Genomic DNA, 72,089 nt, shown 5'->3' on the forward strand with positions numbered 1-72,089 from the left:
GTTGAAAAACGTAAAATACCAATACTTGTTTTTGTATGTTTTTTTCACAATTATTGCTATTTTGCAACAAGGGTGACTAATTTTTAAATTTTTAACCCATTCTGTATTGTAGGAAATTTAATTACGCAACTTTTATATCAGTACAACTTTTCTTGGAAATGAAAGAAAAGTTATAATCAAAAAAACCAAGAAAAAAATCGAATTTTTCCTTAATTTTTTTACATTTTGATTATTTAAATAATGTTCCGGACCTTTTTGAGAGGGAGGATAACTCAAATATTATTATTTAGAAAAGACAAAATAGAATGTTGGAAAACTGTGCACCAAAAATCCACCAGTTTAGGGCTTGTGCCTCCAAATAAGGATTGGACTTCAGCCGTGATGTATTTTGGCAAAATTTAAAGAAAACAACAATGGTAAGTGTTAGCGTTTAATTTGCCAAAGTGTAAGCGTATCTGACACTTTTTTTCGTATTGCAGAAGAAAGTTGATAACAGGAGGAAAACTGGTTCAGATGGAGGCACAGATTCTAAATTTACAGAAATGGACAATGTAGTTCTCGACATTCTTGGGCCGGATAATCCAATTCTGTGTAGTCTCGGCATTTCCGAAACTTGGGAGCAAGATCCTGAGAAGGAGCAAGATCCTGATAACGTTGAACAAGAAATAGAAAATTCAAACCATTTGCAAGATCACGGTGCAACAAACAAAATTAAAAACACTAATGTGTTTATTTCTACTGGGAGCAGCAGTGTACCTACTGCATCTTGTGCAAAAAGGAAAAAGTCGAAAATATCTAATGAAAATGACCCAATTGACGAAGCACTAATCGATTTAAAGAAGAAAAAATTACAACACCAAATTGAAATCCTTGCAAAAGAAAGTTATCTAAAAATATTAGAGATTTTAAAACTAGAACGGGAACTACATGTGACCCCTTCAAAATTCACTGCATCGTTCGATTCTGCTGTAACCTACCTCATAAATGTAGAAGAGTCACCTACCAGTGAAAGCGTGGAATATTCGACCATTGTTTGAGAAGTTATGTTATTGTTATATTTGATTTTTAGTTAATTATAAGAAAAACGCTTTTTTATAGGAATTACTTCTTTGATTTTTAATTCATTATTATGCTAAGTATTTGTTAAATGTTTTGGAAATTATTTTTTCGTTTAAATAAAAAGTAAATATTGTGTATTATTCTATATTTATTTATTTTATATTCTTTATTGTTTTAAAGTTACACTGGAACTAGTTTCTATTTCTAAAATAATTTATCAACTCCTGTTGTCTTTGTCTTGCATTCAAAGGAGCTGGTTGTCCGGCTATTTCGTTATCGTCTTCCATTTCTTCATTATCCATTTGTCGGTTTATATTCATTCTCTCCCGAGTAATGTTTTACAGCGCTGTGCAGCATTTGAAAATATTGGCTGCATATACTGTACTCAAACGAAAGTAGTTACGACAAGGAAATTTCTCCTTTAATACGCCTAAAGCATTTTCGACTAAACGCCGTGTTTTCTTATGTGCTCTGTTGTAGGTAGCCACAGCCTCATCCACATTCACCTCAATTGGGGTCATAAGCCAATCTAATAGAGGGTATCCAGAGTCACCTAGAATTATTCTATTTGGAATTGGATGCCAACCAGCTTCCATTCTCTGAAAAAGGGTGCTATTTCTCAGTACTCTCGCGTCATGAACACTTCCCGGCCAATTTGCACTAACATAATAGATTTTCAAGTCTGGTCCACAAACAATCATACAATTAATAGAGTGATTTCCATTACGATCAACAAAAGCAGGTTTGTTTTCAGTTGGAGCATCTATTTTAATAAGGGTCCCATTAATACAACCTATAACTTGGGGAAATCCTGCTACTGCAAAGAATTCTGCAGTCGTATTTAAAATATTTGCCGGCCAAGCAACAACTTGATGAAATTTTATTTGGTTAATTGCGTGTACCACTTTTTTTACACATCTACTGACACTTTCTTTGCTGACCCCATGAGTATCTGCTATGACGTGATATTGTCCTCCACTGCCTAGCCAGTGTAATGCTATACACAATTGCATTTTTGTTGCCAGTGCATAAGAGCGATTCGTTGGATGCCCTAAGACAGGTGCAATGTCTATACGAAGTTGTTCCATTTGTATAGAAGTCATCCGAAAACGTTCATTAAACTCGTAAATTGATGGAAAATCACTATTAATTCTTGGTCTGAATATTCCCCTCGTTCTTCTTTGAACAAGTGCCTCATTTTCATTTTCTGACGAAGAGCTGCTACTAGACAACATTTTTCCTACACTTATTACACTTGTCAAACCAACCACCTACCTTCAAAGTTAGGTAGAAAATGTTTAGTTCACTACAACTGTCAACTACAAACTTGTAAATTATTCTTGTGTTGAACAAGTAAATTGTTGGTAGCTTACAAGTAATTTACTTGTAAAATTGTAAAATTCACTAGTGGTTACAAGTGAATACTTGTGCATTCGTGAAACACTAATAACGAGATATTTTGCCAAACTTGTAAGAATTTCATTGTAACTGACAAACGTGTAGTTTTGTGAAACGGGCCCCTGGTATAATGACGGAGGACAGACAGATGGACGGACGGACAGACGGACGTAGATAATCCAACTTTTACACATTTTTTCAAAATTGGTGAAAACAATATTAATTCGTACTCTATTTTATTCGTAAATTTATCTTTTCTGTTAATTTTTGGAGAAAACCTCATCCTTTTATTTATTATTTTTTATATTATTTAATTATACAAGAATATATTGATTTATAGCATGCATCAGTGTCTAAATGTGTCCACCGAAATACAAAGATGAGAATCTATAAAACCTTAATTCGACCAATAACATGCTATGGCAGTGAAGCCTGGGTGCTGAAAGAAACATCCAAAAACAAACTCGACACATTCGAAAGGAAAGTACTTAGGAGAATACTAGGACCTGTGAGGGAAAACGGAATCTTCAGAAGTCGATACAACAACGAGCTTTATCAACTTTATGAGGAAACGCCCCTGTCAAACTTCATTAGATTACAAAGATTGCAATGGGCAAGACATGTGATAAGAATGGGAGAGGATAGGCTACCAAAACGAGCACTGAATGCTAGAATAAAAGGAAAGAGACCGGTTGGGAAGCCACGAAAGCGCTGGGAAGACACAGTAAACAGCGACGCACAAGCCCTTTTAGGAGTCCTTGTATGGAGAAGAGCAGCCACAGACAGGCAAGGGTGGAGGCAAAAAATAAAGGAGGCCAAGGCTCAATTTGGGCTGTAGTGCCGTAGAAGAAGAAGAAGAAGAAGATCAGTGTCTTCATTCTTTGTATCATAATATGATACAATATATCGATGTATAAGTTTTTTTGCCATTACTGTTGGGACGTGATTTGGGAATTTCCCGCATGTTAAAGTCCGTTCTTGTTCGCTAAATTACTTTAGACTCGGCTAAATTGGTTTAGACTAGGCCGTACTAGTTTATCCTCAAGTGTGAGTCTTTATTATATCAGGATAAACTAGTTTGGCCTAGGCCAACGTAGTTTGTCCTGATATCAGGTTTGGCCGGTAACATATTTTATATACTACTTTCATTTAATTGCAATTGTGAGGCTGGTAATCTATAGGTATCCCTCACACTCGCATCGTAATGACCATAATCTAAAAATGCTGGTTACATAATATTTAGCATTGTTTATATAGGGAGATATTTGGTCAACCCAATAGGAAAATTTGTTTGATTCAAATTGAGACAGTCACCAGATGTCCCTACAATTTCTGTCAGGGTCGCAACGTCAAAATGCATAGACACCAAGTTGAATACGATCCTATTCATAGCACCCCAACTCGCATACATATCAAGAACAATAAATATATATGGAAGAATAAATTTAGAAATTGAATTAATGCTGTCATTCTACTATCCATTTTATATATAATAGCATGACATCATTAATTCAATTTCTAAATATATTCTTCCATATATATTTATTTTTCTTAATATGCATACGAGTTGGGGTATTATGAATAGGATCGTATCCAACTTGGTGTCTATGCATTTTGACGTTGCGACCCTGACAGAAATTGTGGGGACATCTGGTGACTGTCTCACTTTACATCAAACAAATTTTCCTATTGGGCTGACCAACTATATAGTATTGTTGATATATTTATAAAACGTCAGCAAGGCAAAACAAAAGAAGAAACAGAGAAGAATCAAGATGGGAACATGGAATATTCAAGGATGGAACACAAAATACAGGGAACTCTTAATTGAAATCAGAAAGATGAATGTCGACATATTAACTATAAGTGAAACTAAGAAAAAGGGAGATGGCATAGAGGAAATCGGAGATATAATACACATATGGAGTGTAGTTGATAAAGATAAAAGAGCGAAAGCAGGAGTAGGAATTCTTATTAAGAAAAAGTATAAAAGGAACATCAAATCGTGGGAGCCCATAAATGAAAGAATTATAAAAGTCCATATGACCTTATTCGGTAGAGATATAGTGGTATTAGGAGTATATGGTCCAACAGATGACAGTAACATCAAGGAAAAGAAAAACTTCATGGATACGCTACAAGGTGAAATCATAAAGGTCAAAAAAAGGGAAGAAATAATCATCGCAGGAGATCTGAATGGCAGAGTTGGGAAAAAAGAAAATGACCAAACAATTGGAAGATTTGGAGAAGACGTTGGAAACGACAATGGAGAAAGACTTACAGAACTATGTGAGATGAACGGCCTCAGAATCACCAACGGTTTTTTTGAACATAAAGACATTCACGAGTACACATGGACTCAAGAAACAAGAAACCTTAAGTCGATAATAGATTACGTCATACTGAAGAAAGAAACCACAATGCGAATAAGAGACGTAAGAGTACAAAGAGGAGCAGAATGCGGCAGCGACCATAGACTACTGATAGCAAGATTAGAACTACCATGGGTACACCAAAGTGCACAGAGTAACCAAGAACCACATAAAGAATTACCAACAGAAAAAAGACTGAAGATACACTTACTTCAGGACGACTCCATAAGAAACTTGTACCAAAGAAGATTAGATCAGAAGCTAGTGGAATTTCGTTTTGAGGAGAATATCAACAGTACATACGAACACATAAGAGAAAGCATAATACAAGCAGGTCTGGAAGCGCTAGGAGAAATAGAAAATACAAGAGATAAAAATTACAAATGGGAATTCCACGAAGACACCTTAGAGAAAATAAAAGAAAAAAAAAGAACTATACCATAAATACCTAAGCACAAAAGAACCACAAGACCTCCGTAAATATAGAGATAAGAACAGAGAAGTTAGGGCTATTACAACGAAAGAAAAAAATGAACAATGGGAAAGGTCATGTAGAAGTATAGAACAGAATATGGGAGGAACAAGAAGTTCAGAAGCCTGGAAAATTGTGAAATCATTACGAGCTAACAGGAAAGAGAAAACTTTTATACAATACATACCAGACGACGAGTGGGAGAACCACTATAAAAATCTACTGATAGAGCAAAGACCAGAATTCAGCATCGATGGAGACGAACAAAAAATAATGACCACAGAGGAAGAAAAAATAGTCATAACAGACAAAGAGATGAAACAAGCAATAAATTCCATGAAGAACAATAAAGCTAGAGGACCAGGAGGAATTGTGGCGGAACTAATCAAATACGGAACACAGAAATTAAGAAGAATGATATGCCGAATCATGGAAAGAGCAATAAATGGAGAGGACATCCCTAAACAATGGCAGGAAGCCTACATAACATCGATATACAAAAAAGGTAACAGAAAAGATTGCGAAAATTACAGGGGGATAAGCGTCATCGCTACAATGGGAAGACTGTATGGCAGGATCCTCAGGAACAAAATAGAGAAAAATATTTAAATAAAAATCGGAGAAGAACAAGCAGGTTTCACAGCAGGGAAATCATGTCTAGATCATATCCATACAATACAACAGACAATAGAGAAAAAAAGAGCTAAGAACAAAGATGTACACATGGCGTTTACAGACCTTAGGAACGCATACGACACCGTGCCAAGGAAAGAACTGTACAAAGCAATGACTAAAATAGGGATACTACCTAACCTAACAGAAGCAATCAAAAACATGTACAGTGGAAATGAAGTACTACAGGGATACCCAACGTCACTGACTCTATTTAAAATATTTTTAGAACACGCACTAACAACTTGGAAGACAAAGTGTAGGGGTATGGGAATACCGATAAGGGACGATTATCTCTACACATTGTGTTTTGCAGACGATCAGGTGGTGATGGCTCAAGATGAAGAGGATATCAGTTACATGGTAAGAAAACTAAAAGAGGAATACAAAAAGGTGGGCCTGGAAATAAATATGAAGAAAACGGAATACTTAGTAATATCGGAAGAAGACGTAAAAAACATAGAAGTAGAAGAACAAATTGAAATAAAAGGAACGAAGAATTTTAAATATTTGGGCTTTATAATGTCGAAAAGCGGAACAACAGAAGCAGAAATAAAAAGTAGATTGGGACAAACAAGATCTTGCATCAGACAACTCCATAATGTAATCTGGAATAAAAACATCAAGGGAAAAACAAAAAGAATGATATACCAGACAATAGTAAGAAGCATCATGACATATGCCGCAGAAATTTGGGTCATAAACAAAAAAACCCAAAAAAGCATTCTGGCAACCGAAATGGAATACTGGAGAAGATGCTGTGGTCTCACCAGAAGAGACAGAATAACAAATGAGGAGATAAGGAGAAGAATGCAAGTGGAAAAAGATGCCCTGCAATATATAGACGAGAGAAGACTGAAATGGTACGGCCACGTACGCAGAGCAGAAAACACTTGGATAAACAAGGTTGCAGAATGGAGCCCAAGAGGAACGAGAAGAAGAGGACGACCTAGAAGATCTTGGAAAAATGAAGTCGACGAAGCCATGTCTAAGAAAGGATTGGAAGACGGAGACTGGGAAGATCGAAAAAAATGGAAGTCCTGGCTGACGGAAGGGAAACGGCATTAGCTGTAGACAACCCTTTATATATATATATATATATATATATATATATATATATATATATATATATATGATATATTTATATTTTGGATATAACAATTTTATTATTAAAATGAATTTGAGGTGACAATTTTATTACGCTGGTTGATGAGGTGTTTCCTGTCGTCGATGGTGTAATATGAAATTCCTAATTAATTTGGTTATATTCGATGGAATTTAAAATTTGGTTACCTATGTTGATTTTGTTTTGAACGAATTCCTCAATATAACTTTCTGTCACCGATGTGGATTTCCATCCAACGTGACGTTTTAATGTTATTTTATTATATCACCACAAGAATGCTGTGGCGAAAGCAATGTCCTTTCTATAATGTTGGATTAGGGAGATTTAAAAACTTGGCTATTTCTTTTACCGGATTACCTAAGTTGAGGCGCTCAGAGCAACAGTGGCCTAACCCCAAAAACGAAAGTTTTGAGATAAATGCAATCTTTGCATCCGTATTTCGATTATGCTTATTAGTCCAGAAAGCCACTGCGCATCCGCTAGGAAAAATATTCTGATTCGGATTTTTTGTACAATCTTACTCAAAAAGGACCCCTTTTAACAAATTTGCATGTTGCAGGTTGCCAGGACCAAAAGTGGGTCAAAAATTTTTGAAACGTTTTTTTTTGTTTTTTTCCTAATTTTTTTTTGCATGGAACAAAGTTGTTTTAGGTTTTTTGGATCATTCCAAACAGAAAAGGTCTTTAGTGACTTTTCTCTAAAGTTGATAATTTTTGACATATAAGCGATTAAATATTGAAAATTTGCGAAATCGGTCATTTTTAACCTGAAAAAACTATGTGAAAAACTTAAAATTTGAATGTTGCCAAGGTAGGTAGATATTCTTTAAACATCGATTGATGAAATCCCGAAGAGTTTTTTGCAATACAGTATTCAAAACTCCTTTGTTTTTTAATTTCTAATCACGCGTGCGCGACACTATTTTCCACCGTTGCATGTGTATACAGTATGGTGCAAATGAAAGGAATAAATTCGTTATTTCGTAAACCGGCGACTTTAAGGAAAAACCCGAAACAGGCCGATTTTTATTTTTAAGTTATGATATTGTGGCATACATGGTATACTAGTGACGTCATCCATCTGGGCGTGATGACGTAATCGATGTTTTTTTTAAATAAGAATAGGGGTCGTGTGGTAGCTCATTTAAAAGGTTCTTCAATTCACTATTCAGTAATGTAAACATTTACATAATTATTTATACAGACAGGGTGTCCAAAAATTTTTATTAAATTAAATTATTTGACAAGAAACGAAGTAGAAGGACACCCTGTATAAATAATTATATGAATTTTTATATTACTGAATAGGGAATTGAAGAACCTTTCAAATGAGCTAGCACACGACCCCTATTCTCATTTAAAAAAATCATCGATTACGTCATCACGCCCAGATGGATGACGTCACTAGTATACCATATATGCCGCAGTATCATAACTTAAAAATAAAAATCGACCTGTTCGCTGTTTTTCCTTAAAGTCGCCGGTTTATGAAATAATGAATTTATTCCTTTCATTTGCACCGTACTGTCGGTGGAAAATAGTGTCGCGCACGCTTGATTAGCAATTAAAAAACAGAGGAGTTTTGAATACTGTATTGCAAAAAACTCTTGGGGATTTCGTCAATCGATGTTCAAAGAATATCTACCTACGTTGGTAACATTTAAATTTTCAGTTTTTCACATAGTGTTTGAGTGTTAAATATGGCCAATTTCCCAATTTTTAAATTTTTAATCGCTTATATGTCAAAAACTATCAACTTTAGAGAAATGCCACTAAAAACCTTTTCTGTTTGGAATGATCCAAAAAACCTAAAAAAACTTTGTTCCGTGCAAAAAAAAATAATTTTAGGAAAAAAACAAAAAAAAAACGTTTAAACAATTTTGATTGTTTTGGCCGGGGTATTTTGACGGGTCACGAATATGAATAGTACATTCAAAAACAGCAGTGGGCCCAACGGACCCAAGTTGCCCGGTTACGTAAGTAGAATGTGTTGCCCGGATAAGGGTTAAGAAAAATCATTTTGCATTCTTGTATTTGATTCCTTGAAAAAAGTGTGTTTATTGTTCTATGTTTCATCCTTACTCTGTATAAACCGTCAACGATTTTATGATACTTGTTTGATACCCAAAATATTTTGAGCATCTCCTTTAGCTCTATCACAGCTGAGAATAAGTATGATTACAGTTTATCCGACCCTAATTGGTCGACACTTTTATTCAGTTAAGGGTTTCATAACAGCCTGAACACGAAGTATGATGTAGGCGCACTCAATATGTACAAATAGGCCAGGGTAATAAGACAAAAATATACCCTGTTCGTGACACTCGAGCAGCCAGGGTACTGAAGCGTTTTTTCGACAAGTAATACCTACAGTAATAAATTGTAACTATTTCCTGCGTAGGATCTGGCGGCCATTTTTATTTATAAACAATTAACTGTCAAAAAATGGCATTTCTCCCTTTTTTTTCAAATCAATGGAAAACAGTGAAACTTATGATTTTTTTAGTACAAATATCTTTGAGATTATGGAAAAAGCTTTAAAATGACATATTACAAAGTTTGATATACTTATTTATTGTTAATATAATTGCGAAAAAAGGTCGGAATTGCAAAAAAATATATTTTCGCAATAACTGTTGTAAAAATTAGTGTGCAGGTTTGAAATTTTTGTCAAATGAGGGTTCTTTGGTGCTTAATATGTGATAAAAATTTCAAAGGGATTCATTCAATTGTTTAAATTTTATTCAAATTGTTTATCCCAAAGAGCATTTTTTTGCAATAACATAAGTCAGAAAACAATGACGTTAAAACCATTCCACAGGGGTCAAATGGAAGAGCATGAGCTATGTTTTCAACTTGGTTTAAAAAAACCGAATAAAAAATGCATTTATTAGTAATAAATAATTATGCAAAAGTATCGTAAATCTTTCCTTATAAACTTTTTGGATAACTTTTTCCAAAAAAATTAACTTTTTTACCCTGTTTTAAGTGCACAACTACCAAGTAATGTTATTTATATCATAATTGATAAAAAATTGTAATAAATATATATAATTTCTTATATAACAAAATAAAAAGTTTATAAGGAAAGCTTTACGGTACTTTTGCATAATTATTTATGACTAATAAATGCATTTTTTATTCGCTTTTTTTAAACCAAGTTGAAAATATAGTTTATGCTCTTTCATTTGACACCTGTGGAATGGTTCTAACGTCATTTTTTTCTGACTTATGTTATTGCAAAAAAAATGCTCTCTGGGATAAACAATTTGAATAAAGTTTAAACAACTGAATGAATCGCTTTGAAATTTTTATCACATATTAAGCACTAAAGAACCCTTATGTGACAAAAATTTCAAAGCTGTACACTAATTTTTACAATAGATATTGCGAAATTAATTTTTTTTGCAATTCCGACCTTTTTTCGCAATTATGTTAACAATAAATGAGTATATCAAACTTTGTAATACGTCATTTTAAAGCTTTTTCCATAATCTCAAAGATATTTGTACTAAAAAAATCATAAGTTTCACTGTTTTCCATTGATTTGAAAAAAAAAGGGAAAAATGCCATTTTTTGACACTTAATTGTTTATAAATAAAAATGGCCGCCAGATCCTACGCAGGAAATAGTTACAATTTGCTCTTATAGGTATTACCTGTCGAAAAATCGCTTCAGTACCCTGGCTGCTCGAGTGTCATGGGAAAAACCTTATTACCCTGGACTAAAACTGATTACAAATTCTGCACGTAGGTGCACCAGAGCTCTCTTTTTGGCGAACACAACAAACCACATCGAAGAAGTAATCTCAATTATCGAACAATTTTCTTTCTATCTTAGTAACGACGTTCCAGGGGATTTTTCAGTATGGTGATTGTGGCAAGAGCAAGGCACGTACACGGTGTAGTGCACTGCATAGTAAAACAATTGATTTAGTTTGCAAGTTATAAAATAAACAATATTGAAATGAATAGTTAAGTAAATCTAAAATTTCCAGCACTTAATGAGAAAGTTGTTACTTAATAGTATCATCAGTATCATATTGCTTCTAACCAGATGAATCGATAGCGTTTCTTAACTCTTCCTCTATCTGAAGAACCTTTTTTTATCATATCTGGCAGTGTAAAGTACAACATATCGACTTTTGACCGAGTTTGTCAGTCACTTCTAGGATCACCTAGTCAAAGCCCGAAATAGATTATTTTTCCTTCGATGTTTGACTAAAAGTTAAGCACTCCTAGGTTTGATTTATATCACTTCAGTTAAAAGCCGAAAATGGAATTTATTTCGGGGTTTGACTAAGGCCGTTAGTCAGACCTGGGGATTGCCTAGTCCCTAGTCAAACCTAGGAGTGTGGCAGAACTTCAGGGTTTGATTATAACATAATATAAAAATATCACACTTTCTGCGAATTTTGCATACCTATGTTACTAATATAAATATTCAATCTTAATATTCGATTCGAGCAATAAAATATTAATAGCTGGTAAAAAACTTTTCCCCGTTTTTTCCTAATTTGCCCAGAGTATTGCTGCTTTCTATAGAAATCAATAAACGTAATTAACACAACGTAGTAACACACAAACCTGTTTGTCCAATGTAGAGTCGAAAAATTCGTAAACAATGTACGGAAAATATTTATATCCCTTGATAAAACATAACACAATTAAGGCGTCAGCTTCTCTAGACTTGTACAAGTGGAACGTGACGTAGATATCAAGCAAAGGATAACCCTTTAGGGCATTATCCTGACCTGATATGTCCGTGACAAGGGTGTTTGGAATTTAGTGTAATGAGGCATGCTTCGGTAGGTAAACACCGATATCAGTAGCTGTAATAGTATGGTATTTAAACGATTTTTCATTTTGAGTGAGTATGCTAAATCCACAAAAGGTTAATAATATTATCTATGAATAATGACTCCATAGTCCAGTAAATAATTCTCAAAACATCAAGATTAGAAAATAGTTTTAAATCTATGGAAATGGAATTGTACAATAAACTTCCCGATGAAGTTAACTAGTTTTGATGGAAAATAAGCCACAAGTTTACTAAAAAAATTTGATTTTATTAACGTTTCGATTCCCAAATCGGGTGTCGTTGTCAAAATACAAAAAATATTAATGAATTAAACAAAAATGTTGTTGCTTAGTAAAAAAATTCTTCTAATAACTTATTTAATCTGACTCATTTATATCGGCAATTCAGACATATATTATACATTTTAAAGTAGAAGACTTTAAAATGATATTGCCAATATTTATGAGTTGCGTTCTTGGGACGACTTTATTAAAAGATAGTTCATTCGATTACATTAAATCAACCCCAACTCAAGAATATCCATCACAAAATGATCATAACATGTGACCTGTCTTTAAAAAAGACAACCACATGCAATAAAGTCGTCCCAGAAAGTGTAGCAGTTATGCTACGGACCACTTAAAATTAAATACATTGATTTGCCATTAATTCAATTTAAATCAATAAATAAAATTAACAAGTACTATCCCTCCAGAAATTTCTTTTCGTGCCGCCAGCGATAAAATTAAAAGGTATTTTTACCATCAGATGGCTTGCGCGCCGCGATCGATTTCCGTTATCGATCGAAATTCCGGCAGTTTTGGTCAGAAACTCATCAAGAGCGTATATAGTGTGCAGCACAATTTATCTTTTTTAAGCGGCGAAGATCTAGAATCAATCAAATATACGCCATTTAAATGAAACAAAGACATCATAAATACTATTTATCCAAAAATCCAACGGTTAAATCCACAGTAACCAAAGTTATACGAATTTAAGTTTCAAAACCACACCGTAATGGCGATGGCGACCAATTATTAATAACTGTCAGCTGCACACACATTCTAGGTAAGCCTTGGATTATTATTTCTTATTGAAAACAGCCTAAATTCATAATTTATATCGTAATTTTGGGATCTAATTTGCGAGGAACAGGAGAATTTCATGTAGTTTTTATGTAAAGCTTCCATTTTAAAATCATTTCTTGTCCATTTACTTATCAGTTTTTTTTGATGATCGAATAAAAAAGATACCAATGATTTTGAAGTTTTATCGCGCAGGTGCATGTGAACGCGCATGCTTCTTTAAATGCTTGGACTGACAACCACTCAGTTCGTCACAGATTTAGACATAACCTAATGTTCTGTTTGGGAGGAATCAGTAATGTTTTGTTTGGTCTGGTACGGGAAATCTAAACTGTTGCAGTTACTCATGGAAACTTTTAAATATTCATTATGTTACTTTGTAGACTTTGCCGCATCCCATAGTCCAAATCCTTGGAAGGTTGTAGAGCATCCTAAGGACACCTGTAACTTGGCTTTGTTTCCAACAGCCTTCCAGACGCTTTAGATGTTGTAGTGCTAAGAGGATTTCATCCTAAATAGGCCTGTCTTCGTGGGAATACCAGTGTGGAAGATAAGATAAGCTGTTAGTTTACTTTTTTTGTTGTTAAAGTAAAGTCAAGTTGCTTCTCATTCCTAACTATAATATAATAACCTGTAAACTTTTTGTGTGCACATAATTAGGTACATTTTGACTAGTTTTTGTAATTAATAGGGGGGTGCTAGTTGTTTTTTTTTTTAATAAAATAGGATTTCAAATAAATATTAAATACATAATGGATAATAATAATTGAAAATAAATCAAGTTTTTAAAATTTAATAGAGAAGAGAAATAGGGGTATTAAAGGGTTATCAACAAGAGTAATTTTCAAAGTTAAAAGGGTTTTTACAAACAAAATTTAATTAAAAGAGTTTCTGACCGACTCATATCTAGTGTTTTCTGTATATCTCCAGTATCTATGTTGTAAGTATACTACGAGCACATAGATCTGGAACGTTAGCTACTTGGACACTTGTCAGTCCCAGGACCATTATTTATATACTAACATTTGGCTATTCTCCCGGACTTGATTATTGAATCTTACTAATATTTGTTTACTTGGCACAATAGTGGTGATTTTTGCTATTTGTTAGTGGTCTTTTGGCCGTATCTATTTCTACACCACTATTGTTTATATTACTGTAGGCTGTTACATATATAAGTAAAAGCTAGTTTGATATTCGTTAGTATATTTATTGTAAATATATTTGTCAATAGTATTTTGCCTTTTATTTCAGTTCTTACTACAGTACATAACATACCATTACAAGGTAAATATTGAATTTTTGCGTTGTTTCAGGAAATTGTCTCCAGTGTTATTTATTTATTTGATTTCTTGTTGTTCGTTACAAAAATCTCGAGCTGTTCAAATTCTAGGCCCAGAAGGTAGTTTTCTTCGCTAAAGGTAAAGTAAAATTAGCTTTTCCAAATTCTAGGTCAAGATAGCCCGAGTTGGCGCCCATTTTCTGCTTCTTCACTTATCGTACTGTTCGTACCCTTTTATTTCCAGTGTCTCATCTAGTCGTATTGAGTTTTTGTATTAAGAAAAAGGTCTCATTTTCTTCTTTGTATATAGTATATCATCATCCAATATCTTTGTTTCACATTTCAAAAACCAATATTTAGTGTAAAAAGCTAGCCCGAACTTCCCCCTTTGAGATTTAGTGTCTCTCTGCCTATTTAAGTTAGTCTTCTGAGCTAAGTCCTTCTTAATTAATATCTTCAATAACTTCCCTATTCTACTTCTATCTCAATTTTACCTTTTTACTCCCTCTCATTCACAATAACCAGAGTATTGGGTTACAAATTGGCGCCCAACGTGGAGCCATCTTGACCTAGAATTTGGAAAAGCTAATTTTACTTTACCTTTAGCGAAGAAAACTACCTTCTGGGCCTAGAATTTGAACAGCTCGAGATTTTTGTAACGAACAACAAGAAATCAAATAAATAAATGACACTGGAGACAATTTCCTGAAACAACGCAAAAATTCAATATTTACCTTGTAATGCTATGTTATATACTGTAGTAAGAACTGAAATAAAAGGCAAAATACTATTGACAAATATATTTATAATTGAAAAAGAGTTGTTAGCTATAATTACGGGCATAGAACATTTCAGATATTTTCTTGAGGGTCGTTCTTTTACAGTCATAACTGACCATAGTAGTCTGGTGTGGTTACAAAGTATGAAGAACCCATCTCCTCGTTTGGCTAGGTGGATTTTAAAATTGGCACAATACGATTATAAAATCGTTCATCGCAAGGCTGCAGGCGTAGTAGTTGCTGATGCACTTTCTAGGACATTTGATATTAATTTGTTAGACTTATCTTCGTTACAACCAGATGATTGGTATCGAAAAATGTTGTATGATGTACAGAATGTTTCAGGTAAATTTCCGGATTTTAAAGTTGAGCATGGTGTTTTGTATAAACATGTGTTAAGTTCCATGGATGCCCTTACTGGAATGTCGGATTGGAAGATAGTAGTTCCAACTCTTAATAGAGCAGAGGTTTTGGCCACTTTTCATGACCATCTTACTGCAGCTCATTTTGGTTTTTACAAAACTTTCCGTCGTATTTCTGAACTTTATTACTGGCCGAAGATGCGTCAGACTATTCGTGGCTATCTAGCTCGATGCAAAATCTGCGCTACGTGTAAATCGACAAATCTTCCTCAACCAGGTTTAATGGGTAGTTATCGACAGATTGATTTTCATTTTCAACTTGTCTCTTTAGATCTCATTGGTCCTTACCCTAGGTCATATAAAGGTTCGCAATATGCTTTAGTAGTTGTTGATTACTTTACCAAATTTCCTTTGGTTCATACCATGTCTAAGGCAACTACTTCATCTATTATTAAGTATCTGGAGAATGAAGTTTTCCTGATTTATGGTGCTCCACAGATCGTGTCATGCGACAATGGACCCCAGTTCACAGCTAAGGCTTTTCGTGATCTCATGGCAAAATATAATGTACAAAAGACCTGGTACAATGCAAATTATCATCCACAAGTTAATCATACGGAAAGAGTTAATAAATCAATCGTGACTGCTTTAAGATCATATTCATTTCCTGATCAGAGAGCTTGGGATACCGATATCCACTCTATAGTACAAGCGATTAGGACTTCATCTCACGAAGTAACCAAATGTCCTCCATCTTATTTAATGTTTGGTCGTCATGTTCCTCTTTCTGGTGATTATTTTGGTAAAATTTCAGAAAATGCCACCAATTTTCCTACTGTATCAGATAAGTTACACCGCTTAGAAGACATTCAGCATCTTCCTGATATTTATGTGGATGTTCGAAAACGTTTAAAGGCATCTTATGACAGAAATAAGTGCCATTATAACCTGAGAAAGCGAGCTTTATCTTTCAGAGTTGGAGATTCCGTTTTGAAGATGAATTTTATCAAGTCTGATAAAGTGAACTTCCAATCTGCTAAGTTATGCCAAAAGTACATACCTTGTACTGTCATTAAAGTTATTTCTACTTTAATTTATGAGTTGAAGGAAACTTCTACTGGTAAGAAACTAGGAAGGTTTCATATTAAAGACTTACTCGAGGATAAGACAGTAGGTCCACATAACTTGGTTGATAATTTGGATGATTCATCTTCAGACGAAGATTAACTGATAAGGGACCAGTTTGTTTATTTAAAATCTATTTATCTGTTTCGTTTACCTGGCCAACATCTGTTTTTGCCATCTATTTTTATTTTTTTTAATCTTATCTTCATATTGTTTAGTACCTCAGTTTATGAACTTGGTCATTTTATGGTTAGCTGTCTCTTAAAAGAACAAATTATATATCATAAAGGAGTACAGGATGGAAAATGGGAATTTTCCCCATCTTGAGTTCTTGGTTGAATAGGTGTTTACAGGGATAGTTAGGGAATGTTGTTTTTTTTTAATACTCTTTTGATTTATGGTTTGCATGGGTCGCGAACCATGGCCATAAAACTTATATAGTCACTTAACTGTGTCAGGGTTTTAGCGTGGGTTCAGGATTGATCACCCTGTACTTGTGCACTCCACTTGGCTCAGAAATATATTAATACCTATCAGTTGTTCCTTGAGTGTCTCTTAGGTTGAAATTAGAATGTGTCATTTAGAATTGGATCGTTCTGATATTCAGCAGTAAGTAAGTCTGTTTAACTTTGTTGCCAGTTTAACTTTGGGTCAGTTTTAAGTCCTTTTCTATTTAATCTTTACACAGCTGATTTTCATAATATTAGTATCGACAATATTTCGTTTAATATAATGCAATATGCTGATGACTTTTGTATTTATACTGAATCTTCTTCTTCTTTCTCATAATCCTTAGTGCCCTTCAGGGCGTCGGATAAAACTTATACTGAATCTAAAAAATATAATGATGGCTTAAACACATTGGAAAATATCCATGAACATTGCTGTGAGTGGTTTAAAAAAAAATGGTTTTGAGTTAGCAAACAACAAGTCTAACATTTGTATATTCACTAGAAACAATTTACCTCAAAGAGAACAAATACAATTAAATGATGATTACTTTCCTGTTTGTAAATCAGTAAAATATCTGGGTATGATTCTGGATACCAAATTGACCTGGAAACTGCACGTTGATTTTATGCTTGATAAATGCAGTAAAGCACTAAATTTTCTTAAATCAATTGCAAAAACTTGGTGGGGTGCAGATGTTGAAACATGTCTTTTATTTTATCGTTCATATATCAGATCTATTATAGATTATGGCTCAGTACTGTATGGATCGGCTAGTAAAAATATTTTAGGTCGTATATATGTTTTTCTAAACACAGTATTGCGCTGTTGCATAGGTGCTATGAGATCTACCCCTATTGAACCACTCTATGTTGAAACAATGGAACCGCCGACTAAATTCAGAAGGGAATATCTCAGTCAAAAATTTCTTCTAAAGATCCGATGTTACAACACTTGTTTATATAAAGAAATTAGTACTTTAAATTATTTTGATTTAACAAATAAATATTGGGCTCACAAAAGCTCGCTACCGTTATGTGACGCATTTCGAAACACTGCGGATAATAATACTGAACGTGCAGTTGCAAATAAAGTGGTAGATTTCGAAGATTTCTTTGAGTTACTAAATCAAGTAGATATTATACAACCCAGTTATCATGAGCACTTTTTATTAAACAGTATTGTTTTAAACAACTACCTTACAAATTGGTCAAAATCTGTTTGTATTTATACAGATGCATCCAAAAGTCCAAATGGTACTGGTTGTGCCTTTTATATTCCAGATAAATTTATAGAAAAAATGTTTAAACTGCCCTCAAATTTCTCCATTTTTACTGCCGAGGCTGCGGCGGTATATGAGGCTTTAATTTATTTCAAGTTGGCATCCTATAATTCCGCAATAATTTTATTTGATTCATTATCTGTGCTTACTGCTATTCAAACACCTCACCTACCTTATAGTACTTCTAATCAATACATTTTTTTAATAAAAAAAATCTTATTTGAAATTAATAAACACATCCCAAAAATAAAACTTATGTGGATCAAAGCACATTCAGGACTTACACATAATGAGCATGTAGACCAATTAGCTAAAAATTCCCTCATCCATGGAACAGTAACCAAATATCAGCCCTGCATTCTAGATGCTTTTGCTTGTTTAAGAACTGAACAGATGAAGAGCTGGAAAACACACTTGGAAAGGTACTGTAACATTTCAACAACACAATACAGTTTGATACAACCGATTATTCCAGAAAAACCTTGGTATAAGAATTTCACCCTCCCTCGCAAATACATATCCACCATCAGTAGAATTAGATTTGGACATGCATGTTATCCTGCACATTTATTTAAAATAAACATATTAGATTCGAATATTTGTCAAGAATGTGAGGTTAAAAGTGACTTGAACCACATATTTTTTGAATGCAAAAAGCATAAACACCTAACCAATCACCTAATTAAAAGAATTATAGACCAGAACATCCCACTCCCTGTAAATATTCTCTTTATTCTGTCACTGAATAAAAAGAAAATTTTTGATTGTTTGGTATCTTTCTTGTCGGATAGTAAAATATTATTGTAATTAGTTATAAGTATTTGTAAAATATGTTTAAAAAAATATAAAAAAAAATAAAAAGAAAAAAAAAATTAAAAAAAAATTAAAAAAAAAATTAAAAGAAAAATAAATAAAAACATGAAACGAAAAAAAATAAATAAAAAAATTAATAATTAAAAAAATATATTAAAGAAAAAATCACTAAGAGGATTTAAACCTCCGCGGGGATGAACCGGGTTGACATCCTATCGTAGTGACAAAAAAAACAAAACAAAAAACAAAAAAAAACTAAAATACAATACAAAAAAGAATGCATTTATTTTAATATTAAGATTAATACTTTTATTTGTAAAATGTATACACTATGTGTTCTTGATAAACATTAAGTAATATAATATATTTATATTTATTAACATAGTATGTACATTAGCTGTAATGAGTAGGTACATAAGAAGTGAAAAATTGTAATAATATTATAATAACCAAGTTTCACTAATTGGCAATATCTTTAATACATTTACTTTTGATTGAGACTGGCTGAATGACCATAGTCCAAGCCAAAAAAGAAAAAAAAAAAACTTTGTTGCCATCTCCTAGTTATTATCTTTAAGCGATTTGAGTTTTAATATATCTTATTACCTGAAGTTTGTTTACTTGTCTCACTACCTCCTACTTGGATGAGTGGATGTGAGTATGTGAGTTATCTTATTTGTCTCCCTACTGAGCATTATGCTAGTAGATGTCCTTCTACCTTATATATGAAAAGGTAGATGTGAGTTTATCTTTACCTTTATCTTGAGTTTATCTCATACCTTTACCTTGGTGAGTTTATCGCTTATCTATATCTTGATTAATTTGTAGCAGATGGATTTCTACTACAATGTTTTATAAAAAAATATCCATTAATTTTAATCCTATCCCAAGAAAAATATTAATTTTTCTAATATATTTTGCGAGTTTATATATCTTTAAAATTTCCTAAGCCGCTCCTGTTCGCATTGTAAAGGTTAGGAAATTTCCTATTTATTTGTGTAGCAATAACCAACTACGTAGATTGTTATTGAAAACATCCATTATTCGAGAATGAATCCTCTAAAAGGTTCAGTGTTTTTCCTTTAAGTTTTGAGCGCTAAAAATCCCATGTTATTATTGGTCTGCATTTTGAAAGATCCTTGAGTTGTAGTTGAGGATTGGTCAATAGTTTTGGCCGAACGATCGAGAAGAAATGCATCGTTTGGACGCGAGAGAGACGTGACGATGTAAAGTTAGTTCTAAAAGTACATCAGCTCTGTAAGCATCTTTTTGTTAGAACTCAACTAACAGACTCGCAGAAAGTCGCACTTTGCCGGCCAAAATGGTTTTCTTCTTATAGTAAAAGAACTAATGGATTTCTAACATGTCAAGGAATATAATGACAATAGTTTCACGGCATTTTAATGGATATATTATTGTGAAACAGTTCTATTGTTATGCAGTTTGATTTGCCGGTAAAAGAAGTGCGTGGTTTCCTGGTTCCTGTCCTTTATGTAGCTGTTGCTATTTTTATGATGTTTTGATTTGTTCATGTTCCAGTAAGAAATGCCCAGATGATATTATTTGGTATCGATTTTATCCAGTTTTGTAATGATTTGAATATCTTCCCCTCCCAGCCCCGTCTGAATGGAAAATTTTGAAGTTCCAAGTGTTGTGACATGGATTTTTGTTTTAACAAGGTATGATAATGTTTATTTTAAATAATTCACAAGTGGATATTATTGGTAAAGGTTTTACATAATTAAAAATGTTTGTTTTCAACATGGAAAATATATTATGTAAAGTAAATATTAGATGGCAGTGACATTTGACAGCCATGTCAAATTTTTGTTTTGGTACACTGCTAAAAATAAGGTTAAAAATTGTAAAATCATGTATTTTGTTATTATTATTCATTTCTGGTTTGAGAATGTGTCTATTCTCAATAAAAATAAAAAGGTATTAAGGTTTAAATAAACACTATAAAATGTACACATCTTTATTTCTGTAACCTCTTTATTTAAGAAAATTATTAACAGATATCTAATACAAGTGAATAAGTTTTTTACAGAATAAACGTTTTTTGTGATTATTGATTTGGTCGTTTGAGTAGATGTGTGATAATAGTTGGTATGGTCCGTGTATGAGCTAATTCGGTATGGTCTGTGTGAGTAAGTTCCGTGATTTTCCAGCGAAGCCTATCTATATTTGGGTATATTATTGCCACAGGTTAGTTGGAGAAGTCGTCCTTGAAGAAGTAACCCCATGAAGAAGTGAAGAGGGAAACCGTGGTGAGGCCCCTCCACTTGTTCATGAAGAAGTGAAGAGGGAAACCGTGAAAATTAAAATTTTGCTAAAAGTTACAATTAAAATGTTTAGAATATTGAATCCACTTATAGAGTATAACAATATGTTATATTTTTTTGCATGTATTCTTGTAGATCATCAGTTTTTTAAGTTGAAGCGTTTTACCTGTCTGCTCTAATGGGATCAAGGAAAGACTATCTATAGAGATACTGGGGAGTCGAAATGGGGCTAGCAGAAGGAACAGACACGCAAACCTTCATGCGAACGGCAGCTCATTTTTTGTGCGGTGGCAGGTCGTAGATTCGTTGGGAGGGGTAGGAGGGTTTAAAGAAGACTAAACTACATAACCAAATAAGCAAAGGATACTTACACAGACTTGAGGACTTTCCTACTATTTAAACAAATTGGGACGCCGTTTGAAAAATCCTCAAATTCTCATATCGAGTACTTACTGGAAAGCAACTGGGGGACATTCATCGTAGATTCCTCATTGGGGTTATAGTGGGCTACAAATTATCATCATTTGGCTTCTATGCCATTATATTTTCTTCTGTTCTAAAACTTATTCACTTGTATTAGATATCTGTTAATAATTTTCTTAAATAAAGAGGTTACAGAAATAAAGATGTGTACATTTTATAGTGTTTATTTAAACCTTAATACCTTTTTATTTTTATTGAGAATAGACACATTCTCAAACCAGAAATGAATAATAATAACAAAATACATGATTTTACAATTTTTAACCTTATTTTTAGCAGTGTACCAAAACAAAAATTTGACATGGCTGTCAAATGTCACTGCCATCTAATATTTACTTTACATAATATATTTTCCATGTTGAAAACAAACATTTTTAATTATGTAAAACCTTTACCAATAATATCCACTTGTGAATTATTTAAAATAAACATTATCATACCTTGTTAAAACAAAAATCCATGTCACAACACTTGGAACTTCAAAATTTTCCATTCAGACGGGGCTGGGAGGGGAAGATATTCAAATCATTACAAAACTGGATAAAATCGATACCAAATAATATCATCTGGGCATTTCTTACTGGAACATGAACAAATCAAAACATCATAAAAATAGCAACAGCTACATAAAGGACAGGAACCAGGAAACCACGCACTTCTTTTACCGGCAAATCAAACTGCATAACAATAGAACTGTTTCACAATAATATATCCATTAAAATGCCGTGAAACTATTGTCATTATATTCCTTGACATGTTAGAAATCCATTAGTTCTTTTACTATAAGAAGAAAACCATTTTGGCCGGCAAAGTGCGACTTTTTGAGTTCTAACAAAAAGATGCTTACAGAGCTGATGTACTTTTAGAACTGGCTTTACATCGTCACGTCTCTCTCGCGTCCAAACGATGCATTTCTTCTCGATCGTTCCGCCAAAAGTATTGACCAATCGTCAACTACAACTCAAGGATCTTTCAAAAGGACAGGAACCAGGAAACCACGCACTTCTTTTACCGGCAAATCAAACTGCATAACAATAGAACTGTTTCACAATAATATATCCATTAAAATGCCGTGAAACTATTGTCATTATATTCCTTGACATGTTAGAAATCCATTAGTTCTTTTACTATAAGAAGAAAACCATTTTGGCCGGCAAAGTGCGACTTTTTGAGTTCTAACAAAAAGATGCTTACAGAGCTGATGTACTTTTAGAACTCAAAAAGTCGCACTTTGCCGGCCAAAATGGTTTTCTTCTTATAGTAAAAGAACTAATGGATTTCTAACATGTCAAGGAATATAATGACAATAGTTTCACGGCATTTTAATGGATATATTATTGTGAAACAGTTCTATTGTTATGCAGTTTGATTTGCCGGTAAAAGAAGTGCGTGGTTTCCTGGTTCCTGTCCTTTTGAAAGATCCTTGAGTTGTAGTTGACGATTGGTCAATACTTTTGGCGGAACGATCGAGAAGAAATGCATCGTTTGGACGCGAGAGAGACGTGACGATGTAAAGCCAGTTCTAAAAGTACATCAGCTCTGTAAGCATCTTTTTGTTAGAACTCAAAAAGTCGCACTTTGCCGGCCAAAATGGTTTTCTTCTTATAGTAAAAGAACTAATGGATTTCTAACATGTCAAGGAATATAATGACAATAGTTTCACGGCATTTTAATGGATATATTATTGTGAAACAGTTCTATTGTTATGCAGTTTGATTTGCCGGTAAAAGAAGTGCGTGGTTTCCTGGTTCCTGTCCTTTATGTAGCTGTTGCTATTTTTATGATGTTTTGATTTGTTCATGTTCCAGTAAGAAATGCCCAGATGATATTATTTGGTATCGATTTTATCCAGTTTTGTAATGATTTGAATATCTTCCCCTCCCAGCCCCGTCTGAATGGAAAATTTTGAAGTTCCAAGTGTTGTGACATGGATTTTTGTTTTAACAAGGTATGATAATGTTTATTTTAAATAATTCACAAGTGGATATTATTGGTAAAGGTTTTACATAATTAAAAATGTTTGTTTTCAACATGGAAAATATATTATGTAAAGTAAATATTAGATGGCAGTGACATTTGACAGCCATGTCAAATTTTTGTTTTGGTACACTGCTAAAAATAAGGTTAAAAATTGTAAAATCATGTATTTTGTTATTATTATTCATTTCTGGTTTGAGAATGTGTCTATTCTCAATAAAAATAAAAAGGTATTAAGGTTTAAATAAACACTATAAAATGTACACATCTTTATTTCTGTAACCTCTTTATTTAAGAAAATTATTAACAGATATCTAATACAAGTGAATAAGTTTTAGAACAGAAGAAAATATAATGGCATAGAAGCCAAATGATGATAATTTGTAGCCCACTATAACCCCAATGAGGAATCTACGATGAATGTCCCCCAGTTGCTTTCCAGTAAGTACTCGATATGAGAATTTGAGGATTTTTCAAACGGCGTCCCAATTTGTTTAAATAGTAGGAAAGTCCTCAAGTCTGTGTAAGTATCCTTTGCTTATTTGGTTATGTAGTTTAGTCTTCTTTAAACCCTCCTACCCCTCCCAACGAATCTACGACCTGCCACCGCACAAAAAATGAGCTGCCGTTCGCATGAAGGTTTGCGTGTCTGTTCCTTCTGCTAGCCCCATTTCGACTCCCCAGTATCTCTATAGATAGTCTTTCCTTGATCCCATTAGAGCAGACAGGTAAAACGCTTCAACTGTCGCCCTAGAACGTGGGGCATGTCTTTTTTGCCTCCCTCAGACCCCATTTGCATGTTCCCACTACCATGTCCTTTTAGCCTCCTTTCGGTCTCATTTGTACTACAACTGTTAGGCAGTGCCCGTCTTGGGTAGCCGATCTCAGTTTGTGGTGCAGGTGTTTCCGATAACATGGAAGCTCGACTCGTGTCATGTTTTGTATGCCCACTGTTACAAGTCTAGCTTGTAGACATGTTCAACTAGTAGTTAGCCTATCTACTAGTCCCCAATGTCTTTAGCCACCCCCCACTTAGTGTTACATTTGTAACGTACACCCTGAAGTTTGACCTGAGTAGATATCGCCCCAGTCTTCCCATGTAGTTTAGCCCAGATTCCTCTTGTCTTGCCCCCCCGAAACTGTTTCATGTCTGTTAGTGCCCCCGAAACTGTTTCAGTCTGTTAGTCCCCATGAAAGAGCCCATTTTTGTAGTTTTTGTTGCAGAATGTTAATAATTTTTCCAAAGAGGTGTAAGTATGTACACATTTTGTTGTGATGTTGATTTGGTCGTGCTGTTGATTGTATAGGCATGTACCATTTCATACATCATAGTGTATTTAACTTGTAACCCCATATGTATACTGGTATTGTATTGTATTGTATGTATCGTAGAACAGAATTGTATGTTATTTTAGCGTACTAACTGTATTGTATTGATATTGTACCCATGATGAAAGCATTGAATTGATTTTTTTGAAAGTATTGATGAAATATATAGACAAACAGTTGAATAAAAAAGTAACGTAAAATTTTTTTTGAAAATTTTGATTAAAAGTAACGTTAAATATTTTGAATATTGAATCCAATTATGAAGTATAACAGTATGTTGTATTTTTTGCATGTATTCCTATAGATCAACAGTTTTTTACAGAATAACCGTTTTTTGTGATTATTGATTTGGTCATTTGAGTAGATGTGTAATGTTGTTGGTATGGTCCGTGTATGAGCTTAGCCCCGTATAGTCTGTGTGAGAGTAGTCCCTTGTTTTTCCAGCGAAGCCTATCTCTGTTGGTGTATGTCATGCCACAGGTTAGTTGGAGAAGTCATCCCATTGAGAAGTCATCCCCTTGAGAAGTGGCCCCGTGAAGAAGTGAAGAGGGAAACCGTGGAGAGGCCCCCCACTTCTGTGTTTTTTTCAAGCAGCCAGGAGAAAAGCTGTCACTTTTAGATTTGAAGATAGCGTTCTCTGTCGACACTGTTTGAGAATAACTGTCTTGAAGTGTAGAAGTTAGCCCCTGAAAAAGCCCCCCCCTTGTCTGTGTTGCCCCTTGTTTTTTTTTTTGACTAATCTATCTTTGTAGGTGTCAAAAGGATGCCAGAGGTTAGTTAAAAAGAGCCCGTGAAGTAGTAGTTGAAGTCTCCCCCCTGTGAAGTGAAGTAGTAGAAGTCCCCCCGTGAATGAAGTATGTCTTTTTGTATCTGACATGTCACAAGTGTAATACTCGTGATGAAGGAAGTGTTGTTCAGCTATCTGTGAACACTTTCATTAGTAGTCGGAGCAAGAAATGTCTTATCCCGTGTGAGCTCATATAGGAACCAAATTTCAATATTGTTTGTGTTTGTAAGCCCCTGAGTATATCTAGAAGTCAAAAAGTATGTTGTTGTCTGTTTGTTTGTCTATCCCTGTTTAGTCTGGAAATTTTAGAGTCTGTTATCCCGTATTGTTCTGTTAGCCCCTGTCCATGATAGAGTTTGATTTTTTTGGCGAATAGTTCGTTGACCTCTCTTGTGTTTGTTTATTGAAAGTAGGCTAAGAGCAGAAGCTGTGACAAGGCTGGTGAGCTTAGGATCTGGCCGCGTTGAGTACAGGTGAAGCTTGCTTTCGGTGGATAAATGGAAGTGGTCGTTCGTCGGAATTGTCATTCTTTCCAATGTCCCTTTGGTCTTTCCCTTGTGTTTGCTTTCATCCCTGTTTTGAAAAAGTAGTCTAACCCCAGTTTGGAAGAGTGAAGTCTACTCATGTTTTGGAAAAATAAAGTCTACCCATTGTTTTGGAAAAGTAAGATCTACTCATGTTTTGGAAAAGTAAGATCATATCCCCGGTTTTGAAAAGTGAAGAATATCCCAGTTAGTGATTTGAAAATGAGAAAGTTGTCTGGTGAACTTTCATGAAAAGCTTTTATGTCCTAGATTGGACTTTGGATTGGAAACGTAATGATGTAGTATTTCCTATGTCATGTGTTACGTTATTTTTTTTTGATCTTATTAAATGGTTTGATATCCCGTTTGAATCCAGTATACTAGTTTTTTTTGGTCTTTTATGTTGTCACACGCATTCCCCCCTGTTTGGTCTTGTTTGAATGAGTTGTTGAGATAAGTTATTTGTGACATTTTATCTCAACGAGGTATTTAGAATGGATTGTCTAAATCCTCCTTTTGCAGAACCGTTGCCGAATGTCCCGTGAAACTCGCTAGGTGTTTAGAGTTTAAGCAGATGCCTATCTGCTGAGCCAAGAGCTCAGAAAGATTTTTTTAGTTTTTGAAAACCAATCTTGGTTAGGCAACGAGGTGATGAGGCTGTGTCTGCCCTGCTATATGGTATGTATTATATGGTATATATAATATGTATATCACTTGTGTTACTGTCGTGGATGTCAGCGAGGTCCACACAGGGCACAAGATTATTTCTTTCCCAAGACACAGAAACTCCTGTCACCTACAGTTCTCAGTAGAGTCTTTAAACATTTAAGTCTACTCGACTTTAAAGAGTCTGGCGATTGATGGCACGCTAGCCCACTCCCTAATGATGTTTTGTTTTTGTTTAATCCCCACTAGCCATTATTTAAATATTTTAGTATTGTTTATCCTGTCATACCCAAGAAGTCAATGTTTTTTTTGTTGTTATCGAAAACTGAATAGTTAATCCAGTTTCCTCTCTTCCGAGGAGGCTATTGTAGCAGATGGATTTCTACTACAATGTTTTATAAAAAAATATCCATTAATTTTAATCCTATCCCAAGAAAAATATTAATTTTTCTAATATATTTTGCGAGTTTATATATCTTTAAAATTTCCTAAGCCGCTCCTGTTCGCATTGTAAAGGTTAGGAAATTTCCTATTTATTTGTGTAGCAATAACCAACTACGTAGATTGTTATTGAAAACATCCATTATTCGAGAATGAATCCTCTAAAAGGTTCAGTGTTTTTCCTTTAAGTTTTGAGCGCTAAAAATCCCATGTTATTATTGGTCTGCATTTTGAAAGATCCTTGAGTTGTAGTTGAGGATTGGTCAATAGTTTTGGCCGAACGATCGAGAAGAAATGCATCGTTTGGACGCGAGAGAGACGTGACGATGTAAAGTTAGTTCTAAAAGTACATCAGCTCTGTAAGCATCTTTTTGTTAGAACTCAACTAACAGACTCGCAGAAAGTCGCACTTTGCCGGCCAAAATGGTTTTCTTCTTATAGTAAAAGAACTAATGGATTTCTAACATGTCAAGGAATATAATGACAATAGTTTCACGGCATTTTAATGGATATATTATTGTGAAACAGTTCTATTGTTATGCAGTTTGATTTGCCGGTAAAAGAAGTGCGTGGTTTCCTGGTTCCTGTCCTTTATGTAGCTGTTGCTATTTTTATGATGTTTTGATTTGTTCATGTTCCAGTAAGAAATGCCCAGATGATATTATTTGGTATCGATTTTATCCAGTTTTGTAATGATTTGAATATCTTCCCCTCCCAGCCCCGTCTGAATGGAAAATTTTGAAGTTCCAAGTGTTGTGACATGGATTTTTGTTTTAACAAGGTATGATAATGTTTATTTTAAATAATTCACAAGTGGATATTATTGGTAAAGGTTTTACATAATTAAAAATGTTTGTTTTCAACATGGAAAATATATTATGTAAAGTAAATATTAGATGGCAGTGACATTTGACAGCCATGTCAAATTTTTGTTTTGGTACACTGCTAAAAATAAGGTTAAAAATTGTAAAATCATGTATTTTGTTATTATTATTCATTTCTGGTTTGAGAATGTGTCTATTCTCAATAAAAATAAAAAGGTATTAAGGTTTAAATAAACACTATAAAATGTACACATCTTTATTTCTGTAACCTCTTTATTTAAGAAAATTATTAACAGATATCTAATACAAGTGAATAAGTTTTAGAACAGAAGAAAATATAATGGCATAGAAGCCAAATGATGATAATTTGTAGCCCACTATAACCCCAATGAGGAATCTACGATGAATGTCCCCCAGTTGCTTTCCAGTAAGTACTCGATATGAGAATTTGAGGATTTTTCAAACGGCGTCCCAATTTGTTTAAATAGTAGGAAAGTCCTCAAGTCTGTGTAAGTATCCTTTGCTTATTTGGTTATGTAGTTTAGTCTTCTTTAAACCCTCCTACCCCTCCCAACGAATCTACGACCTGCCACCGCACAAAAAATGAGCTGCCGTTCGCATGAAGGTTTGCGTGTCTGTTCCTTCTGCTAGCCCCATTTCGACTCCCCAGTATCTCTATAGATAGTCTTTCCTTGATCCCATTAGAGCAGACAGGTAAAACGCTTCAACTGGCGCCCAACGTGTGAGGCCGATTCATTTTTCTGCCTCCTTCAGTATCCAGTTGTTGTCTTGTCCAGTTGAACGCTTCAAATTATACCTCTTACCTTTATCTTGATTACAGAGTCCTATGAATCTGTCCTTCACTGTTCCTGTCGTAAAGAATTGGACCACGTCAATAGTTCAGTTTAGGTATTACAGTTAGGACATTTATTATCTTTTACCTTTGTGCATACTCTCTACCACGAGTAGATGCGGGCTTGACAGTATCTTTACCTTTTAGCATACCCTATACCATGAGTATAGTGGGCTTGCTAGTATCTTTACCTTACTCCTACTGCTATGAAAGCTAGTAGAGATGTGATGGATTATTTTTACCTTGAATTTTCAATGTTCTTGATATCCAGAACCATATCATATATGTTTAGGTTTCTAGTAATATAGTTTTAACTAGTCCTAATAAATTAGGCCCTCATTGAACTCTCGGGTGATTAATAGAATCTGGTTGCTCTAGTGTCAATGTTGGGGTATATTGATAGGATCTGTTTTAGGTTAATTGTTGTAAATGGTACTTGGTAGTATGCTAGGGGTTGTTAATACACAACCGTAATGTAGTCTTAATGATGCTTTTACTAACACTTGAGAATGTAGGTGATAAGTAGTGTAAATAGTTAACTTACTCTATAAATTTATAGTATTGTAGTTACAACGTAAGTGGTTAAGGTGTAATTTATTTTTTTTCTTCTTCTCTTTTGCCTTCCCTAACTCTTGGTCGTATTAAATTAAATTACATTATCTCGTTTAATAAATTTGGTCAATTACACATCCCTGCTCTGTTCAATATTAAAGTTACTTAATCCTAGACAATAAAAAAAAAGAAAGGTTTCTTTTTTTTTGCTGGAGATAAGGGAGAATGTAGCAGTTAGGCTACGGACCATTTAAAATTAAATACATTGATTTGCGATTAATTCAATTTAAATAAATAAATAAAATTAACAAGTACTATCCCTCCAGAAATTTCTTTTCGTGCCGCCAGCGATAAAATTAAAAGGTATTTTTACCATCAGATGGCTTGCGCGCCGCGATCGATTTCCGTTATCCATCGAAATTCCGGCAGTTTTGGTCAGAAACTCATCAAGAGCGTATATAGTGTGCAGCACAATTTATCTTTTTTAAGCGGCGAAGATCTAGAATCAATAAAATATACGCCATTTAAATGAAACAAAGACATCATAAATACTATTTATCCAAAAATCCAACGGTTAAATCCACAGTAACCAAAGTTATACGAATTTAAGTTTCAAAACCACACCGTAATGGCGATGGCGACCAATTATTAATAACTGTCAGCTGCACACACATTCTAGGTAAGCCTTGGATTATTATTTCTTATTGAAAACAGCCTAAATTCATAATTTATATCGTAATTTTGGGATCTAATTTGCGAGGAACAGGAGAATTTCATGTAGTTTTTATGTAAAGCTTCCATTTTAAAATCATTTCTTGTCCATTTACTTATCAGTTTTTTTTGATGATCGAATAAAAAAGATACCAATGATTTTGAAGTTTTATCGCGCAGGTGCATGTGAACGCGCATGCTTCTTTAAATGCTTGGACTGACAACCACTCAGTTCGTCACAGATTTAGACATAACCTAATGTTTTGTTTGGGAGGAATCAGTAATGTTTTGTTTGGTCTGGTACGGGAAATCTAAACTGTTGCAGTTACTCATGGAAACTTTTAAATATTCATTATGTTACTTTGTAGACTTTGCCGCATCCCATAGTCCAAATCCTTGGAATGATGTAGAGCATCCTAAGGACACCTGTAACTTGGCTTTGTTTCCAACAGCCTTCCAGACGCTTTAGATGTTGTAGTGCTAAGAGGATTTCATCCTAAATAGACCTGTCTTCGTGGGAATACCAGTGTGGAAGATAAGATAAGCTTTTACTTTATTTTTTTCTGTTGTTAAAGTAAAGTCAAGTTGCTTCTCATTCTTAACTGTAAACTTTTTGTGTGCACATAATTAGGTACATTTTGACTAGTTTTTGTAATTAATAGGGGGGTTCTAGTTGTTTTTTTTTAATAAAATAGGATTTCAAATAAATATTAAATACATAATGGATAATAATAATTGAAAATAAATCAAGTTTTTAAAATGTAATAGAGAAGAGAAATAGGGGTATTAAAGGGTTACCAACAAGAGTAATTTTCAAAGTTAAAAGGGTTTTTACAAACAAAATTTAATTAAAAGAGTTTCTGACCGACTCATATCTAGTGTTTTCTGTATATCTCCAGTATCTATGTTGTAAGTATACTACGAGCACATAGATCTGGAACGTTAGCTACTTGGACACTTGTCAGTCCCAGGACCATCATTTATATACTAACATTTGGCTATTCTCCCGGACTTGATTATTGAATCTTACTAATATTTGTTTACTTGGCACAATAGTGGTGATTTTTGCTATTTATTAGTGGTCTTTTGGCCGTATCTATTTCTACACCACTATTGTTTATATTACTGTAGGCTGTTACATATATAAGTAAAAGCTATTTTGATATTCGTTAGTATATTTATTGTAAATATATTTGTCAATAGTATTTTGCCTTTTATTTCAGTTCTTACTACAGTACATAACATAGCATTACAAGGTAAATATTGAATTTTTGCGTTGTTTCAGGAAATTGTCTCCAGTGTCATTTATTTATTTGATTTCTTGTTGTTCGTTACAAAAATCTCGAGCTGTTCAAATTCTAGGCCCAGAAGGTAGTTTTCTTCGCTAAAGGTAAAGTAAAATTAGCTTTTCCAAATTCTAGGTCAAGATAGCCCGGGTTGGCGCCCATTTTCTTCTTCTTCACTTATCGTACTGTTCGTACCCTTTTATTTCCAGTGTCTCATCTAGTCGTATTGAGTTTTTGTATTTAGAAAAAGGTCTCATTTTCTTCTTTGTATATACTATATCATCATCCAATATCTGTGTTTCACATTTCAAAAACCAATATTTAGTGTAAAAAGCTAGCCCGAACTTCCCCCTTTGAGATTTAGTGTCTCTCTGCCTATTTAAGTTAGTCTTCTGAGCTAAGTCCTTCTTAATTAATATCTTCAATAACTTCCCTATTCTACTTCTATCTCAATTTTACCTTTTTACTCCCTCTCATTCACAATACCCAGAGTATTGGGTTACAAAAGGCAACTTATAAACATTGGAAATATAATTTTAAAGTCTACTTTAAAATGTATAATATGTGTCTAAATTGCCGATATAAATGAGTCAGATTAAATAAATTATTAGAAGTAACATTTCTTTTAATTCATTAATATTTTTTGTATTTTGACGACGCCCGATTTGCCACCACCAAATTTATTTAAATGGTATATTTATTAACAACGACAACATAATATCATAGAAGTGGATAGTCAGTAATTTTTAAAAACACGTTATCTAATATTATTTCGTTAATTTTTCTATATCACGGCCGAGTATTGCTACTCGTGACCAGACATCTCGTAACGCGACAGTTCGTAACCGCGACACTTCGTAACGGCTACAGTTCGTAACTATACAAATTCGTAACGGACAATTCGTAACGTCCAAATTGAATTATTCTGTTTATTTTTGTTAACGTCGAAACTAACTGTTATTACAGTTACAATTAAAATTATGTTTATCAATTTAACGAAATATAGTAGGTACCTGGATAAACATGTTTAACAAATTTTATATTTCGTGTTTCAGAATATATTAAAAGTCTTTAAACACATACAAACTTTAAATATTTAAATACATACAAACTTCTAACAATATTTTTAAAAGTTTATCCCTATCATTGATACTTAAATTTGCATATACCTACTTAGGGTCGATTTCTCATACCTGCGTTAATCTATGGTTCAGTTGAACCAGGTTCACCGGTGATCTGTGGTTTTGTTTGGAATGCATTTCTCATTTCACGTTCATGTCAGCGCCCGTTCTACAGCTTTCGAGAAATGCCAATAGATGGCAAAAGGTAAAAAACTGTCGCCATTTTGAACTACCTTTTTTATGCTGTTCTTGAATAAAGTTAAATTTAAGTATTTATAGTCAAATATTCATTTTAATAATTATAAATAAATATTATAAAAACAAAAATAATGTTATCGTTTATCGTTAGGCTTAATATAATAAAACAGGATATATTAATATTATGACAGCGTTTCGTGTTAATACAACGCATGCGTAGTCCATGAAATCATCTGAACTGAGTTCTGAAATTTTTGAACGGCCGAATTCCACCGTTCAAGCATCGTTCAAGTTTAAACTGCCATCGGTTGAACGTGCGAATTGAGAAAGACGATTTTGACTTTAAACTGACGTTTACTAGAAGCTCAGGTTAAACTGGAGTTGAACTCGATATGAGAAATTGGCCCTTAGACAAAGAAATAATGAAGTAATTCGTGAAATCTTTAAGCCGACAACCGTCTTTAGACATTCCTAACTTTCTAAGTAAACATTTTTCTAAGTAAAATATTTTATTTAAATAATTTTTATTTGCGTGTTTAAATACTTTTATTATATTTTGAAACACAAAATACGAAATGCTTTAAAATGTTTATCCTGATACTCATTCGTTAAATTGATAAACATAATTTTATTTATACCTTTAATAACAGTAGTTTTCACGTTAACTAAAATAAACAGGACGTTACGAGTTGTCCGTTACGAACTTGTATAGTTAACAACTGTCACCGTTATGAAGTGTCGCTGTTACCAATTGTCCGGTTAGGAACTGTCGCGTTACGAGATGTCATGGAACCATTGCTACTACAGATGAATACTGTCAAGGGAGAGCTTAAAGTCATGTATCCAATAGGTCCGCGCTCTTGCAGTTGCTCCACATAGTGGATATTTTCGCGCTCCCGGACCGTGCAACGGTGTGCGCTGCGCCTCAGCGCACTAATCAGTGGCGGATCAAATAGAGGAGCGCATGCCATATTCATTGGAGCAGATACGTAGAGCACGGAGCGCAAGCGATGCGCGAACATAGTGGATACATGCCTTTATGTATTCCAACTTGGCACTGTCGCGTTACGAGATGTCATGGAACCATTGCTACTACAGATGAATACTGTCAAGGGAGAGCTTAAAGTCATGTATACAATAGGTCAGCGCTCCTCTTGCGCTCCGCGCTCTTGCAGTTGCTCCACATAGTGTATATTTTCGCGCTCCCGGACCGTGCAACGGTGTGCGCTGCGCCTCATCGCTCTAATCAGTGGCGGATCAAATAGAGGAGCGCATGCCATATTCATTGGAGCAGGTACGTAGAGCACGGAGCGCAAGCGATGCGCGAACATAGTGGATACATGCCTTTATGTATTCCAACTTGGCACAGCTCGCATACAAAGGTGTGAAGGAAATAAAACTAATGTTGTCGGACCACCTTTCCTTCGAGCCAGTTATTTTTTTTATTATTATTTAGTTAATGCCTCGGCAACTAATGGCCATTGGCATAGTAGGTACGGTAAATTTTTACAGTTAGGTACCTAGTGTCATGTGTAGTGTGTGTGTTGAGTAAGTGTCTTGTTACTTTACAAAGTCGACGTTATTGTCTTTGCAAAGAGACGCTAATTGTATCCCAATGTCTGCGGTCCCTGCGGTGAGTACCGATCCCACAAGGACAGAAACTATTTTCATTTATTAATTTATAATAAACGAAAAATTTCTGACCCTGGTGAGATTCGAACTCACGACCTTTCAAACATAGGTAGGCGCTCTTACCACTGAGCCACGGAGGGGGTGAGCCAGTTATTAACTTTCTTACGATTGGCAATCTATCTCTTGCCATTCTTACTGTTCTGTTTTCGGTCACAATCTTTGTAGCTAATTTTCGTTCTCAACCATTTTTGTGGTATCCTGATCGTAACATAATATCTGTATTCCCTTTTCTGTCACTCTATGTCCTTTTCTCTTTTCTACTTTTTTAATGTTTTCATCCATTATCAGATTTTATAATAATGGACTGTTTCATACTTATTGTAATATCAGGGATACACGTACAGAGTACGTGTATCGTGATTCATTATCGCGTTATTTGACATACTTCTAATGCAAATAATGCAATAATTAACGGTAATAGAAGCTAGTGTCGCCCCAGCATTAAAGTTCCAGAGCTAATCTAAACTAGAGCTTAAGATCTGTTGATGCAATTAGGCATAAAGAACCGAATTTTAAAAGCTGCTAATGCATTTTGGCACAGACATCTGATATTGATTGTTGAAATTTTATAAAGCCTGTATATGGTAAATAGGGGTCATTTTGAACACTTTTTAAAATAAACTAATATCTTTTCTGTTCCTGATGGTAAGTAAATAATAGACTTAATATTTGTAATAAGTTATTTTTTCATCTAAAAAGTGGCTGCACCTTCTAAATTAATTATTTTAAAAACTATATTACTGAATGAGAGAACAGTTTCAAATTAGGCATTTCATTGTCATTGACCAAGATTTATGACTAGGGAGCGGATTTTATGCTAAATGCATATTGCATGCTTATTTCGCATATTTGAGAACTTCACTAAATTTTGCATATTTTTAAAGAAACATGCATATTTTGTGCATATTTAAAAACATTTAAGTAAAAAAAAAATATTTTTTAATTCGACACATAATATTTCCCCGCACAGGCTGTCCTATCTATTAATTTGAGAACTACCTGAAGAGAGACGGCTCATTCACTGCCTTTTCATTTTTTCTTAAAAAATACCCGATCTTTACACAAAGTACCTACTTATAGTGCTTATAGTACGCCGTTATAAAATTATTGTAGGATGTTAAAATGATGATGGTTTACCGGGAAATCCTAATTTTATTTAATTTTATTATATTTATTACAATTTGTATCCCAATTTAATAGCTATAATTGTGGTGCCTCTTTAAAATCCCCTATTGTTAAGAGAATTTACAGCTTTGACCATAGTTTTACTATTTTCTAATGGAATTTGAAATATTCATGCTTTAGATCAGATCCCGTCTTTAAACGGCTTTAAAATTTTGGAGGACATAATATGCCAAATTTTTAATGGAAATTTTGAAATTGATTTTGGTGCAGAATTTTCGGCTTTAACAAATTATTTTAAATAGGCCCAATTACTTCTGTTGATGTTGAAAGGAGTTTTTCTAGTTACAAAAAAATATTTTATCTGATCAAAGAAAATGTTTCCTCGTAGAGAATTTGGAAAAACACTTTGTAGTAAATTATAATCGAAGATATAATAGTGATATTGTTGTTTTATTTTAAATAGGTAACTATTGGTAATTATCAGTTTTTGTAAAAAATGTGAATAAATTGCATATATAAAAAATAATGATTTTATTTGACAGATAATAAATAAGATTGCCGCCCCTTCCTTTAAAGAACCCCCTGGAATAAAATAGGACAGAAAATTTGTGGTTTCTCGATATGCGCATTTTTTGAATTTTTGTGCATATCTTGCGCATATTTCGTAGTTTTTTACTGCATATATATGCGCATATTTCATCAAAATTGATCGCATATAAATCCGCTCCCTATTCATGACCAATCTTTTTGTGACACTCTTTATAATTGATAATATTATATTATTATACTCTCATGTTTGTGATACTAATTTGGTAAGGAGTGCTTGGAAATATAATTTAAATAATTTACATAAATTTAAGAACTCCCCTCAATACTATTCTATCCTCAAAGTTCTGTAATTTACTTTGGGGTAAATCTACTTAAAAGGTCCATTGCGGGCAGGATCAAATTAAAAAATCGCTTTCGGAAACATTAAATAACAGAAACGAACCTTCGAAACTACTTTGCTCTTTTTCGTTTATTGAAAAGGCCTGAGCACATTCAATCATGCCCCTTTTAAATCTTTGCTTTAGTTCAAATAAATTGTGATTCTTATTTAAGGATCTTTTATTTTTTATAAACTTTAAAAATTGTTTTACGCTAAAGTGGAGAGGCCCAATATTTTGGAAGGGAGAAAGAATATTTTCGTGTGAGAATAGTAAGTTATTATTGCCAGTAATACACTCTAGTTTACCTAATACGCGCTTATTAATTTGAGACATTTTGAACACTTTTATTTACCTAAAGCTGTCCACTCATGGTACTGCGGTGCCGTTCGACAAAATCGTCGATGATATAAATTCTGCAGTACTGCAGCAGACCAGGTCAGTCTCTCTGTGGTCAAATTTTAGGATTTTGTTGGATGCTCGGTCATACACGATCAAAATTTTTCTCAGTTAGTCAGATTTGACAAAATTGAACGACGCCGCAGTATCGTGATTGGCCGGCTTAAGATTAAATTGGTAATAGTACTTACTAATAAATGTAATTAATCCGATAAGGATTATTAACAAGAGAAATGCAATACAATTATTTGAGATTTCATCCTATTACCATTGTTTAACGCATAACTGGTTCGCTTTCGACTCGCAGTTTACTCTTCATAAATAAGTTATATTTTTTTCTCAACAAAAATTCCTTACCATTAATTTATAATTCTACCTATTCATTGTTCTAGCGACTCATGATAATACGATAAAAACCATTTTTTCCAACAACTGTTTGATAAAAATACTTAAAATTTACTGGTAATATTGTCCGACAAATTTTTAAGAGGCTACATTAGCGCATCGTCAAAACGGAAAACGCGTTCCAAGATTGCAGCTTTAATTTTGAATATTTTGTTGAGATATTTGGCACATATATATATAAATATATATATATATATATATATATATATATATATATATATATATATATATATATATATATATATATATATATATATATATATATATATATTGTTATATTTTTATTTGATATAAAAATTAAAATTTGATAATTATAAACAAAATTCACTTTAATATAAAATATTTTTAATTTTCTCAACCTCGGGCATATAAATTTAGAACAACCTGTATACAACAAATTGTTATATTTAATTTTAAGAAGTGATTAGAATAAGCGTACGAAACTCGGAACAATGTGCTTAGATAAACAAAGTGAATGGCGCGTACCATTGTCGTTGTTCGCGGAAGGTTCGATCATTAGCCTATGTTAAATAAGACTCAAGTGAAATCGATAATAGGTCATTATCGTTGTTCGCGGAAGGTTCGATCATTAGCCGATGCTAAATAAGACTTAGTGGAAGTAGATAATAGATCATTAAATTTTGTAATTAGTAGAAACTAATTTTAGAATGGGAATTAACTATTTTTCTTTTGAAATCCATTAAGCATATTTAGAAAGATTAAAAATTGGTTTTGAGGAATACTGCGAATGAGAGTTGGTGGTGGAAGTTTGATTTGTGAATCTGGAAGGGATATTTAGAAAGTAGGGGAATGAATGACAAATAGAGATCAGAATGTTTTGAGCTGTCGAGAAGTGAAGTCGAGTAGTAGACGGTAGTGTACGGAGAGTGAGAAAGCCGGTAGTTCCGTGAGTGTGGAGTATCTATCGTGGAACGAGAAGTAGGCCAGGTCGAGAGTAAAAGAACCTCCTTGAGCCAAGAGTGTCCCGGTAGCTGATAGCAGTTTCGAAAAAGGTAGAACACAGCATCACGACCGAAGCAGGAACGAGAGCTATTCGAGCTAGTTTTTCAAAGGAGTACATTACTGGAAGCCAGGACGAGGTTTGATCGCAGCCAAGGATAGAAGGAACGGGTTTTGTGTGAGGACATTTTCAGTTCACCAGGAAAAGGTCAGTCTCATTTGTTTGGACATGAATGTATGGGTTTTTCGTATTAAATTCCACATAAAAATTGAATAACATAATCAATAATATCAGAAAAGCTTCATTAAACTTAAATAGAGTTGTTGCTAATAACTCCTAATAGTTAAATGTTAATAAAAACTTTCAATTGAAAACCAAAAGGAAATAAGATTCCCATTTGTAAATGTTATGTTTAAGAATAATAAGAAATAGCAAATATTAAGCATTGATTGCCTTTTAAATAAAATAAAAAATATTTTGATTATAATTGTAACCCATATGTGTATTTTTTTTACTCTTTTCTTTTCTATCCCGATTAGGAACCATTAAGAAATATTTGAAGCCACGAAAGTAAGTAATTAATTTATAATTCGCCCTGAGATTGAAAACATATTGATATGTGATCTGGTTAATTAATTAGATTAGTATTAATACATTGATTAAATTAAGTGACATATAAGAATATTATCTCATATCAATAATCAAGATCACATCAACTGTCGTCCAACGTGGAAAGCATTGTAAAGTATTTCTAGTGGCAAATTTGAAGGATAGAAAGAGTAAAGCCGGTATTTGAAAATTTATATGCCTGTGGTAAAAAGTGAGATACTTACATTTGATAACATAAAATTTTAGATCTCTTTAGGTACAAATTTTACATAACTGATTTAATATTTTAATTTTTACGATATTTACATTTGATATATTTATTGACAATTTATAATATTTGGGTGAGAAAAAGTCGTCTTGGTAACATACTAGTAAAATTTCATATTTGGCGGGGACAGTACTTCTTGAAAATAAATGTCTGTGACAAGAAGCCAAAGCAAAGACAACAAAAAACAAAAAGAACATTCAAATCAAGAGAATAATTCAGACCAAGAAGATATTTTAGACACGACAATCATGGCATCAGGACAGCAAGAATTATCAGGAATAGATAAATTATTGCAAATGATGCAACTCCAGTCACAAAGAATAGAACAGAAAATGGATGAAACACAACAAAAACTGGATGCCAATTCCTACAAATAAGAGAATTACGTGTAAGAGAAACAAAATCAAGAAGGTCGCGAGAAGATTACAGGCCCCGAGAAACACAGGATTACAGAGATAGAAATCAAAATAGGAGGGACTATACAAGACGAGATTTTAATCCCAGAAGGGAAAACGAAAATAGAGACAACGGAAGAGGAAATTATGAACAAAGAAATGAGCAATGGAATGAGGACAGAAATCGAGAATACCAGAATAGAAACACCACACGCTCAAATCAAGAAAACAGAAATAATGGTAGACAAAATGAACAGGGATATCAAGAAAACCGAAACAGATCCGACAGACCAAGAGAAAATAGAAGAGAAGTAAATAATACCCAGACAGATGGGTATGACGGAGAGAGACATTATGACGAAAATATAAACAACGATGAGCAACCGGCGTTTTTTCACGACGGCGCTCACTAAAAACCAAAAATCAAACAGGAATCTTTTGTAACCCCAAGGAGTTTATTAAATTGGCAAGAAACAACGAAAAGAAAAATGGAGTTAATTTAAAATTTGTGGATGGATTTATCAACGAGAAACCAATTAAAATTATGATAGACACTGGATCTGAAATAACATTGGTCAACAGAAAACTAATAGAAGAAGTTAACTTAACAAATTTAATTTACAAAATACCTAGGGTAAATTTAGTGGGCGCAAACAAACGGACATTGGCAACTATAAATGAAGGCATACGAGTAATGGTACGACTGGGTAAGAAGATGTATGCACTACAATGTGTAATAATGCCAAACATGTCACATGACATGATAGTAGGAGTTGACGAATTGGCAGAAAAACATGTAGTGATAGATTTTAAAAATAATACGATGAATCTAACAGAAGAAAAAGAAGAAGAACAGGACAAGGAACAGGAGAAACAAAATACGGACGAATCAGGTAAAGAACAAACAGTGGAAATGAATTTGGCAACGAAGCAAGGACAAAGAAGAAAAGGGAGAAAAAGTCAGAAAAAGACAAAAGAAAATGAAACCTGTGGCTCCTCAAAAGAAGAGTTGAGCCCAGAAGAAGAAAATTTGAGAGTATCAGAAACAAAGGAAACCTGGGATTCCTCAAAAGAAGAGACGAGCTCAGGAGAAGAAGAAATAAAGCAAAAAAATGAAAGCGAAAAAGATATGATCGAAACAGTGGCATTTGAAGAGGAGGCATATGAAAACGAGGATGCAGAATACACGATAAAAGTATGTGAAAAATCTGAGGAAAAAGACAGAAGATTAATATGGGAAAAAGGGAAAGACAACATAATAGCCGACACTCTAACACAGGATGAGGACACTGAAAATAAGGAAACAATTACTCTACAGGTGGGACTAATTAGAGTAATACAAGAAGAAGGGGTATAAGACGTAGATTAAAGTAAGGAAATATACAGGGAGTTGGTTTTGCCTCGAGAAAATTTATTTAAAAATGCAGATAAATTTTATCGAATACAAGGCGGGGATTTGTTATATTTTTATTTGATATAAAAATTAAAATTTGATAATTATAAACAAAATTCACTTTAATATAAAATATTTTTAATTTTCTCAACCTCGGGCATATAAATTTAGAACAACCTGTATACAACAAATTGTTATATTTAATTTTAAGAAGTGATTAGAATAAGCGTACGAAACTCGGAACAATGTGCTTAGATAAACAAAGTGAATGGCGCGTACCATTGTCGTTGTTCGCGGAAGGTTCGATCATTAGCCTATGTTAAATAAGACTCAAGTGAAATCGATAATAGGTCATTATCGTTGTTCGCGGAAGGTTCGATCATTAGCCGATGCTAAATAAGACTTAGTGGAAGTAGATAATAGATCATTAAATTTTGTAATTAGTAGAAAGTAATTTTAGAATGGGAATTAACTATTTTTCTTTTGAAATCCATTAAGCATATTTAGAAAGATTAAAAATTGGTTTTGAGGAATACTGCGAATGAGAGTTGGTGGTGGAAGTTTGATTTGTGAATCTGGAAGGGATATTTAGAAAGTAGGGGAATGAATGACAAATAGAGATCAGAATGTTTTGAGCTGTCGAGAAGTGAAGTCGAGTAGTAGACGGTAGTGTACGGAGAGTGAGAAAGCCGGTAGTTCCGTGAGTGTGGAGTATCTATCGTGGAACGAGAAGTAGGCCAGGTCGAGAGTAAAAGAACCTCCTTGAGCCAAGAGTGTCCCGGTAGCTGATAGCAGTTTCGAAAAAGGTAGAACACAGCATCACGACCGAAGCAGGAACGAGAGCTATTCGAGCTAGTTTTTCAAAGGAGTACATTACTGGAAGCCAGGACGAGGTTTGATCGCAGCCAAGGATAGAAGGCACGGGTTTTGTGTGAGGACATTTTCAGTTCACCAGGAAAAGGTCAGTCTCATTTGTTTGGACATGAATGTATGGGTTTTTCGTATTAAATTCCACATAAAAATTGAATAACATAATCAATAATATCAGAAAAGCTTCATTAAACTTAAATAGAGTTGTTGCTAATAACTCCTAATAGTTAAATGTTAATAAAAACTTTCAATTGAAAACCAAAAGGAAATAAGATTCCCATTTGTAAATGTTATGTTTAAGAATAATAAGAAATAGCAAATATTAAGCATTGATTGCCTTTTAAATAAAATAAAAAATATTTTGATTATAATTGTAACCCATATGTGTATTTTTTTTACTCTTTTCTTTTCTATCCCGATTAGGAACCATTAAGAAATATTTGAAGCCACGAAAGTAAGTAATTAATTTATAATTCGCCCTGAGATTGAAAACATATTGATATGTGATCTGGTTAATTAATTAGATTAGTATTAATACATTGATTAAATTAAGTGACATATAAGAATATTATCTCATATCAATAATCAAGATCACATCAATATATATATATATATATATATATATATATATATATATATATATATATATATATATATATATATATATATATATATATATATATATATATATATATATATATATATATCAATATATATATATATATATATATATATATATATATATATATAAATTAAACGAAAAGATTTCTCTGGTATACAGAAGAAATCTTTTCCGTAGAGGACGCGAAAATGTAAATTTCAAAGTCTTCATAAAAGACGATGAACGACAAAAGACACCTCTTTGTGTCACAGATTTGTCTACAAAGCCACGTTATTCGCTACACATTCGTCAATAACGGAGAAGAACCGTGATATGAAAGGAAACGGCAATTGCATTTTATTTCACTTCGACCACTACCGATATTCTACACGACGTGTTTCGAGCTCATGTCAAGCTCTCGTCAGGAACATCTAGGTGGATGGTCGAGGTGTAAGAAAATGCTTTTGGCCTTTCTGGTAATAATAAAATAACCAGACTTCAGTACACTTGGTACGACATCTATATAAATTAAACGAAAAGATTTCTCTGGTATACAGAAGAAATCTTTTCCGTAGCGGACGCGAAAATGTAAATTTCAAAGTCTTCATAAAAGACGATGAACGACAAAAGACACCTCTTTGTGTCACAGATTTGTCTACAAAGCCACGTTATTCGCTACACATTCGTCAATAACGGAGAAGAACCGTGATATGAAAGGAAACGGCAATTGCATTTTATTTCACTTCGACCACTACCGATATTCTACACGACGTGTTTCGAGCTCATGTCAAGCTCTCGTCAGGAACATCTAGGTGGATGGTCGAGGTGTAAGAAAATGCTTTTGGCCTTTCTGGTAATAATAAAATAACCAGACTTCAGTATACTTGGTACGACATCTATATAAATTAAACGAAAAGATTTCTCTGGTATACAGAAGAAATCTTTTCCGTAGCGGACGCGAAAATGTAAATTTCAAAGTCTTCATAAAAGACGATGAACGACAAAAGACACCTCTTTGTGTCACAGATTTGTCTACAAAGCCACGTTATTCGCTACACATTCGTCAATAACGGAGAAGAACCGTGATATGAAAGGAAACGGCAATTGCATTTTATTTCACTTCGACCACCACCGATATTCTACAGGACGTGTTTCGAGCTCATGTCAAGCTCTCGTCAGGAACATCTAGGTGGATGGTCGAGGTGTAAGAAAATGCTTTTAGCCTTTCTGGTAATAATAAAATAACCAGACTTCAGTACACTTGGTACGACATCTATATAAATTAAACGAAAAGATTTCTCTGGTATACAGAAGAAATCTTTTCCGTAGCGGACGCGAAAATGTAAATTTCAAAGTCTTCATAAAAGACGATGAACGACAAAAGACACCTCTTTGTGTCACAGATTTGTCTACAAAGCCACGTTATTCGCTACACATTCGTCAATAACGGAGAAGAACCGTGATATGAAAGGAAACGGCAATTGCATTTTATTTCACTTCGACCACCACCGATATTCTACACGACGTGTTTCGAGCTCATGTCAAGCTCTCGTCAGGAACATCTAGGTGGATGGTCGAGGTGTAAGAAAATGCTTTTGGCCTTTCTGGTAATAATAAAATAACCAGACTTCAGTACACTTGGTACGACATCTATATAAATTAAACGAAAAGATTTCTCTGGTATACAGAAGAAATCTTTTCCGTAGCGGACGCGAAAATGTAAATTTCAAAGTCTTCATAAAAGACGATGAACGACAAAAGACACCTCTTTGTGTCACAGATTTGTCTACAAAGCCACGTTATTCGCTACACATTCGTCAATAACGGAGAAGAACCGTGATATGAAAGGAAACGGCAATTGCATTTTATTTCACTTCGACCACCACCGATATTCTACACGACGTGTTTCGAGCTCATGTCAAGCTCTCGTCAGGAACATCTAGGTGGATGGTCGAGGTGTAAGAAAATGCTTTTGGCCTTTCTGGTAATAATAAAATAACCAGACTTCAGTACACTTGGTACGACATCTATATAAATTAAACGATAAGATTTCTCTGGTATACAGAAGAAATCTTTTCCGTAGCGGACGCGAAAATGTAAATTTCAAAGTCTTCATAAAAGACGATGAACGACAAAAGACACCTCTTTGTGTCACAGATTTGTCTACAAAGCCACGTTATTCGCTACACATTCGTCAATAACGGAGAAGAACCGTGATATGAAAGGAAACGGCAATTGCATTTTATTTCACTTCGACCACCACCGATATTCTACACGACGTGTTTCGAGCTCATGTCAAGCTCTCGTCAGGAACATCTAGGTGGATGGTCGAGGTGTAAGAAAATGCTTTTGGCCTTTCTGGTAATAATAAAATAACCAGACTTCAGTACACTTGGTACGACATCTATATAAATTAAACGAAAAGATTTCTCTGGTATACAGAAGAAATCTTTTCCGTAGCGGACGCGAAAATGTAAATTTCAAAGTCTTCATAAAAGACGATGAACGACAAAAGACACCTCTTTGTGTCACAGATTTGTCTACAAAGCCACGTTATTCGCTACACATTCGTCAATAACGGAGAAGAACCGTGATATGAAAGGAAACGGCAATTGCATTTTATTTCACTTCGACCACCACCGATATTCTACACGACGTGTTTCGAGCTCATGTCAAGCTCTCGTCAGGAACATCTAGGTGGATGGTCGAGGTGTAAGAAAATGCTTTTGGCCTTTCTGGTAATAATAAAATAACCAGACTTCAGTACACTTGGTACGACATCTATATAAATTAAACGAAAAGATTTCTCTGGTATACAGAAGAAATCTTTTCCGTAGCGGACGCGAAAATGTAAATTTCAAAGTTCCAATCTATTGGAAAAAAGCGGCAGAATGTTTCTTTTAGAAGAAAAAACGTTTAATTTTGATGAGTGATGAGATACAGCCGGTCAAAGTTGACCGGAACTTACGGCAAAGATATAAACAATAGGATCATAACTTTCGAACTACCACCTTTTTATTTCGGTCTTCTTTCTCTACACCAATTTTTATATCTTTCAAGTACTGATAACATATATTATTATAATTAAAAATATCGATATTACGAGTGAAAATTAACAAAAATAGCCAAATTCCAATCAAAAATTAGGTCGGATAAAATGGAATCGCAAAGTTCAAAATCGGTATACGTTAAAAAAATGCATTTTCTCGGCTTCCCATGGAGCAATTTTCTTTATTGTTTTTTTGTTCTCAAGTAACTCGAGCAGTTGTAGACGTGTTTTAGATAAACTTACTACAAGGGTACCTTTTAACGTTAAAAATATACATATTCTCATTTGAAAGCTGTATAATTATTTAAGCAATCTTTATTTAGACAAATTAAAGTTTTTATTATAATAAATAAATTAATTTATTAAAACAAAACAAAAGCAACCTTTAATAATGCGTTAGTTCAATGGCTCTACTCGAGTTACTTGAGAACAAAAAAAGAATGAAGAAAATTGCTCCATGGGAAGCCGAGAAAATGCATTTTTTTAACGTATACCTATTTTAAACTTTGAGATTCAATTTTCTCCAACCTAATTTTTGACTGGAATTTTGCTATTTTTCTCAATTTTCACTGGTAATATCGATAGTTTTTATTATAGTAATATATGTTATAAGTATTTGAAAGATATGAAAATTAATGTAGAGAAAGAGGACCGAAATAAAAAGGTGATAGTTTGAAAATTATGATCCTATTGTTTATATCTTTGCCGTAAATGCCGGTCAACTTGACCGGTTGTATCTCAGAAACCACTCATCACAATTAAAAGTTTTTTCTTTTAAAATAAGCGTTCTGCCGCTTTTTTTCCAATACCGTTTTCATGATTTAACTTAATTTAAATTTCCGGAGATATTCTATTTGTTTATAAGCCAAAAAATTGTTTATAATTTTGAAATATTCCTGATGCCGCTTAAATAGTAATTGAAGTACATTAGATAGATATAGTGTTTTTTAATTCTATGATTCTGTAAAGTACCTACATTAGATAGATATAGTGTCTTTTTATATAAAAATCATAGTTATTCTTATGCGTCGTAATTAATATGATTATTATAAAGACAGTAAATTTTTAATTAACAATTCAGTTGTTGCTAAACTGTTAACTCAATTTCCATCGGTTTCTGGAAATATAATCTATACGAAATACCTTTTATATTACCAAGTTATATAATTATTGATTCACAATTACTTACCTAAAATTTTAGTTGAAAATTAAAGATTTTGTTGAAAAAACCCGCATTTTCCGAGGAAAATTTTCGTCGAAGTAAATCGGGAAGAACACGTCTCTATACAGGTAGGTACAAATTTATGCATATAATTTTTCGGAAACGAATAAAACTTGGGGTGTCTATTTCTTGTTGTAGTTTTACAATGCATAAGAATTTGGTAAAAGCAGGCATTTAATTTATTTAGCCACGTACTAGGGGTAAACAGTATTTAGGTATTTTTGTAAATTATTATAATTTAAATCTCGAGTAAATGATAATTATATTTTTTACTAATTAAAATAAAAAAAGGTCCTACAAAAGTATTGTATTCTACTCGCATGTAATTGCTATTACTCACTCTGATGAATTACGACACTCGCCTACGGCTCGTGTCGCAAACTTCATAATCGTGAATAATAAATAGCCATCATCACATACTCGTTAATTAATTATACTAATATACCGAAGGAAATCTTCTTTCGTTATACAAAAAGTATTGACAGTTTTATGAACGATGACATTAACCCAAGCAAGCAAGCAATTTTATTCAACCCGACCTGTGGGAGATGTCCACCCAATCGAAAAAGTACATTCGGGTGTAACAGTTCATTGGGGCGAGGTGTTTTGACCCGGATAGAAACAGGGATCACCCCACCTCGCTCCAATGCCCCAGGCCATCCCTTCCCCCCCTCCATAGCACGTTGATGCGCGATGGGGGCACAACTATCAGCCAAATGCTCTTCACAATGGAATCCTGGGTAATAAGATTCCATGTGGTGTCCTAATCGAGTTTAAAACTAGGCCAGCGTTAAGCGCTCTATGCCTTTATCTTCTAATTACTTATCCGCGGTACTAAAATTGCTTGCTTGGGCCCCAAGTCATTGTACCAAATCCCACTGAGCTCGGTCCAATGGCTTGGAACACAAGAATTTTTTTTTTTGTGATTTTTCTTATGTTTTTTTTTTTTGGTGGCTTACGCCTTTTTTGTTTTTTGTATTTTTTGTTGGCTTGCGCTTTTCCTCTATTTTCTTAGTGGCCGACTTTACCTGGTCGTGGTGTTGGATATACGTTTGGGTTGCGTCTTTCTTCGGCACTTGGTGTTTCGAGCTACGAACTAACTACTACTTTCACTTTTACTTTTTCTTTTACTTTATCACTCTTTGTTTGCTTTATTCGATTCACTTTAATCCACTTTTTGCTGTTTAGGACGTTTGTGCTTTCATCGGTGGAAAGCGTCATACCTTAGCATCTCTCGCAGTCTGTGACTTGGGTGGTGCTCCAGCTTCGCGAATTTGACAGCTGCCTTATCTGTCATCATTTCGGTGACTCTCACCTGTTGTAGTTCTCTGAACAGGAATCTTTCTGCGACGTGTCTTGGGACTCTGGCTGCTTCTATTAAGCTGCTGTTGTGGACCGCTTGTATCTTCTTTTTGTGGGTGTTGCATACTTGTCCACATGCGAGAGATGCGTATGTTAATACCGGTAATATTAAGCTGTTTATTAATCTTAACGTCGTTTTTATTCTTAATTTACTTTTTCTGCCTGTGAGTCCTCTTAGTGTTGCTCTCGCCATGTTGGCCTTCTGGACTGTGGCTTTTACGTGTTTTTGGAAGTTTAATTCTTTGTCCATGATGACTCCCAGGTGTTTAGCTTCGTTTTTCCACTTGATGGGGTTGTTCTGCACCGTCAGCTGTTCTTCTGGCTGTTACCTTCCTTTCTTATATAGTACCGCTTGCGTCTTTTCGGAGTTGATGGCTATCTTCTATTTTATACTCCATTCCTCGATGTCTTCTAACGCTGTTTGCAGGTTGTTTACTTCTATGTCTACGTTTCTGTGTTTGGCCGCTATCGCTGTATCGTCGGCGTAGAGGCTCATAAGGTACCTGGTGTTCTAGGTACGTGGGCGGTGTATATTCTGTACAGCAGTGGTGACAGGACCGCTCCCTGTGGCACTCCAGCCTCCGAGTTTCCGAGCTCGGACAGGACTTGTCCTATCCGAAACCTGGAACTCCGGCCGCCTAAGTACGAGGAGATCAGCCTCGTCATTGCTCCGCTGTACCCATAACCTCGCATTTTGTATATGAGCCCCCTATGCCATACTCAGTTGAAAGCTTTTCTTACGGCCAGGAATGCTGCTCCAGTTTACTGCTTGTTGTTGAATCCAGCTGCTATGTACTCAGTTAATCTGAGTACTTGTAGCTCGCTGAAGTGCTCTGCTCTAAATCCGAATTGAGCTTCTGGGATTATCTCTAATCTGTTTGTTTCTGTTTGCAGTCGGCTGAGAATAATTCTTTCCACTATCTTGCTGATCGCTGGGAGTAAGCTTATTGGCCTCTAGTTCTGCGGTAATGTGTGGTTCTTGCCACGTTTTGGGATCATAATGACATGGGCCTCTTTCTATCTGTTCGGTAATATTTTGTATCTTAGTATCGCGTTCACTATGTTTGTAAATACACTCTAGCTCTTATGGGCAAGTAGTTTAGGGCTATATTTGTTATTTCGTCTAGACCAGGCGCTTTTCTCGGTGAACTGTTTCTTATATGTTCGTTTATTTTTTCCGGTGATGTTGGGGGAATGATGTCTTCTGGGTCCCCTGATCTTTCTTCTTGCTTTTCGACTTCTTCCATGAGGTCTACGTCCTCGTCTGGGTGGAAGTTTAACCTGCATTCTCTTTCGAGCGTAGACCTAATCACCTCTGCTTTTTCTTCTATGGTATATTCCATGCCGTTTTCTCCGTGTAATGGGGGATGGGTTTTCTGTCACTTCTCATTATTTTCTGGAGCTTCCAAACATTTTTCATGTTTGAGTCTAGTTCTTCCATCTCTTGTACGAATTGGAAGAACTAGACTCAAACATGAGAAATGTTTGGAAGCTCCAGAAAATGATGAGAAGTGACAGAAAACCCATCCCCCCATTACACGGAGAAAACGGCATGGTATATACTATAGAAGAAAAAGCAGAGGTGATGAAGTGTACGCTCGAAAGAGAATGCAGGTTAAACTTCCACCCAGACGAGGACGTAGACTTCATGAAAAAATTAACCCAATGCATATCAATTATGTAAATATACAAGGCCATGAAAATTCCACCACAACTTTCAAATTATCAACATTAACATCACAAGAGAGTGAGAATAAATTGACAATAATATTGCGACAATTTTTCGAAAACTTGCCGCATGGAAACAAATTTGAGAACAAAAATGTAGCATCGTTTTCTTATTTATTCTTACTATCGTGTGATGTTCGACCGGTTATTTTAAAATACTTATGAATATTTATATAAAATTCAAGTCTTTTACATAGAATCATTGAGTGACATTTATCCCAATTAATGTGACACAGATTTTTCAACTTGTCATAGTGGGCAGCACAGTTTAGCAAATATTCAGACGTAGTTTTCAGTAAAAAATTAGTTAAGATTATAAATACTTACAGTCTTATTCATGAAATAATCTTACCGAGGTGCACTCGAGCGCTTAAAAATTGCCGGTTTTTTTATTCTCCTCGTGATAATTTGACATTAGATACAGAACTAAAAGTTTATTATGGTTTATTTTCTTAAATGCATTAGTTGTCAAAACTAGGAATCTCGTTGTATATAAATAGAAAAAATGTATCTAAAAATATTCCCGCTATAATAATCTATGTAGAAAATGCCCGGTATAATAATAGTCTAATTGGACAGAATTAAACACGTGATGAAAAGAAAATCCTATTACGCGATGGGAAATTAAAATCATTACAAAATAATCGATAAAAAATAAATTGAAAACTCAGATTTGGTATAAATACTAGAAACAAGCTGTCTTCCTTTATGTTTACTTTACGATTTCTTTTCAGTTTCGTTAAGAAAACATCTTCGATATACATAAGGAAGCTCTGGGTGAAAGAAAAATAAATAAAAGCAAGTCTCCTCACAAACGAAATAGGTACTCCATGTTTCTGAATAAAGGTGAAGTAAAAATTCAAGGAAAGCAAAAGGGCTTATCCAAATTATATTAGACGAGGCAATAGAGCCGTAAACTTTCAATTATTAACCCTTAAACGCCCAACCTTTTTTAGATTCCATGTAGGTCCAAGGGTGGGTAAAAAATGTCCACCTCGAAAATAGCCAATATTGAGAGTTGTCGGAAATGGATTAAACTTAAGAATCTTATGCTTAATAAAGACAGCATCTTCTAAAATATTAATATAAACAATTTACAAACCTTACAACAAAATTACAATGTACATCAAAATTAACATACCAGTAAAAGTCAGTAATTCAGATTTGTCCATTTTCTCCACATTTTTCCTTTCAGCCTCCTCATTGGCGGATAATTATGTCGATTATGTAAATATACGTTGATAATTATATGGATTATGTTCCTACCAACGAGAAATTATATAGAAACCTTTAGTAACAAGTTTTACCAAGGGTGTATTTACTTTTTATGTCCACCCATATTTAACTCAAGATATTACTTTTATTTTCAAAAATATCGTTAGAATCAAATTAACATTCGATAAAAGGCTGTCTGTTTAACAATAAATAATTTTTGGAAAATTTTTAAACACGTAATAAATATGTTACAGGGGAATACGCATTAGGTGGACATTTTTTACCCACCCTTGGGCGTTTAAGGGTTAATTTATCAATTATTTTCGAAATAAAAATTTATTATTTTTTACCTCTTCGAAATGCACTTTGTGAAATGCATTTTCCTTGTTAAACAATAAAAATTTTATTTCGACATCACCAAGCAGAATGTTTCCAAGCACCTTTAAATCGAATGCAACAAATTGCATTGAGATTCATCCAACTTCAAAAATTGGTAGGTTTTGGTTTTGTGCTTTTTACAGATATGTCAAATTATACATATCAAGTTTGGGTTATAGTGCAGGCCCTGGAAGTATTTGAGTATGCACAACCTGAGGACCGGCAACTATGTTCGGATTTTACCTGAGACCTTGAACAATAATAAATTGAATCTTGCCGAAAGGTGCGATGGTGCCTTGTTTACCCCTACCTCCCCCTACGTTACGGGCAGATAAAAAGCGATTCTACACAAAAAAACATTCTCTTGTATTCTTTAGGTAATTCTAAGCAAAAAACGTACTTTTAAGCATTTTCGTAAAATGCATAGTTTTCCAGATAATCGCGGTTAAACTTTAAAAAATTTAAAAAATTGCAATTTTTCAACCCGAACTTTTGATTAAGAAATAAAATAGCAATTCTGCTTACAGCATTCGAAAGTACAAGTCAAATTATACCGGTTCTGATTATTTGCATTGCTAAAAATTAATTTTTTTGGCGCGGTGCGGACATGCGACAAAACGCTCAAACACTGTTTGCTTATAGCTTTGTTTACTAATAAAAAAATTAATTTTTAGCAATGCAAATCATCAAAACCGGTATAATTTGACTTGAACTTTCAAATGCTTCAAGCAGAATTGCTATTTTGTTTGGCAGTCAAAAGTTATTCGGGTTCAAAAATGGCAATTTTTCGATTTTTTTAAAATTCAACCGCGTTTGTCTCGAAAACTATGCATTTTACGAAAAAACTTGTAAAAATAAAACTATGTTTATTTTCAATAAAGCCACATTGTTATTTTAAGTTATTTATAGTTTTAGGTGGCATGACTGTGTAATTTTAGTTTGAATGACATTTGTAAATAATTATTTGACAGTTGTCAAAAAACTCAGAGTAAGAAAGAGCATGTTCTTGATTCTCTTTTTTAGGTTTGTATTTTTAAGTTATTTTAGTATTGTATTAATGTTTATAATCTTTATTGTACATATTGTAAATAAACTCTTTTTTAGATGAATTCATACGGCTATCTCTTACACGAATAAGAAGTATGAAACTACTCTTATAAATCAAGAACTTAAGCTGACCAAGCCAAAATAGTGATAAAAATAGATTTTCAAACCGTTATTTGTACAAATTAAGGATGAATATTACATCAATGAAAATTTGTATTGCTATAGAAGCAAGCAGTACTGATAGTAAGAATAATGTATGTAAATTTAAGTGGTTGCAGCCAACAGGATGACCTTTCTATTATGAAATGCCTGCTGAAAAGCAACTTCAAGATTATCATTCTGAACTATTTCGTCTGAAAAAAGTAAAAAATGTTTTAGCATCCATGAAATCAAGAGGATGCTTTAGAACATGTACCATTTCATTAGATGATAATTTAAAAGTGATTTATTTTGATTCAGATGGTGATGTGGTTTATCAAAATGAGTACCTACAACAGACCTTATTACCAGTGTATGAGAAGAAAGAAGCGATTGAACAATCTCCACCATTAGTCGAGTTGCTCCAGAAACTTGGTGATACTAGTATACCTAAAGTTGAAAAGAAAAATTACAAAAAAATAAAAGATGATTTCGTACTTCGAAATTTTGATGGTAAAAATGTTCCAATTAATTCATGGCTCAAGACCTTCGAATCAGAATGTTCGCGATGTGAGGTGGATGCTGATAAAGACAAGATTTTGATTCTACGTCTGTTTCTTGATGGAATAGCAAAGGAATGGTTTGAATCAAAAATAATAACATTAGGCTTAGATAACAGTTTTGAGGTATGGAAAGTTAATTTTTTAGATAGTTTTTGTCAAACAGGTTGGGATAATCATAGAAAAGCTTATTCTTTTAAGTATGTAGGTGGTAGTCTTGTTGATTATGCATTTCGCAAAGAAAATTTATTGCTAAATATCAAAAATGATTTTCCTATTGATATATTAATCGATTTAATTGTGACAAATTTACCAATTCATATACAAAATAATATTAATAGAGCTGAGGTTACAGCAATGGAAAAATTGATAGGTGAGTTACGAAAGTTGGAGAGTTCAGTTATAAGCAAAAAAAAAAAATCAGAGACAAACCCAAATTTTGTACAAATACCTACCAAATTAAATACAATAATACCAAAAGAAAAAAATAGTTGTCAATATTGTGATAAAAAAGGATTCCCTGGGAGGTTTCATCCAGAGGCAATGTGTCGTTTAAAGCAAAAAGATAGAAGGACAATGCAAGAAAACAAATCAAATGATATTCAATATGTTAATAAAATTGCTATACAGGAGACATTAAATGAAACGGTAACCGACCAAAAAAACTGAATTTGCTGCCATTGATCAAATTAAAAGTATTCCTAAATAATAGAGAATTATGTGGAATCTATGACCCAGGTTCGAATGTTACTCTTCTGAATTCGAAGGTAGCAGGTAAGTTGGGATTAGTTATTCATGAAGATAGGAATATGTTTAAAACGATAAATGGCAGAACAAATTTTACAGGAAAAATAATTGCAAAAATGAAAATTAATAAAATTGAGAAAAATGTTAATCTTTTTGTAATTAATGATGAATATTTCGAGTATGATATTCTACTTGGATTGGATTCTATTTTGAATTTTCAAATGAAACAGGATTTTGATTTAGAAATTTATCAAAGATTAGATCTAGATATTGAAGAGAAGATTGAAAAGTTTAATCACAATGTTAATTTGACAGAATATTCAATAAACTTTAATGAAGGAATTCCCACAGAGCTTTTTTAAGCAAAATTAGAACATTTACAGCCAGAGCAGAAAAGTAAAATAGAAATATTAATAAATAAATATGACAATATTTTTGCAAAACATAAATTTGATATTGGGCAAGTGCAAAATAATGAAGCTCAAATTAAACTTTTAGAACATAAATTTGTCGCAAAGAAGCCATATAGATGCTCAATAGAGGACCAAAAAGAGATAGAATTTCAAATTGGACAATTGTTAAAAGCAAATTTAATAGAAGAATCATCTTCGCCCTTTGCAGCACCTGTTACATTGGCTCTTAAAAAAGATGAAGGATCTAAAACAAGATTATGCATTGATTTTCGTGAATTAAACAAATTAATTGTTCCCGAACCACAACCTTTTCCATTAATTGACGAGATTTTGACCAAAACAAGGAATGCTAAATTCTTTACTACTTTAGATATAAATTCTGCTTTTTGGTGTATTCCAGTTCGGAATAAAGATAAATATAAGACAGCTTTTGTTACACAAGATGGTCATTGGCAATGGAAATGCTTACCTTTTGGGCTTAAAACATCACCAGCAATATTTCAAAGGATTTTAAGTAATATTATCAGAAAACATAATTTAAATCCATTTTGTATAAATTACATAGATGATATTTTAATATTTTCAGTATCATTTGAAGAACACTTAGAGCACATCGAAAGACTCATGGAAGCCATTCTTGAAGAGGGATTTAGGCTCAAACTTCTAAAATGTAATTTTGCAAGAGAAGAGGTAAAATATTTGGGGCACATTGTGGGAAACAATTCAGTTCGTCCTTTACATGATAATTTAATATCGATCAGAAATTTTCCAGCACCAGATACCAGAAAAAAAATACGACAGTTTTTGGGAAAAGTAAATTTTTACCACAAATATATAAAAGACTCAGCTAGGTTATTAGAGCCATTACATAATTTACTTAGAAAAGATATTAAATTTCACTGGTCTTTAAGCTGCCAAACAGCCTTTGATATGGTAAAGAGTATCCTGTGCTCTGAACCTATTCTCGCTATTTTTGACCCAAATGCTCCTACAATTATATATACCGATGCTAGTATTTTAGGAGTTGGTGCAGTTCTCAAACAAAAACAAGAAGATGGAGAAATGAAACCTGTGGCTTACTTTTCAAAAAAATTTAACAAATATCAGAAAAACAAAAAAGCAATTTTTTTAGAATGCCTGGCAATTAAAGAAGCATTAAAATTTTGGCAATACTGGCTAATGGGAAAGAAATTTGTCGTTATTACTGATCATAAGCCCCTTGAGGGAAGAGAACTTCGTACAAGGCCAGATGAAGAATTAGGAGATATGACTCATTTTCTTTCACAATTTGATTTCGACATTAAATATGAACCTGGAAAAGAAAATGTAGAAGCAGACTGCCTTTCTAGAAACCCAGTTTTGGAAAATATAGAAAATGCAGAAACATTTATAAAAACAGTGAACCTAGTGACATTCACTGAGATAAAACAAGACCAGAATAATAATCGACAAGCTATAGATAAAATGATAGGAACAATTTTTAACCAAGATGTATTCTATAAATTAAGGAAGAACCAGAAAAAAATAATTTTATCCAAAGATTTTGGAGTGAAGTTAATAACAAAAATTCACAAATTTTATGGTCATATTTGTGCTGGTAAAGTAATTAACAAAATTAGGAATTTTTACTACATTAATAATTTGGATTTACTGGCAAAAGATATCTGCCAGAAATGCGAGATCTGCTGTAAAAATAAAACAAGAGTAGGTCCAAAATATGGTCTCTTGTCACAATTAGGTCCAGCAAAAGAACCCTTCGAGATAATGTCCCTAGATACAATAGGAGGATTTGCTGGCAATCGTTCAACAAAAAAATACCTCCACTTACTTGTAGATCATTTTACCAGATATGCATTTGCAGTTACTTCCAAAAATCAGATGACAGGTGATTTTATTAAACTAATCTCTAAAATTCAAGATAAACACCCCATAAAAACATTATTAACAGATCAGTATCCGGGAATTAATTCCAAAATATTTAGAAATAATATGAAACAGTTAAATATTCAACTGGTTTTTACAGCAGTGGACTGCCCATTTTCGAATGGTTTAAATGAAAGACTTAATCAAACATTAGTTAATAAGATAAGATGTAAACTAAATGAAACTAGAAGTAGAGCATGGACAAAAATAGCTGAAGAATGTATAGATGAATATAATAGAACAGATCATTCCGTAACCGGATACAGCCCAGAATATTTGCTTTTTGGAAAAGCGGATCCGATTGTTCCCGAGGAACTTTGTGAAACAAGAAATGTATCAAAAGATAAGCAAATAGCTTATAAAAATTCAGTACGACATCATGAATATAATAAAAAGCTGTATGACAAAAATAGAAAATTCCATGAATTTAAAGAAGGAGATTGGGCATATGTAGAAAATAAATCCAAACTAAATAGAAAAAAACTTGATGAAGTAAGACTAGGTCCATTTCAAATAAAAAAACAAATTTCAAATACTTTATATGAAATAGATATCGGATACAAAAGGAACGATATGAACTATTTTCACATCTCAAAATTGTTGCCTTGTGACCAACCATAGACTTTCATGGTTTGTCATATCTGTTGGTGGGGGGATGTAAAAATAAAACTATGTTTATTTTCAATAAAACCACATTTAGTTATTTTAAGTTATTTATAGTTTTAGGTGGCATGACTGTGTAATTTTAGTTTGAATGACATTTGTAAATAATTATTTGACAGTTGTCAAAAAACTCAGAGTAAGAAATAGCATGTTCTTGATTCTCTTTTTTAGGTTTGTATTTTTAAGTTATTTTAGTATTGTATTAATGTTTATAATCTTTATTGTACATATTGTAAATAAACTCTTTTTTAGATGAATTCATACGGCTATCTCTTACACGAATAAGAAGTATGAAACTACTCTTATAAACTTTAAAAAACATCTTTTGCTTAGAATTGCCCAAAGAATACAAAAAAAAATATTTTTTTGCAAAAAATCGCTTTTTATCTGCCAGTAACATAAGGGGTTGGAGGGGTAACAAGGCACCATCATCGCACCTTCCGGCAAGATTCAGTTTTTCACGTTCAAGGTCTCAGGTAAAAGAATCCGAACATAGTTGCCGGTCCTCAGGTTTTGCATACTCAAATACTGTCAGGGCCCGGTCTATTAGGATATTCTGCAGAAATGAGAAACAGCGTGGTGTTTACGTTTGGTTTTATTATTGTGTAGAACGCTTCACCACGATGAAAATTTACTTTGTGGGTGACTCTTGTTCTCCAAATTAGACGAGAATCAACTTTTAAGTGATTAATTATATAGAATCTGCTGAATAAATATAAGTAATAAGTGTTATAATGCTACGGAGCGGTAGTGTGCTATGAAGCGGTGAGATTGAATGATTTTATTTTATTTTGAAGTACAAACATACTTACTGAACAATTTTAAAATCCAACAAATTGCTGCTTTAACTTGGACCACTACTCTGCCATGTGTTAATGCGAATTTATTTTGCGGAAATGTACGTAAGTAGACGCGTGATGTGACCGTTTTAACTTATGGCCTGATAATTATTGTACCGGAGACAGCCTTTCCCGGGAATCTTACAAAAAAGAGAAACAAATATTTTTCAACCGTTTTAACGTATATTAGTGCAGCCGATATGTGAAACAATTGTGCATTTAATGATAAAAGTATATATTTTGGACCACATATACTACACATATTATACAGGTTCAAATTTGGATATGAGGCCATCTCAGATTTTGCCTTTTACAAAAATGGCGGGCATTCAAAATGGCGACTATTCATATCTGCCTAATAGCACGATAACTTTTAAACGAGACGTCAGATTTTAACCAAGCTTGGTCTATAGGTTCTTTTTTTGATGTATGAGATAGAGGTCTTGAACAGAAAGCATCTGTTTACCAGAAGTTGTATTTTTCCTTGTTTTTATGGAAAAATATTTTTTGTTTTTTCAATTGTTTCACCCTGTATGTATTAATTTTTCAAAAAGTTAATACCGCCATTCAAAAGAGAGTAAAAATATTTGTTAGGAAATATTTTGAACTTTTTACTTATGTTAATTACCATTTAATAAATGCATAACGTATCTTCACATGTACCTATGTGCGGCAGATTCGTGCAAATAATATAAGAATTATTGTGCATTTAACTGTAGAAGCATATAATTTGGACCATATAGTACACCTACAAAAGTTCAAATTTAGATATGAGGCCATCTCAGTTTTTGTTCCTTTTACAAAAAGAGCGGGCATTCAAAATGGCGACTATACATATATGTGACTAATAGCACGAAAACTTTTGAACGAGACGTCAGATTTTAACCAAATTTGGTACATGGGTTCTTTTTTTGATGAATAAGATCGACGTCTTGAACCGGAAGAATCGGTTTACCAGAAGTTTGGTTTTACTGTTTTCCTTATGTAAATAGTTTTTAAATGTAAGTTGTTTCTTTTTCAATTTTTTCACCCTGTATATATGCATTTTCAATACCGCCATTGACAAGAGCGTAAAGATATTTTTTAGGAAATATTATATTGAACTTTTCTTTATAAAAGACCAACTCTAAACTTTGATAATTATTAATTTTTATTACAAAAACTTTATCCCTTGTCTCCGACCCGTTAATAACGCCACCATTATTGACTTTAATTTCAAGGTTTTTAATCTGTTCTGTTTTTGCAAATTAGCTCCGAAACAATGACCCAATCAGTTTTGCGTCAAATATAATTTCATTTCGATAACTTTTTGCGTAAAATTTTTAGTTGAATTTTTAATTATTTGTGAATCTTTTTAATAACCTACCGGATATTTTTAAAATCGGTTTCAGGCTAGATTACTTTTAAAAGAATATTAAATATTTAAATAATTGTAAATTTTTCAATAAATAAAATATGGTTAATTTAACTTATAATCTACTTTAAGTTTATTATCAATATATTAGTTATATGAATTTTTATGAAATAAAAATGTAAATCCTCACACTTACCGCTTAATATTTGTTGCCCATGTTCAACAAGCGCCACTTGGCTGGTATCACGTACTTAAATCGTTCATGTAGTAATAGGGATTTTCATCGATTGTCATTTGTTCCGAGCTTCTGTCATAAATATATTGTATAATCTGTGTATAATTATTAGTATACACGGTTTATACAACATATGACAGAAGCTCGAAACGAATGACTGTGAATAAAAATCCCTATACCTATACAGTACTACTGATGCTTCATCGGTAGCTTTGATAAAACTTTCGTGACGCTACTCATGCGTCATGGGCACCGAACGTTTTAAGGAGGATCATAAGAAAGAGGAAGTATACAAAGTCGAATCAGCTTTAAAAATGGCTTACCCACGTCCACGATTTAAAAGGCAGAAAAATTTTGAAATTCTAAAAATTAGGGATGCAGAAAAAGACGAAAAACCAATCGGAGAAACTATCCTATATAAGGGGCTCGACCAACAAAATCAGGAAAGTTCTAGGGAAAACCAAAATATAAACTACTTATATTTTAAACCCACAGGAAAATCACAACCATTTACCATCCGCAAAAACAAAAGTTTTCAATGTCATATGAAATCGAGACTGACGAACCTTCGTCAACAAAAGAATTGGCGAACGGTACGCCAGTTGTAACCTCACACAGATCGTCAGTTTTGGTGGTGGCAGCATAGTGCTATGGAGCCAGTATTTCTTGGAACGGACATATCGAACTTGTGGAGGGGATTGGACGAACGATAGCTGACAGGTACATTTAGACAAGGCGAAAACGGCGGGTTCGTTGGGAAAAATATTCCCATGAGATTTTTTTGCAAAATCACATTCGTGAGACATCCCAGAATAAGGTTCAAGAAGTCGCCCACGTGAAAAGTGGTCCAAATTTTTTTAACTTTTTTTTTAATAAAATTTTTTGGCCCGGACAATTTGTTTGTAGGTTTTTTGGACCATTCTGGATAAAAAAGGTCCCCTATCATTTTTTTCTCGAATACTTGACCAAGTTCGAGCGAATACTTGAACAAGTAAACATCTTTTTGTGCTCCGCTGTTATCTTTATATCGTAGTGCTATCGATAAAAATAGTAAACAGTTATTGTTATTTTACACTTGGACAATTTAACGTATGTATTGAAATTTTATTTACATTTTTTTGGTGCAAATATTAATTAGTATATCGAATAGTCACAGAAAGAATCTCCCTGCCCACCAGTGGCGTGGGTGCCTACAATTATAATGATAATGTAAACTTCAGAAAAATAATAGTAAGGGAAAACAAAGTACCTACATATACGAATAATTAATTAAATTAAATAAAAACTATAAATAAATAGCTTTTAGAGGAGAATTGATCTCTGAAGAGTCAATCTGGATTAATTCTCCTATCGTAAAGCAAAAAAGAGCAAAAAAAAATAATAAAATAACTACATAAAAAACTATTATAGAGACAAAAAATTTTTTTAAATAAAAATGAAAATTTACCCTAAATTAGTATGGTGGTAATAGGTGAAATGGAATAGGAAAACCAAAATCCAAAATCTGATAATATACAGAGTCACTCTCCCATGTTAGAGAAAGCAGATGTGAATCCAACTGTAAGAAATTCCGGACTGGCACGAACTCCTCCACCTTTACTCAAAAATAGAACACACAGTATTTCTTCGAATGAAAACAGCATAAATGCCACCAATAGCCCATCTCAATGTACCTCAACGTCGACATGCTTATCAGGTAACAAACCAGCACAACACACAGAAGCTACCGACCAATCTCTTCAGAATAATGATAATACAGGCTGGACGTTAATTCCAAATAAGAAGCGCCGATCCGAAGATAGTCCTCCGAATAGAAGTAAAAAGCAAACTACTATTGAGGATTATTGGTTACGGAAACCTACGCTAACGACCAATAGATATAGCCCCTTAGCTACTGATGATGATGATGTACAAGAAGAAAATGAAAATGAATCCAAAAAACCTCCACCAATATTTATTCAAAATGTCGAACACATACAACGGTTACGTGAACTGCTTGACGAAAAAATACCAAATGAATATACCCCTAAATGCCTTAGGGATAACCAAATTAAACTTCAAGTTGATTCACCTGACAACTATTCAGATATTGTTAAAAGTTTAACAGAAAAAAAAAACACAATTTCACACATATCAGATAAAACAGGACCGTGGATTTCGGGTAGTTATCCGCAATATTCACCCCACAACAAAAGTTAATGATATTAAAACGGCACTCGAGGAACTAGGACATTCAGTGAAAAATATTTCCAATATAAAACGAAAAGAGGATAAAAAGGAACTACCACTTTTTCACGTAAAATTGGTTGCAAGTGCAAATAATAAAGACATTTATCAAGTCAATAAACTGCTTAACACAATTATTGAAGTTGAACCACCACATCCCAAAAGAGAAATTCCTCAATGCCACAGGTGTCAACATTTTGGACACACTCATAAATATTGCAACAGAATGCCTCGATGCGTAAAATGTGCAGCCAACCACTTGTCATCCGAATGTCCAAAACAAAAACGAATTACAGATGTCAAGTGCACAAATTGTCAAGAGAATCATCCTGCCAATTATAGAGGCTGTTTAGTTTATAAAGAGCTCCAAAGAAAACAATTTCCAAACCTGAGGGAGAAAACACATCCTAATCATCCAACTTGGTCTAGTTTCTCAAATACTCGTCGCCCATCTGTTACATATGCAAACGCTGTGGAAGGACGAAATCAAACCACCACCGCATTTGTCCCAAACACGAGCACTACACAAGAAAAGCTGAACACAACAGTAACAAGTAACAGTTTAGAACTAATGGTCCACAAACTTATGGAGAGAATGGATAAAATGTTCGACCTTCTCATAACTATGCTCTCAAAACTTAATGTATAACACTAAAATTAAAATTGGATACTGGAATGCAAACGGTCTCACAAACCATAGTGAGGAGATTAAGGCATTTATAAAATTAAATAATCTTGATATCATGATGGTCTCTGAAGCTCATATGACAAACAGGAGCTATTTTAGTATGCCAGACTTCTGCACCTATATCACACCACATCCAATGGGAAAAGGTCATGGTGGAACTGCGTTAATCATTAGAAGTAATATAAAACATCACGAAATAAATAAAGTATGTGAAATAAATATTCAAGCAACCTCGATATCCGTAGAACTTAGCAAGGGACATATAACGATGTCATTTGCGTATTGTCCCCCAGGTAAAATAATTGAAGAGGAACATTTCTCTAGTTATTTCAATGGGCTTGGTCATCATTTCACTGTAGCCGGTGATTTTAATGCAAAACATACAAGTTGGGGTTCAAGATTGATAACAACACGCGGAAGAGAACTTATTAAAAGCTTAAACGACAATAATTTTACTACAATTTCTACTGGACAACCAACCTACTGGCCTACGGATAGAAATAAAATTCCTGATCTCATCGACTTTGCTATCGTAAAAGGAATTAGTAGTGACTTTTTAAATATTAAACCATCCTTTGACCGTTCCTCGGACCATTCTTCCATATTTATTGATGTGGTGGAACATGTATGCAATACAAATAAACACCCCTCCCTTTCAAATCATAAAACAAATTGGGGTCTATTCAGACTTAACATCCAAAATGCAATTAATTTAAATCTTCCTCTTAAAACAAATGAAAATATTGAGGAAGCAGTCCATCACCTTACAACAACCATACAACAGGCAGCTTCGAGCGCAACTCCAGATCTAAATCAGAGGAATAACTATGCACAATATCCACACCATATACAAATCCTAATCAACCAAAAGAGAAAACTAAGAAAACAGTGGCAAACTTCCAGATCTCCTGGGGACAAAACTCAACTTAATAGGGCTACTCGCATTCTTAAAAGAGAACTACACAAATAAAAAGATCAAGGCATAAATGAATTTCTAGAAGGTCTCACTGCGACGGATGACACAAATTACTCTATTTGGAAACTCTCAAAAAAACTTAAACATCAGATCAAGCATGATGGACCCATTAGAAAGGAAGATGGTGATTGGGCCAAGGCAGATGACGACAAAGCCCAAGCTTTCGCTAATCATCTCAGGCAAGTTTTTCAACCTCATCCCAGAATTGTCCCTACGGAAGAAGAAGAATTCATTCACAAGAGCTTAGAGGTACCCTACCAGATGTCACCTCCGATTGAAAATATCAAAATAAATGAAATTAAAGATTTAGTTAAAAATCTTAATATCAAAAAAGCTCCAGGGTATGATTTAATATCGGGAAAAATCTGCAAAAACTTAGCTGAGAAGGACTTCGGTTGGTTATGTACATATTCAACGCTATAATAAAGTTAGTCTATTTTCCGTTTCAATGGAAAATGGCACAAATTATTCTAATACCGAAACCAAATAAAGATCCGCACGAACTACCATCTTATCGTCCAATCAGTTTGCTTCCCATTATATCTAAGATATTTGAAAGGTTACTCCTTCAAAGAATGAATCCTATAATCGAGAGAAAAAAGTTGATACCGGAGTACCAGTTTGGATTCAGGGAACAACATGGAACAATTGAGCAGGTACATAGGGTTGCCAAGGTAGCAAGAGATGCAATTAAAAGGAAAGAATACTGCACTGCAGCCTTTTTGGATGTCTCACAAGCATTTGATAAGGTATGGCATGATGGGCTGCTATCTAAAATAAAAACTCATTTTCCCCATCCTATCTATACACTTCTGAGATCCTATCTTACCAATCGATATTTCCAGGTTAGACATAATTAAGCAGTATCAAACATAACTCTAATTCTATCAGGAGTACCCCAGGGCAGTATATTGGGACCAACTTTATACTTACTCTACACAGCAGATATTCCCACAACAGCAAACAGCACAATTGCTACATACGCAGATGATACTGTTATAATGGCCTCTAGCTCGGTTCCAGTTACAGCGTGCCAAAATTTACAACATCATTTAAATGGTTTAGAGAAATGGTTACAACTGTGGCGAGTTAAAGTAAATGGCAGCAAATCTGTACATATAACATTCACTTTATGCAGGGAAAGTGTACCATCTGTGCATATAAACAATACCATCATACCCACAAGAAATGATGTTAAATACTTAGGAATACATTTTGACAGCCGACTAAATTGGGGAAAGCACATCTGGAAAAAACGACTACAACTAGGAATAATATACAGGAAAATGTATTGGTTCATGAACAAAAACTCCAAATTAAGTCTATACAATAAACTATTATTGTATAAGTCTATCCTAAAGCCAGTTTGGACTTACGGTATTCAGATATGGGGTACAGCATCTAATTCCCATTTACTGAAACTTCAGCGTTTTCAATCAAAAGTCTTGAGACATATTACCAACGCTCCGTGGTATGTGCCTAATTATGTTATACATCGAGACCTTCAGATCCAAAACATTAAAGACACCGTTGTCTCACTCAGTGGAACCTACAAAAATAGACTACTGAAGCATCCAAATATGCTTGCGCAAGACCTACTTAAGCGACCCAGGAGAGGAAGACTAAAACGCCGTGACCCATTAGACCTTTCTGTACCTGTAATTACTGAAACGTAGACTATATAATTTAATGTGTGTGTATTACTATTGATGTTTTTTTATATGTTCGTAAAATATGTTTTTGTAAATTGTTATTTAGATCTCAAATATTTTTATCAGAAATGTATCGCAAAGGATTTTCATCACTGGATGGATTTCCACTATGTTAATGTGATAAACCTATTGCTTATTGTTTTTTTTTAATTGTAAAAAGAGATTGCAGTAAATAAAGGATGTTTAAAAAAAATAATAATTTTTTTCTAAAGTTGATCGTTTTCGAGTTATAAGCAATTTAAAATTGAAAAAAAAAACGAAAAATGGCGATTTTCAAGGCTTAAACAGACAAGACAATAACTCGGTTAAAAGTTATTATTATGAAAGTCAGAAAGTGACTAAATCAAAGTTTAATGCCCCCCCCCCTACAAGATTCTGAAGAAATTTTTGTCATTATTTTATTACTAAGAAGTTATTTTTAAGTAATAATAATGAGCGCCATGCACGTGTTAGGCGGTCGTAATGGTGAGTGCGAGAGAGATGCCATTCCGGCAGTCCAATAATTGTGCATCTTACTTGCCCTCACATTTACAGCCGCGTCAATACGATCTAACCGTCCATTGTTATTAATTAAAACTAACAGCTTAGTAATAAACTTTTAACTCAGATTTCTTCAGGATCATGTAGCGGAGGCTATCAGTATATTTTTTCTAACTTGGAAAAACGGTCATTTACCTATCCAGCGATATACAATTTTTTAAAATCGGTTGTCAAATCAGTGAGCAATTAATTTTTAAAATGAGAGATGCAATGTGGAAATCACATAACATAATATCAATTTGCTTAATTATGTTATTTAGGTATGTGATATCCACGTTGCACCTCACATTTTAAAAATTAATTACTCAGTGATTTGACAACCGATTTTAAAAAACTTTATGTCGCTGGATTGGTGAATGGCCCTTCTTTCAATTTACAAAAAAATATACTGGGTGTTCCATTAAAAAAAAGTCAACAACGTTTTTTTCAAAAATCTGCCATTTTTTTTCGTATTTGAAAGCGATATAAAAAATTCAATCGATTCATACAAAACTTTTGCATGTTTTTATCTTGAGTCGTTTATAGTCTAAGAGCTAGTGAACCCTCCGACTAACGGTCGTCCTGTAAGGCTAGAAATTTTTGTGGTGATAATTCATAGCACACCAAGGCTAAAAACCATGACCTGGCAGGCATCAGCGGTGCAAGTGTATCTACCAGGTGAATCGAAAAGTGCAAATTTAGGGGATAAAATAAACTTTCTCCTGTAAGGTTTAAATTTAAGTATGTGTTTGAGTAAGTCATTTAGAAGAAATGTTTACAATGACAGGCGATTCTGAAGAGCATAAGACCTTGCCAGGCGAGGAAAAAAATTAGGGGTTTCTCCTAAAATTATTCTTTTTGCATCGAACAATTTTTTTTAGGTTTTTTTGAATCATTCCAAACAGAAAAGGTCTTTAGTGATTTTTCTCTTACTTTAATAATTTTTGTTATATAAGCGATTGAAAATTTGGAAAATTGCGAAATCGGCCATTTTTAACCCTGAATCGGAAATTTATCTAAAAATTTTAATGTTGCCAAGGTACGTAGATATTCTTTAAATATTGATTGATGAAATCCCAAAGAGTTTTTTGCAATAAAATATCGAAAACCCCTTTGTTTTTTTAATTGCTAATCAAGCTGGCCCGACACTGTAGTATAAGTGAGGACGTTTGAGTTTGCATAAATTCATTATCTCGAGAATGGGCACATTTCAAGATAAATCCTCAGATAGGTCGATTTTTATTTTTGAATTAGGACTTTTTGGCATATATATAATACTAGTGACGTCATCCATCTGGTCGTGATGACGTAATTCGATGATTTTTTAAATAAGAGTAGGGGTTGTGTGATAGCTCATTTGAAAGGTTATTTAATTCTTTATTCAGTAGTATAAACATCAACATAATTACTTATACAGGGTGTACAAAAAAAATTTTTCTTCTATTTGTCAAATTTAATCAAAGTTAATTTAATAAAAAAATTTTTTTGTACAGCCTATATAAATAATTGTATTAATGTTTATATTAGTGAATAGAGAACTAAATAACCTTTTAAATGAGCTATCACACACCCCCTACTCTCATTTAAAAAAATCATCGATTACGTCATCACGCTCACGTGGATGACGTCACTAGTACTATATATATATATATATATATATATATATATATATATATATATATATATATATATATATATATATATATATGCCAAAAAGTCCTAATTTAAAAATAAAAATAGACCTGTCTGAGGATTTCTCTTGAGATTTGCCCATTCTCGAGATAATGAATTTATGCCAACTCAAACGTCCTTACTTATACTACAGTGTCACGTCCGCTTGATTAGCAATTAAAATACAAAGGCGTTTCCGATATTGTATTGCAAAAAACTCTTTGGGATTTCATCAATCAACGTTTAAAGAATATCTACCTGCCTTGGCAACTTTGAAATTTTTAGATAAATATCCGATTTAGGGTTAAAAATGGTCGATTTCGCAATTTTCAAAATTACCAATCGCTTATACAACAAAAACTTAAGAGAAAAATCACTAAAGATCTTTTCTGTTTGGAATGATTCAAAAAACCTAAAAAAATTTGTTCGATGCAAAAAGAATAATTTTAGGAAAAACCCCTAATCTTTCCCCTCGTCTGGCAAGGTCTTATGCTCTTCAGAATCGCCTGTCATTGTACACTGTGAATTTGCGAATTTTCCTTAGTTTTTAATAAAAATCTTAATCTTTACATTATTTGCATCTATAGATCACCTGACTCTTCCGTGGAACTATTTTTTTCAGAACCTGCTAAATTTGTTAGATGACTTGCCTCACAAAAGCAGAAAAATTCTATGCGGAGACTTCAATATAAATTATGCTGCTCCTTGTGCTACCCAAATGTTCTTGGTCAACATATTTGAATCATATGGTCTCTCTATGCACGTTAATTCTCCTACAAGGATTACAAAAACTACATCTACCATAATTGATTATATTGTCTCCGATTTCTCACCCCTTGATGTCTGCTCTACAGTTATTAATGCGGAACTATCGGATCATGAAGAAGTATATACGAAATTTAACATCTTCAGCAAACCCTCCTCGAAAACCCGACGTTTAGGTAGGATCTCTTCCGCTCGGAATTTTCATAAATTTCAAAATTTATGTTTAACTTCTGACTGGCATTTTCCTTCAACGGATGTGGACTATAATTTCAGTGATTTTTCGGAGAAGCTTGTCTGTATCTTCAATAAGGCATTTCCTTTAATTACGATTAAGCCAAAACGTCGCAAACCCTGGACTACCAAAGGTATCCGCATATCAGCAAAAAATATGCGTTCACTACTTTATATCAAGAAATTTACTACCAACGTCTCTGTCACTCAATATATCACCAATTACAGAGTCACATACCTAAAACTCATCAAATCAGCTAAAAAAGCCTACTATCAAAATCGTCTGGGAAGCTCCAAAAGTGTTGCAAAAGAAACTTGGTCCATAATAAACGATCTTCGAAATAAAACCCACGCAGCTCAAACATTTGCCCTTCCAAATTTTGAAAGTCTAAACGAATACTTCATTAACGTGAATAAAAATATAACATCAACTATTCAGTCTCAACAAGATCCCATTTCCTATCTCCCTAATTCAGAAATTGTCTCGAATTCATTCTTTATAAGACCAATCTATAAATCTGAATTGATCCAAACGATCAATAGTATCAAAAGCAAATCATCTTGTAGTACTGATGGACTATCCATAAAAATCTTCTCAAATCTCACAGATAATGTGTTAGAACTCCGCGTGTCACTAATTAATGATGCCTTTGAAAACGGTAAATTTCCAGAGTGCCTAAAGACAGCCATTATTATTCCTCTTCATAAAGGTGGCGAAAAATCTAATGCCTGCAACTATAGACCTATTGCCCTACTACCAGTACTCTCCAAAATTATTGAGAGGCTCATAAAAACCCGACTTATGTCCTTTCTCTTTGATAACAATATTTTATCACAAAATCAGTTCGGATTCTTAACTAATAAATGTACAACTGATGCCATGTTTTCTGTACTTCACGAGGTTTACCAAGCACTAAACAATAACCTTTATACTGCCACTGTTTTCTGTGACTATTCCAAAGCTTTTGATTGTGCAAATCACAACATTTTGATTAAAAAACTTAATTACTATGGAATTCGAGGTATTTCTTTGAATTGGTTCAAATCTTACTTAGAGAATAGGAAACAATTGGTTAGAGCAAATGATACTGACTCTAGTCTCAAAAACATTATATGTGGAGTACCACAAGGTTCAGTATTGGGTCCTCTACTTTTCCTGATCTTTATAAATGACATCAATAATTTAAAAATCGATGGAAAAATGTTTCTTTTTGCTGATGATACCAGTATCACTTGTAGCAACTCAACTATTGCAACTCTTCATGCAACTATAACTTCTGATCTTCTTACGATTAAAACCTGGTCTGACTCTAATTTACTCTCCTTTAACGTGGATAAAACGGTAGCGTTATCATATAAATGTGCTCTTCAACCCCTGCTTGTGAATAGCAGCCAGATCTCTACCGTTGATTCTGTAAAATTTCTTGGTATTCTTTTAGACAGCAACCTCAAATGGTCCCTTCATATCGATTTGTTAAGTAAGAAACTCGCCTCGGCCTGCTATGCCATAAGATCTGTTTGGAAGGAACTCAATTTAGCATCTTCTAAAATAACATATTTTTCTTTATTCGAGTCTCATCTTCGATATGGTCTTACTTTTTGGGGGTCTAATACAGCTGCCAAATTTGATGTTATTTTCAAATTACAAAAAAGAGCAATAAGATATCTGTTTGGCCTCAGAAGAACAACCCATTGCAGAAGTTACTTTAAAGATCACGAAATTTTAACTCTTCCATCTTTGTATATTTTAGAAACTGTTTGCTTAATTCGTAAACACATGCATGTCTTTCCAGCAAGGCCTCATCATGACTACTCCACCAGAAATTCAACTTTTGATGTCTATTTACCGATCCCTTCTTCTGAGTTAGTAAAGAAATCTATACTATATTCCGCAAAAAAACTATACAACCATCTCCCTTTACAACTCAAATCTGCAACATCCTTTCTCAAGTTCCGTAAAATGACAAAAGCTCATTTATCTAAAAGACCATATTATTCAGTAGAAGAGTTTCTTAATGACTAACTAAGAAATCACAGTAATGTACAAGTAACTAAAGTGTATTTATATATATTTGGGTGTCACATACAGCAGCTTAAACTTATTAGTTCCTTTGTTTGTGTTTTATTATATTATGTTGTATGTTCAATTTTGCAATTTATAGTCATTTTGCAATATATTGGTTTTTGTTTTTTTACTTCACTTTTTTAACTTGTTTATATTTTTTTTTATTGACGATTTATCTAATTTTATAAAATTGTATTTGTTATTGTTATGTATATCTTTTTCGTGAATCTATGTTAAGCTTTCTCCATAACATTTTATAATTTTCAGTGACAATAAAGCATATTTCTATTCTATTCTATTCTATACACATTTCTTCTAAATGACTTACTCAAACACATACTTAAATTTAAACCTTACAGGATAAAGTTTATTTTACCCCCTAAATTTGCACTTTTCGATTCACCTGGTAGATAAACGTGCACCGCTGATGCCTGCCAGGTCATGGTTTTTAGCCTTGGTGTGCTGTGAATTATCACTAGAAAAATTTCTAGCCTTACAGGAGGACCGTTAGTCGGAGGGTTCACTAGCTCTTAGACTATTAGAAGTTATAGGCAGTTAAAATGGGGGAAAATATAAGTGGACACCCGGTACAATGGTATAGAACGGACTTGTTGGTATAATCATAAATATACATTTATTTAAATCTTTTAATCAAGAAAACATTCAAAATTTGTTTATACACATTATTATTTTATTTTATTAATTATTTTTCTATTCTTTATAGATCTTAACATTGTGTTTCCTTTTTTTTTCAATTATGATAAATTTGCTTCTGGCCTTTAACCTCTTGTCAATATTCACATACACAGTGCCCTGTTTTTCTCGTACGTAGCTTTATATTTCATGTTTGTTTTGGTAATATCAAAATTTTACACCACTAAAAAGCTTTGAAAAGTAAATGACGGAGGTCAGTTAAACGTAATATTATACAAGTACAAGTATAACAAAGTTTTAACAACCCACGAAGGCAAACAATAATTATGCGACCCTGCAAAAGTTTTAAATTACAATCAAGAAAGCAATGTAACTGTAAATTTCCACTGTAAATGTAAAATAAGGCCGCTCTTGGATTATGTTGTGTACTTTTACTGGTGTAAAAATATCTCGAAACTCTAATAAGACATGAAAATTTATAATTTTTCAGTACGACGGAACATTTTCGCTACAAATCTGGGACATTTTCTTTTCAATTTAACAAGGAACAAGTTAAAATTACTTTGTTGAGTACTCGTGTAGCAAGGGAAAGCACACAAGTTTGATTGGCTGAATTATTTTGTCGTTAGGTAAAAATTGCTTTGCTGTCCACATTGGACAAACAAATGCAATATACTATTTTTGTTGGGATTTAGCCATAACTCTACTTTAAAATAATTTTATTGGATGTTTCGATCTTCTAAAAGGTTCTCGATTGTTTAAAATGAGTTTGTGTCTACCCATTTAATTTTACTTTACTACTACTCGTATATATAAATATTTTTATTTGAAGTTACAGATTAATTGGATGTAACAATCTTAACTGAAGAGTGTAGTATATGTATATTTGCCGGCCTCTATTAACCTTCAGATGACCAACCTTTTTTTGTTACACGGATGTCCAACGGAGGTT

General features: G+C 33.5%; 1 long non-coding RNA gene across 1 annotated transcript; it reads left to right on the plus strand.

Moving 5' to 3' along the window:
• Positions 1–24,270: 24,270 nt before the first annotated feature.
• On the plus strand, positions 24,271–31,713 carry LOC114333782 (uncharacterized). Its single transcript, XR_007698535.1, has 2 exons — positions 24,271–28,901; positions 30,877–31,713. It is a non-coding gene; the product is annotated as an uncharacterized LOC114333782 (long non-coding RNA).
• The last annotated feature ends 40,376 nt before the right edge of the window (positions 31,714–72,089 follow it).

Source organism: Diabrotica virgifera, chromosome 6 (assembly GCF_917563875.1).
Source record: "Diabrotica virgifera virgifera chromosome 6, PGI_DIABVI_V3a".
NCBI classification, from domain to species: domain Eukaryota; kingdom Metazoa; phylum Arthropoda; class Insecta; order Coleoptera; family Chrysomelidae; genus Diabrotica; species Diabrotica virgifera.